The sequence below is a fragment of the Mustela erminea genome, chromosome X, assembly GCF_009829155.1.
Source record: "Mustela erminea isolate mMusErm1 chromosome X, mMusErm1.Pri, whole genome shotgun sequence".
In the NCBI taxonomy this organism is placed as follows: domain Eukaryota; kingdom Metazoa; phylum Chordata; class Mammalia; order Carnivora; family Mustelidae; genus Mustela; species Mustela erminea.
This window is the reverse complement of record NC_045635.1, coordinates 110,666,122-110,738,210: the sequence shown is the minus strand read 5'-3', so window position 1 is coordinate 110,738,210 and position 72,089 is coordinate 110,666,122. Positions and strand designations below refer to the sequence as shown.

Here is a 72,089-nt window from a genome sequence, read left to right as displayed (position 1 = left end):
GAAGCTTCTAGCCAGGACATTTAGGGAATAAAGTGAAATAAAGTAGCATTAGCTAATTGAATTTAAATTAAAAAATAGCATAAAATAGGTATAGAAGAAAAAGTACCTCTATACATGGGTAATATGATCTTGTATATAGCAAATACTAGGGAAAGCACAAAACCTATTAGATCTAGTAAATATGTCCAGCAAGTTTACAGGTATCAAGGTTAATGCACAAAATCAACTGTATTTCTATACACTAGCAATAAAATTTTAAAATTAAATAAGAAAATAATTCCATTTAAAATAGTATCAGAAAAAAAGATTCTTAGAGGTAACTTTTTTTTATTATGTTAAGTTAGCCACCATACAGTGCATCATTAGTTTTTGATGTAGTGTTCAGTGATTCATTAATTGCATATAACACCCACTGCTCATTATAACAATACCCTCCTTAATACCCATCACCTGGCTATCTCACCCCCCCACTCCTCCCCTCTGAAACTCTCAGTTTTTTTCCCCAGTCCATAGTTTCTCATGGTTTTTCTCCCTCTCTGATCCCCCCCACTCCAGTTTCACCTTCCTTCCCTTAATGTCCTATTCCTTATGTTCCACATATGAGTGAAACCCTATGAGAATAGTCTTTCTCTGCTAGACTTATTTCACTTAGCATAATACCTTCCAGTTCCATCCACATTGATGCAAATGGTGGGTATTCATACTTTCTGATGGTTGAGTAATATTTTATTGTATATATGAACCATGTCTTCTTTATCCATTCATCTTTTGAAGGGCAACTCAGCTCCTTCCATAGTTTAGCTATTGTGGACATTGCTGCTATGAACACTGGGGTGAATATGCCCCTTATTTTCACTACATCTGTATCTTTGGGGTAAATACCCAGTATTGCAATTTCTGGGTTGTAGGGTAGCTCTATTTTTAATTTCTTCAGGAACCTCCATACTGCTTTCCAAAGTGGCTGCACTAACTTGCATTCCCACCAACAGTGTAAGAGGGTTCCACTTTCTTTACTTCCTCACCAACAATTGTCTTAGGAATAACTTTTAACATATGTGTACTACTTATATATGAAAACTACAAAACCACTAAAAATAATTTTAAAACATTTAAATAAAAGGTTCATGGACAGGAAAACTACTATTAAGATGGCAGTACTCCACAAATTGATCCATAGATTCAATGCAATCCTCCTCAAAATCCCACCTTTCACATTTGCAGAAATTGAGAAAATGTTCATAAAATTCATATGGAAGTCCAAGAGACCCATAACAACCAATGGAATCTGAAAAATAATACGAAAGTTGGAGAACTCAAACTTCTAAATTCCAAAACTTATTACAATGCTACAGTAATAGTAAGACAGTATGGTACCTGCATAAATATAGACATATAGATCAATGATGTGCAATTGAGAGTCCAGAAATAAACTCATACTTCTATAATTTATTTTTTTTGCAAGTGTGCCAAGAGAATTCAATGAGGGAAAGAGTAATCTTTCTACAAATAGTACTCGAACAACTGGATGGTTATCCACATGGAAAAGAATGAAACTGGATTGTTATTTTGCATCATCTACAAAAATTAACTGAAAAGTTAAAAAGTGATTAAAAGCTTTTATCATAATAGCAAATCTATAAAAATTTTAGATAGAAACTCAGGTGTAGATCTTTACAACCATGGAATATGTAATGGCTTATTAGATATGGGACTAAAAGTACAGTCAACAGCATCATCAACAACAAAAAATAGGTAAATTCTACTTAGTCAGAATTGAAAATATTTGTGCTTCAAAGAATACTATCAAGAAAGTGAAAAAGACAATGGACAGAATTAAAGAAAATATTATCAAATAGCATATATCAATTAAGGGACTTGTATCAAGAATATATAAAGCATGTGTTATGATGAGCCCTGGGTGTTATATGCAACTAATGAATCATTGAACGCTACATCAAAAACTAATGATGTACTATATGTTGGCTAACTGAACATAATGAAAAAAAGTAAATACCTTTCCCCAACTCAATAGCCTAATTTGAATATACTGTGCATATATAAAAAGAGACTATATAAAGAAATTTTACAGCTCAATAATAAAAATACAAATAATCCAATTACAAATGGTCCAGGGATTTGAGTAGACATTTTTGTGAAGAAGATATGCAAATGGCCAGTAAGCATGTGAAAAGATGATTAACATCATTGGTCATTAAGGAAGAACAAGTAATAATCACAGTGAGATGCCACTTCACACCTACTAGAATGGCTACAATAAAAAGACAGAATATCATGTGTTGGCAAGGTTGAAGGCATTTGAATTCCAAACATTATCTAGTGAGGGGAGGAGGAGCAAGATGGTAGAGGAGCAGGAGACCTAAATTTTGTCTGGTCCCAGGAAGTCAGCTAGTTACCAAAACTTTCTGAACACCTACAAACTCAATGGGAGATAGAAGAAAAGAATAGCAGCAATTCTATGAACAGAAAAGCGACTATTTTCTGGAAGGTAGGACACACAGAGTAGTGAATCTGAAACCATATATGGGAAGATAGACCACAGAGGGTGGGATTTTCCGTCAGCCATCTCCCAGCATGTGATAGAGCAGGAGAGCACAGGGTTGGAACTTTTAGAAGTCTGCTCCATGGAGGGATGTTGCGCCAGTGGCTAATCAGGGGGTGTAACTCTCACCGCACAGTGTAGTCTCAGGACCCTCAGGGTCACAGAAAGCCTGGGGTGCCTGAATGTGGCAGAGCTCCTAGTTATTGGAATAACTTTTAACATATGTGCACTACTTATATATGAAAACTGTAAAACATCACTGAAAATAGTTTGAAAACATTTAAATAAATGGTTCATGGATAGGAAAACTACTATTAAGATGGCAGTACTCCACAAATTGATCCACAGATCAATTTGGGAAGCCAGGGAAGGCAGCTGCCAAAACAGAGCTGAGGAAAGGAGGTCTCAGCTCAGGGTTGCCATTAACTGTGATCATGGCACTGTCAGGCCACTACTGTTTGAAAACAAACAGGGAACCCACAAGTGGCAGACATGGGGGGACCTCCTCCTTCCTCCACTGGGAGGAGCACTGCAGGAGCATGCTGCAGGAATCTGCTGGGTTTGGAGACTCCAAACAGGGCCATGTGCCAGAGATAGAAATGCTCAATCACAGGCCGAGTGAGCTTGGAGTGCAGCTGGAGACCAGGGCGATAGGAATGATTGACTGCTTTTCTTGATGGCTCACTGAAGAGGGTGATGCCTGAGCATTCAGATCCTCCAGGGGCAGATTGGGAGGCCACCATCTTCATTGTCCTCCTCCAAAGCTGTATGGAAAGCTTTCAGGGAACAAAAGCTACTGAGAGCAAACTTAAGCAGATTACTTAGCTTAGCCTCTGGCAAGGGCAGTGCAATACCACTTCAGGCAAAGACATTTGAGAATCACTGCAACAGGCTCTTCCTCCACAAGACCAGCAAGACCATCCAGCCAAGGCCAAATTTACTGATCAATGAGAACTGCATAACTCCAGAGCTAGGGAATACAGCACATAGAATTGATGGCTTTTCCATTCCATTATTCTTTAGTCTTTCAAAGTTAAATTTTAAAAAAGATTTTATTTATTTATTTGACAGAAATAGAGACAGCAAGAGAAGGAACACAAGCAGGGGAGTGGGAGAGGGAGAAGTAGGCTTCCCACTAGGCAGGGAGCCCAGTGTGGGGCTCAATCCCAGGACCCTGGGATCATGACCTTAGCTGAAGCCAGATGCTTAATGACTGAGGCACCTAGGGGCCCCTTGAAGTTAAATGTTTAATTTTTTTTCTTTTTTCTTCTTCTATTTTTTGAATTACTCCTCTTTCTTCTTTTAACCAATGTCTTAACTTCTCAATATCTTTTTAAATATCTTTCTTCATTTTCATTTTTATAGTCATATTTAATCCCGTCATTGTATTTAACCTTATTTTTTAACTTTTTAAATTTTTTTCAGTGTTCCAAGATTAACCTTATTTTTTGTATACATAAAAGTTTTTCTTTCTTTAAAATTTTGGGATACAGTTTCTTCTAACAGACCAAAATATATCTTAAAACTAGTGTATGGCTTTGTTCTAGTCTCTTGCCTGATCACATTTCCTCCTTTTTTTTTCTTTTTAAATTTTTTTCTTTCTTTTTCAGTCAACTTCTTATCAATTCATTTATTAAAATCTTTTTAAATTTTCCTTTTTACAGTCATAGTCCATCCCTTCATTGTATTAATCCTTATTTTTGTATGTATAAGTTTTTCTTTCTTTAAAATTATGGGAGGCAGTTTCTTCTAACAGACCAAACAACACCCAAAATCAAGTGTGTGGCTCTGTTCTGTTCATCAGCTTGATCATATGTTTTCTTTTTCCTTTTTTTCTCCCTTGTTTTGGATCTCTTCTGCCTTGTTAGTGTATATTTTTCTGGGATCACTGTTATCCTTTTAGCATTTTGTTCTTTCATTCATCTGTTCTTCTCTGGACAAAATGACAAGGTGGAAACACTCACCTCAGAAAAAAGAACAAGAGGCAGTACAGACTGCCAGGGACCTAATCAATATGGACATTAGTCAGATGTCAAACTACAGTTCAGAATGATGATTTTAAAGATACTAGCTGGGCTTGAAAAAAGCATAGAAGTAAGAGAATCCCTTTCTGGAGAAATAAAAGAACTAGACTCTAACCAAGTTGAAATAAAAAAAGTTATTAATGAGGTGCAATAAAAAATGGAGACTCTTACTGCTAGAATAAATGAGGAAGAAGAGAGAATTAGTGATATAGAAGACCAAATGATGGAGAATAAAGAAGCTGAGAAAAAGAGATAAGCAACTACTGGATCACAGGGGGAGAATTTGAGAGACAAGTGATACCATAAGATGAAACAATATTAGAATAATTAGGATCCCAGAATCAGCAGAGAGAGGGGCAGAAGGTATACTGGAGTAAATTATAGTTGAGAACATCCCTAATTTGGGAAGGAAACAGGCATCAAAATCCAGGAGGCACAGAGAACTCTCCCCTCAAAATCAATAAAAATAGGTCAACCCTTCTCCTCCCTGTCATCTAACAGTAAAACTTACAAGTCTCAGAGACAAAGAAAATCCTGAAAGCAGCTTGGGACAAGAGTTATGTAACCTACAATGGTAGAAATATTAGGTTGGCAGCAGATCTATCCACAGAAACCGGGCAGGCCAGAAAGGACTGGCATGATATATTCAGAGCACTATGAGAAAAATATGCAGCCCAAAATACTATATCCAGCTAGGCTGTCATTGAAAATAAAAAGACAAACAAAAACTAAAACAATTTGCAAACAGCAAACCAGACCTACAGGAAATATTCAAGGAGTCCTCTAAGCAAAGAGAGAGCCAAAACTAACAGACCAGAAAGGAACAGACAATACACAGTAACACTCTCCTTATAGGCAATACAATGGCACTAAATTCATATCTTTCAACAGTTACCCTGAATGTAAATGGGCTAAATGCCCCAATCAAAAGACACAGGGTATCAGAATGGATACAAAACAAGACCCATCGATATGCTGCCTGCAAGACACTCATGTTAGACCCAAAGACACCTCTAGATTGAAAGTGAAGGGGTGGAAAACAATATACCATGCTAATGGACATCAAAAGAAAGCTGGGGTGGCAATCCTTATATCAGATAAATTAGGTTTTAAGCTAAAGACTTTAATAAGAGATGAGGAAGGACATTATATCATACTTAAAGGGTCTGTCCAACAAGAAGATCTAAGTATTTTATATATCTATGTCCTAACATGGGAACAGCCAATTATATGAGCCAATTAATTCCAGAGAAACACATCAACAATAATACAATAATAGTATGGGATTTTTTAAAAAGATTTTATTTATTTATTTTACAGAGAGAGATCACAAGTAGGCAGAGAGGCAGGCAGAGAGAGATGGAGAAGCAGGCTCCCTGCTTAGCAGAGACCCTGGTGTAGGACTCGATCCCAGGACCCTGGGATCATGACCTGAGCCGAAGGCAGAGGCTTTAACCCACTGAGCCACCCAGGCACCCCATTATATGTAAATTTTTTAAAAATTACATTCTAGTGAGAATGCAAAATGTTACATTCACTTTTTAAAATTTTATTTTATTTTTCCAGTGTTCCAAGATTCATTGTTTATGCACCACACCCAGTGCTCCATGCAATACATGCCCTCCTTAATACCCACTACCAGGCTCAGCTATCCCCCACTCCCTCCCCTCCAAAACCCTCAGTTTGTTTCTCAGAGTCCACAGTCTCTCATGCTTCGTCTCCCCCTCCAATATCCCCCAATTCACTTTTTCTTTCCTCCTCTTAATGTCCTCCATGTTATTCCTTATATTACATTCACTTTTGAAAATAGCTTGACAGTTTCTCAAAATTTTACATAGCATTCATATGACCCAGCAGTTTCACTTCTAGGTATAGACTCGAGATAATTGAAAACATATGTCCATGCAAAAACTTGTATATAAATGTTCACAGCAATATTAATCATAATAGCACAGAAATGGGAAAATCCAAATGTTCATCAACTGAAGAATGAATCAACACAACTTAGTATATTCACACAATGGAATGGTTTTTGTCTATTAAAAGGAATAAAATATTGATACACCCTACAATATGGATCAATGTTGAAAACATTATGCTATGTGAAGGAAGCCAGTCTCAAAACTCCACATATTATATGATTGAATTTACATGAAATATCTAGAATATGCAACTCTGTGGAGATAGAAAATAGATTAATGGCTGCATGGGAAAATGGGGAGTAAAAATTTAAAATTAAAAAAAAAAAACAAATTAGTTGGGTCATAGCATAGAAATTTGGGAACTTTTCAGCCCATTTGCTCATATTTTTGAATATCCAGTATGTGGTCATCCATTCAGAAATGAGTAAAACAGCATGTAATTCTCATGATATGATATCTATCTCAAAGTCATTTAGGCAACTATTAGAACTTATAAGTTTGTCCTTAACTGATAACCTGGAAAATCTTTACCCCAACTGATAATCAGAATGTATAGTCTTAATTTTTGTTGCTTATATTTTTTTCTAAAGCTGAGTTGTGAAGGGAAAAATGGAGGCATATGGAAGCTTAAACCAAATATGTTACATCCTTTTCTCTTCTTCTGATTTGTATTTGGCAATCAAACCAAAGCATCAGGGAGGTTTAGATATATAGACCACATTATTTTGCCTTTTTGTACAATTATTTTAATGAAATTGCTTTTTGACTTAAAGCTATCAGCTTGCATTGATGTATATCATCAAGAGTTCTATGAAACTAGCTACTTACTGTGCTTTACTGCCAGGATGCTTTTGAGGACATTGTTCTCTATGTTTTCCAATTTTATAAAGACCCACAGCACAAATTTTTCTCTGGATTTGATACCAATAAAAATGTTTTTCATAATAAATTTTTGTGATATCCTTGTAAATACTCTTATCACTGATTGTATTTCTTCTTTTGCTTCTGGTACTGTGTAGGTCTGAGCCAATTTGAGGGTCATTTCTTATCACAGTATAGAAATTATTACATACACTTTACACATTAACCTTACTCATGGCTTTATACATATCTTGTATTATATTTAGCTTTGTAATCTGCTTCAAGACCATTCTTTTCCAATGATAGAATAATAGATTTCCAGACAGATTTAGATAAAGATAGACAAACACCTCCTGGCCCTGGCCACAGACAGATTTATCATGTCAATGACAAACTTACTCTGAATACATAAAAATCATTCACAGCTGTACACTGTTGCCCAAAAGGAGTAAGAATAAGAGACCATGACTGGTTCAGTGTAACACAACTACATGAAAGGAGTTACAATTCACATATATGTCCTATAATCATTATTTTCATATCATACCTGTTAGTCAGGGATGGGAAACTGGGTTTTCATGTGCTGAAAGTTAATCTCTATTATTGCCAGTCTGATTTCCATTACTATTATGAGTTTGAAATATGAAGGTGACTAAAATTGTCCAGACGTGGATGGTGATGTGGAGATTTGAGAGCATTTATCAACTCATTTCAGCAGCATTAACATTTTTATTTGAAATATCCAGTTAAGTAGGAAACTTGAAAGGCACTTGTGTGCCTCAATTATTTTTATCATCATACTGAAAGTTGCTGTAAAAATTCTGCTTGTCCCTTCAAGACATTAAAAAATAGGTTACATTATGCCCAGCAAGTTGATTTTCTGGAAATGATTAAATGAAAAAAAGTTTGATTATTCTGGAAATGGAAGGATTGACTGATGACTGATTGACTGATCAAATTTTCTACTTTTTATTAAACTGTTTGGCATCAGGGCAACCTAGGCCTTATCTCTCACTTAAGAAGAAAGCAGATCATGACATTTTTATTACATGGCTTAAAGAATGACAGCTTTGACAAATCCCCGCTTGACATGGAAAACTGTAATAATATACCCAGATGTCTGAGTTAGTGACACTTGCAACATTGGTGAAGCAGGTGGTCAAATAATAGTGGTCTTTTGCTATGTGATGATTCCAGAAAGAAAACTTTTTCCCCTAAGTGTTCTTTAGAATGACCACATAATACTTATCTTTTCTTGGCAAGCTCAAACTCAAAATATGGTACTGAAATACATGGACTAGGAGAGAAAAATCTCCAATATCTCTCTCTGTATATATGATTCACAAATCTGTGTTTTTTAAAATAGAAATTGTATATATTAAAGGTGATGTTTTAAGATTGTGCACACACACATACACACAGTGAAATGATTACTACAGTTAAGCTAATTAATATGTCTATCTCTTCACCGTTACCATTGTTTGTGTGTGGTGAGAGCACCTGAATCTACTGTCTTGGCAAATTTCTAGTTTTCAAGTATTCAGTACAATGTTATTAACTATAGCCATCATGTTGTACATTATCTTTCTAAGTCACCTTCATGACTACAACTTTATACACTTTGACCTGTATCTCCCCATTTTCCCCAACCTCTCCAGCCCTGATAAAAATACTTCTCTCTGCATCTATTTATTGGACTTTTTTAGAATCTACATATGAGTAAGTTCATGAAGCATTATACTCTCTGTGTCTGGCATATTTCACCTAGCATAGCATCTTCCAGTTTCATTCATATTGTCACAAATGGCAGAATCTCCTTTTTAAAGGCTGAATAATATTCCATTGTTTTATTAATTGGAAATTTCTGCATAGTGGATCAAATTTGCACCAAGATATCTGTCATTGTGCAAGTATTACCAGTAAGGTGACTTATTCCCCTCACAATCTATGCTGAAACCACACAAAAGTGAAAATATAGAACTACACTATGAGAGCACTGGGTCATGCTTAGCTGGTCTTAACAAGATGGGTTTTCCTGGTAGATTTGATTTGAGTGGAGGAAAATGGTCAGGCTAGTTGCTTAATGAAACTCTTGATTTTTCACCTGAAAATCTGTTTGCAATCATAGTCTTCCCTATCTCTTTATAAATGGAACTTGCATAAAATTGGTTATTCAAACTGGAAAACTGGAAGTCATGTTTGTACTATCACTTCCCTTTGGACTTTTCCTGAAATTCATCAACAAATACTGTGTATTCCATCCTCCAAATTTGTGTTACATACAGACCTGTCTTTCTATGTTCCTTTCTCTTACTATTATATATTGCCCCAAACTTTATGCAGCTCTATTTTTTTCCTTTTGCTTTATCTGTGAATCTATTTTCCACTCTGAATAAGAATTATCTTTTTCACTTGATTTTATGTATTTATTTATTTTTATTTTATTTTTTCAGTATTCTAAGATTCATTGTTTATGCACCACACCCAGTGTTCCATGCAATACATGCCCTCCTTAATACCCACTACCAGGCTAACGTAACCCTCCACCCTCCTCAATACCCACTACCAGGCTCAATTAACCCCCCACCATCCAAAAATACCCCTCAGTTTGTTTCTCAGAGTTCAGTCTCTCATGCTTCATCCCCCCTCCAACTTCCCCCAATTCACCCCAATTCACTTATCCTTTTCTTCTCCTAATGTCCTCCATGTTATTCCTTATGCTCCACAAGTAAGTAAAACCATATGTTAATTGACTCTCTCTGCTTAACTTATTTCACTCAGCATTACCTCTTCCAGTCTCATCTATGCTGATATAAAAGTTGGGTATTTAGGGCACCTGGGTGGCTCAGTGGCTTAAAGCCTTTGCCTTTGGCTCGTGTCATGATCCCAGGGTCTTGGGATCAAGCCCCGAATTGGGCTCTCTGCTCAGCAGGGAGCCTGCTTCCTCCTCTCTCCCTGCCTCTCTGCCTACTTGTGATCTCTGTCTGTTAAATAAATACATAAAATCTTAAAAAGAAAGTTGGGTATTCATCCTTTCTGATGGAGGCATAATATTCCATTGCATATATGAACCATAGCTTCCTTATCAATTTGTCTGTTGAAGGGTATCTTGGCTCTTTTCACAGTTTAGCATCAGTGGCCATTGCTGCTAGGAACATTGGGGTACAGATGGCCCTTCTTTTCACTACATTTGTATTTCTGGGGTATATAATGAACAGTACAATTGCAGGGTCATAGGGTAGCTCTATTTTTAATTTCTTAAGGAATCTCCATACTGTTTTCCAAAGTGGCTGCACCAACTTGCATTCCCACCAACAGAGTAAGAGGGTTCCCCTTTCTCCACATCCTCTCCAACACTTATTGTTTACTGTCTTACTGATTTTGGCCATTCTAACAGGTGTAAGGTGGTATCTCAATGTGGTTTTGATTTGAATCTCCCTGATGGCTAATGAGGATGAACATTTTTCATGTGTTAGTTAGCCATTTGTATGTCTTCTTTGGAGAAGTGTCAGTTCATGTCTTCTGCCTATTTTTTGATGTGATTATCTGTTGTTGGTTTTTTTTAAAGATTTTATTTATTTATTTATTTGACAGACAGAGATCACAAGTAGGCAGAGAGGCAGGCAAAGAGAGAAGGGGAAACAGGATCCCCACTGAACAGAGAGCCCAACACGGGGCTCGATCCCAGGACCCCAAGATCACGACCTGAGCCAAAGGCAGAGGCCCAACCCACTGAGCCACCCAGGCGCCCCTGATTATCTGTTTTGTGTGTGTTGAGTTTGAGTAGTTCTTTATAGATCTTGGATATCAGTCCTTTGTCTGTAGTGTCATTTTCAAGTATCTTCTCCCATTCTGTGAGTTGCCTCTTTGTTTTGTTGACTGTTTCCTTTGCTGTGCAGAAGATTTTGATCTTGATGAAGTCCCCAAAGTTCATTTTCCTGTGTGTTTCCTTTGCCTTTGGGGACATATCCTGAAAGAAGTTGCTGTGGCCAATGTCGAAGAAGTTACTGACTATGTTCTCCTCTAGGATTTTGATAGATTCCTGCCTCTCATTGAGGTCTTCTACCCATTTCGAGTTTATCTTTGTGTATGGTGTAAGAGAATGGTCAAGAATTATCTTTCAAGAAGCTAGGCTTATATCAGGACAGTGGATTCTCACTGAACTTTGGAAGAAGTACTGAAGTAAAATCATGGTGAAAAGATATGTGTTTAAGGAGAGAAGGACTCCTGACTCATCCGTTCTGGACATCCGTCTTTGGTGGTGATATGATTGTTCACGATGCCAGATAGTGTCAACCAGTCACCTTCAGAAAGTTGATCTTGAATTTATAAGGACTAGATTGCGTGAAGATAGCCACACTGTCTCACTGGGGTCTTCTTTGGAATAGAGATTCAGGGTCTGAGGATGTGCCCCACTCAGGGGCCAGAACAAAACCTAGTGAAACGTGCAGGAAGTCACATTTGCCTCCTGGGCCAGTTTCACTCAACATCCAAGTTGGCTGAGAGATGAGCCTGCAGCCAATGAGCTCCAATTCGTGCAGGTGGAGCTACAGGTGTCTGTCTTTCTCTGTGGTGGAGGCAAGTGGAGAAAGAGCTGTGGTGAAGCAGGGCTACCTGGGGGACTCCACTGGACATCTCCAGGAGTAGAGCACTGATGAAGCCTGTAGCAAGCTGGCCTGAGTGGGTTCTGGCCATTGGCAAAATGGGTGGGCTCTGCCTGAATTGTTCATTTTTCTGTCTGAAGAGTTTTCTCTTCTGGCCACTGGCACGTGAGTGGCAGTGACTCAGCACTGTCTAATTACCTCTGTCCCCGGGTGAACCCTCATCCCAGGGCGCAGGGACTCAGGGGACCGCACCCCCCCCCAATCCCCAGATCAGGGAAAGTCATTCGTTGGCATCATTCAAAGGAAGATGAGGCCATTTTAATAGAATACTCTCATCTCTAGGTGAGTGTGGAAACTCTGTGACAGGAAGGAAAATAATTGCATTTTCTCCTAAAGCCACCGGAAATAATTTCTACTTTAATGGTGAAAACAGGACTCTTTGCGTCTCTGGACGTTTTACATTGCAGGTTGTAATGAGCGAGAAAATGTCTTTCTTTTAATAGCTAATCCTCTGAAGCTTCGTGCCTGGCAAGGTAAGTTGATGTGGCAAATTATCGTTATCGAAGGGAGATGGAGCCAGGGACAGCATCTGTGCTTTGTCCACTGCATCACTTAGCTCTTGTTAGCGTAGCGGAACATTGACCCTTGTTTGTAACAGGACATTTTTGGAAAGAGTGGTGGTCATCAGGCACAGGCCCAGCCAGAGGAAGGTAGAGGGAGAGACATCTTGCCCCCACATCTCCCAGTTGCACCAGACTCCTCCGCTGAATCCAGCAGTGTCCCCTTTGTTAGCCATCACGCTATCCTCCCTCCCCTCTGTCTCCTCACTTCTCTCCTTCCTGCCTCCAGCAACTCTCAGGACTCTCAGGGATCTGGGATTCGTCTTTGTACTGCAGTGAGCATAATCCCAGGGGTTTTGTCTCAGGAGCAGGGTTTTGCTAGGGAGATGGCCTGAATGTGAGTAGGCAGAGAGAGAGAGAGAGAGAGAGATGGCAGATGTAAATGGGTACTCCGTTCACCTGCCTAGAGTCATAATGTTCCCTGGGACCAGTTCTGAGCACTTGCATCCTCTTGCCTTTGTCCCTTCTTTCAGCTCTTTCTCTCTAGGGGGCTTGTTTTTCCTTTGTGGGTACGTTTTTCCAACATAGCCGAGTAAAGTGGGTGCCCTTTGAGCTAAAATGCCTGCACGATTCTTCTTTCTTTTATGAGTGTGAAGCTGCCCTGAACCTTCTCTTTGGCTGATGTTCCATACATGTGAGGAGGTGTCCACACTTTCAGTGAAACTTCTATGACTTTTTGGATGTTCCTTTAGTTGGGAAATCCTATTGCGCAAGTAATTCTGAACCTCCTGCTTTCAGATGTTTAACTCTTTTTTAAGTTTAGATTCATACATATGCTGCCATATTTCCAACAGCTTTCAATGGAAAGGTATTTGCTCTTGTATAAAAAGTTTTACTGAGTATAATTGACACCCACCATTACATTAGTTTCAGTCGTGCAACATAGTGAATCAACTTCTCTATATATTATGCCATTCTCACCACAAATGTAGCTCCCATATATCACCCTACAACACTATTATAATATCATTGACTTATTTCCTATGCTGTACTTGTCATCCCCATGAATTTTTCATTCTATATCTGGAAGCCTGTATCTCTCAGTCCCCTTCACCCATTTTGTTTATTCTCTCTGCCTCCTCTTCCCTCTGGCAAGCATCAGTTTGTTCTCTGTATTTACAGGTCTGATTCTGCTTTTTGTTTGTTTATTCATTTGTTTGTGGCATCATATTTTCCTGATATTCCACAAAGCCTTCTTTTGGAACACATTCCACCAATCATTTCTCTTTTAACTTTTAATTGAATATAGTCAACATACAATGTTAGTTTCAGGTATACAACCCAGTCACTTGACAATTACATACATTATGAAATGCTCACCATGATAATAAATGTAGTCACCATCTGTTACCATACATAGTTATTACAATATTATTGACCATATTCTCTATGCTGTACTTTTTGGTTTCAATGATTTGTGAATAATTCTCATCAGTATGGGTATAGATAATTATTTTAATAACATCATCACCAATATATAGTTTTTACACTGTGACTTAAGCATATACAGGTCTTATTTTTTAACTCAAGCTAACACATTCTCTAATTTGGCTCCTATCTTGCCCTGAACATACATATTTGAGATGACTGTCTAAACAGAAGTACAATTTTGTGGGTACATAGTCTTTCTCTTGTATTATTTTCTCTTTCATGTCCTGGTGAATTTATGGATACTCTGGGAAGATCTGTATTAAGTTATCCTGGATTCAGATTTCAAATGCTTATTCTTTGAATGGTTCATAAAGGGTGAGGAGAAAAAAATGATCTTGTATATACACATTGAAAACTTTGAACTAATTAAATCTGTAGACCTTCCTTTCTTGTATGGTAAAAAGGAAAAAGTTATAAAGTAGAGGTAATTCCCTGATTGGTATAATTTCTTTAAATAAAGTCTGGCATCTTGTTAGAATTTCTGCATTACTCCCTAAGGAATATTAAAAACAGTATACAGTATAATGTTCAAAGAACACATTAGGCTCCAAGAATAGAGAACTTATATTGAGGTCTTATTCCTGTCACAAGTGGTTATCCTAGAGACTGGGATTACCAGAAGTCAGAAAATCTTCCAGTGAGATCTTTATTTAGCTTTGTTTTACAAACATTATGAACCAATATTAGGTATTAGCATTAGGCAACATTTTTTTTATTATTTTATTTTAAATATTTATTTATTTATTGAGATCATTACATGAACCAAAATCAAGAGTCAGGCAACCAACCAGCTGAGCCACCCACGTGCCTGAGGCACCCCAATAACTCATTTCTTTCTTTTTTTAAAGCTCATTTCTTTTTTTATAAACATATATTTTTATCCCCAGGGGTACAGGTCTGTGAATCACCAGGTTTACACACTTCACAGCACTCACCAAAGCACTTACCCTCCCCAATGTCCATAATCCCACCCCCTTCTCCCAAACCCCCTCCCCCCAGCAACCCTCAGTTTGTTTTGTGAGATTAAGAGTCACTTATGGTTTGTCTCCCTCCCAATCCCATCTTGTTTCATTTATTCTTCTCCTACCCACTTAAGCCCCCATGTTGCATCACCACTTCCTCATATCAGGGAGATCATATGATAGTTGTCTTTCTCTGCTTGACTTATTTCACTAAGCATGATACACTCTAGTTCCATCCATGTTGTCGCAAATGGCAAGATTTAATTTAGGCAACATTTTTATTATAGAGGGCACGGATTGCATGGAGCACGGGGTGTGGTGCAAAAATAATGAATACTGTTATGCTGGAAATTAAAAAAAAAAAAAACATTAGTTACCCTGGTTCTACACTGAAAAAAAAAAAGAAACCACTAAAAGAGAATCATAGAATGTTGAGATCAGAAGCAACCTTTGAAAAGATTTGGTTTAATATCAGTTATAAATGGGGAAATCTTGAGAACAATGGCGCAAAGTTATCCATGGAGCCAGTGGCAAAGTCCAGACCATTGCTTCATGACAACGGGTAATTGTTCTTGTGTATATACTTACTAATTCAGCTCACATCAGCAAGCCTTACTATAGGTGCTCATGACTGAGCCTATTAAAATGTATCCTTAATCTCAGACTTCATTCTTTTTCCACAGTGTAATCTCATACTGCTAAATAATGTGCTTTGGTACCTGGATGACTTCCTACTGAGGCAGAATTTTTTAAAAACTTGATGGGGGGGGGTGATTTGAGAGATAGGTATGTCACTTGGCTCTCTTTTCTTTTTCTTTCCCATATGTTCATCTGTTTGTTTCTTAATTTCCACATGAGTGAAATCATATGGTGTTTGTCTTTCTCTGACCGACTTCTTTTACTGAGCCTAATATACTCTAGCACAATTCACATTGTTGCAAAAAGCAAGATTTTATTCTTTTTGAAGGCTGTGTAATATTCCATAGTCCTATTGTTCACCCCATTGTTTTGTGTATACATTGTTTGTCATACAAGTGCATTCAAGTAGCTTGAGGGGCACTTTCTTTTGGTGTGTCAGAACTGCCTAATATTAAGCAAACATGCATGTTTGAAAAGCACAAAATTTCTACAGAAGTAAGTAGGGTACTGTGTATAAAGGAAATGTGTGACAAGGTGTTAGAGAACATAGAGGATTTTAGTTCCATTGTCAGATTTAATTAGCAGATCATTTGCCGCAGAATGAGACCATTCCAAAACAATGTGAAAACTAGTTTGAGCTCTTGGGGAGTCTTAAGCCTCTGTATCCCAAAGTTCCTTCCACACAGGGGCGGTAGATGTAGTCACTACATACCCAGACTCAGTGCTCATGTGGTTCCTTACTTTACTGTTTATCCTGTATTGTGACTCTCTCCACCTCTGTGAGCTTCTTTTGGGCAGAAACTGTATATTTCATATCTGTTACCAGAGTGTAAAGCACTTATGGCCTAGACATGGTTCTCATAAAATGTACATGAAATGAGGGAATGAACTTCAGAAACCAAGCATTTGTAACTAACTGCATAGTGGAGTACAAAAAATACAAGTGAGTTAGAAAATGTAGTGACCTTCAGAATTAAGGACTTTGTACTAAAGATTGTTTCCTGGGGCACCTGGGTGGCTCAATGGGTTAAGCCTCTGCCTTTGGCTCAGGTCATGATCTCAACATCCTGGGATTGAGCCCTGCATCAAGCTCTATGCTCAGCAGGGAGCCTGCTTCCCCCTCTCTCTCTGCCTGCCTCTCTGACTACTTGTGATCTCTCTCTGTGTCAAATAAATAGATGAAACATCTTTGAAAAAAAAAAACAAAAATAAACATTGTTTCCCTCTTTTGAATATTTTTGGGGTTACTTTCCACCAAACTGGATTTTGTGGCCAAAGAGTATGAAAATTTCTCAAAGCATCTGCTGCATACACAGTATGAGACTATGTTCTATGTAGGAGATAAGAGAGGCTATGGAGCTAATATATTGGGACAATGGATTGATCTCTTGCCATTGCATACCAACTTAATACTGATTTCTAGGTGACCTCTAAAGGAGGATCTCTGCTTCAGGCTCCCAGAAATTGTATTGAATCTGTAGATTACTTGAGTAGTATGGGAAATTTTAACAATATCAAATGTTTCAATCCATGAGCGTGGATTATCTTTCAATTTATTTATGTCTTCTTAAATTTCTTTCATTAATGTCTTATAGTTTTCAGTATATAGATCTTTTACCTCCTTGATTAAGTTTATTCTTAGGTATTTTTACTTTTTTGGTGCAAATAGGATTGCTTGCTTTCTTTCTTTTTCTGATAGTTTATTATTGGTGTATAGTAATGCAACAAATTTTTGTTTATTGATTTTGTATCCTGCAACTTAATTAGTTTATTCATTTGGACAGTTTTTTGATGGACTATTTAGGGTAGTCTATAAATAATATCATGTCATCTGTTAATAGTGCCAGTTTTGCTTCTTTTTTCCCCCCAATTTGGATGCCTTTCATTTCTTTTTCTTTCTTAATTGCTCTGGCTAGGACTTCTAATACTATACTGAATAACAGTGGCAAGATTGGGCATCCTTGTCTTGCTCCTGATTGTAGAGGAAAGCTTTCACGTTTTTGTTGTACACTATGTTAACTGGGTTTGTCATATATGGCCTTAATTATGTTGAGGCACATTATTTCTCTATCCACTTTGTTGAGAATTTTTCTCATGAATGGATTTTGAATTTTGTCAAATGCACTTGTGCATCTATTGAGATGGTCATATGATTTTTTAAATTTAATTTAATTTAATTTTTTGTGTTCTAAAATTCATCATTTATATACCACACCCAGTGCTCCATGCAATATGTTCCCTCCTTAATATCCACTACCAGGCTCACCCAAACCCCCACACTCCTCCCCTCCAAAACCCTCAGTTTGTTTATCAGAGTCCACAGTCTCTCATGGTTCTTCTCCGCCTCCAATTTCCACCAACTTACTTCCCCTCTCCATCTCCCAATGTCCTCCATGTTATTCCTTATGGTCCACAAATAAGTGAAACCATATGATAATTGACTCTCTCTGCTTTATTTATTTCACTTAGCATAATCTCCTCCAGTCCTGTCCACATTGATACAAAGGTAGGTTGGGTATTCATCCTTTCTGATGGAGGCATAATATTCCATTGTGTATATGGACCATAGCTTCTTTATCCATTTGTCTGTTGAAGGGCGTCTTGGCTCTTTTCACAGTTTGGCAACTGTGGCCATTGCTGCTATGAACATTGGGGTACATATGGCCCTTCTTTTCACTCCATCTGTATCTTTGGGGTAAATACCCAGTAGTGCAATGGCAGGGTCATAGGGTAGCTCTATTTTTAATTTCTTAAGAATCTCCACACTGTTTTCCAAGGTGGCTGCACCAACTTGCATTCCTGCCAACAGTGTAAGAGGGTTCCCCTTTCTCCACATCCTCTCCAACACTTGTTGTTTACTGTTTTATTGATTTTGGCCATTCTAACAGGCGTAAGGTGGTATCTCAATGTGGTTTTGATTTGAATCTCCCTGATAGCTAATGAGGATGAACATTTTCTCATGTGTCAGTTAGCCATTTGTATGTCTTCTTTGGAGAAGTGTCAGTTCATGTCTTCTGCCTATTTTTTGATATGATTATCATCGCATCAAAAGAGGTTACAGCCTATGTTCTCCTCGAGGATTTTGATGGATTCCTGCCCCACATTGAGGTCTTTTATCCATTACAAGTTTATCTTTGTGTACGGTGTAAGAGAATGGTCGAGTTTCATTCTTCTATACATAGCTATCCAATTTTCCCAGCAACATTTACTGAAGAGACTGTCTTTTTTCCACTGTATATTTTCCCACTTTGTCAAAGATTTTTGACCACAAAGTTGAGGATCCATATCTGGGCTCTCTACTCTGTTCTACTGGTCTATGTGCCTGTTTTTGTGCCAGTACATATGATTTTTTATTCTTCGTTTTGTTAATGTGATTTGCAGATATTGAACCATCTTTGTGTCTGTGGAATAAATCCCACTTTATAATAGTATATGATCCTTTTGATATATTGTTTAATTCAGCTTGCTAATATTTTTTTGAGGATTATTTTATCTTCTCCTGAATCTTCATACAACTCTTCTCATTCTTCCACATCTATTTTTATTTTCAAGTTATCTTCTTTACTTCCTTTGGAAAGCTTTTTAAATCCCTATGATCTTTGAGGTAAACTTCCAGATGACTTGGAACACAGTTAGTGATCTTTTGGACCCTCAGGGTCTAAAGATTTAAGGAAGGGAAGGAGGGTATTCACATTTGCTAAGCATGTAACATGTGCAGGCACTTTATATACATTATTTGACTTGATCCCTGAAAAATATCACTGAGATAGTATTATTTTTTTTTAAAGATTTTATTTATTTATTTGACAGAAATCACAAGTAGGCAGGGAGGCAGGCAGAGAGAGAGGAGGAAACAGGCTCCCCACTGCGCAGGGAGCCCGATGCAGGGCTCAATCCCAGGACCCAGAGATCATGACCTGAGCTGAAGGCAGAGGCTTTAACCCACTGAGCCACCCAGGCGCCCCTGAGATAGTATTATTAACCTGATTTTTCACATGAAGAAGTTTGAGGACTAAATAAGTGAAATAACTTACCCAAAGTCATATAGCTAAGAATTAGAGGAGCTAAATAAAGGTAGGTCATTAAAAATACTGTTATTGAGTTAGATGTAAATAATTGGGAACAAAAATAAAAGACTCTCCCAGGAGGATTATGTACTTATCTTGCTTTGCAAGTGTCTCTAAGTTCTTGCTTCACTTTAAAGAGACTGAAACTGGAAGTCAAAGATTATGTATAAGGGTAAGATCTATGCGAGAATGATTACACAGAACTCAACTGGTCAGCTTGCAGTCAAAGAAAGGGTCTTGACAAAAAAGAAAAAGGCTTTTGGCCCTAAATAAAAATATTAGTCCCTGTACCCCACAGCAAGCTCAGAACATCTTGGATAGATCAACAAATATCCTGATAATTATAATTCATTGCGATAAGTGATGCAATAACAAAATGAAGTGCTACAGGAGCCTAGAAGAGAAAGGGATAATTTTACCTAGAGAGATGGGAGAATTAAGAAGGAATTCACAGGGAATGTAAGGCTTGAGGTGGAGCTTTTAAAAAGCATCAGATGTCTGTAGGAAGGAAGTGGAACAGATATTCCAGGGAAAAGGTATAACATGTACAAGACAAGGGTCATGCAAATCTGTAGACTGCTTTAGGAATAAAAAAGTGTTCAGGATGGCGGGGGAGGGGTTAATGAATGATGCAAACTTCTGGCAATATAAATGTGTCCAGGTGGTAAGAATGATATGGTGGTTTCCTCAAGGAGTTATTGTGAGAATCAAGTTATTGTTTGGAAGTTGTGAACTCTAACATGGTACTATCTATAAGATACATGAGCTATTATCAACTCCTTCCTTCCTTCCTTCCTTCCTTCCTTCCTTCCTTCCTTCCATCAATGACCTAACATGTAGGGTTTGGTAGAGACAAAAGGGAAACACAAAACAAAAATTAGAGAACAATCAGTAAGTACTGACTATACAACCATGAACTTATTCAGGGAAAACTGTATGTAAGTGGTAAAAGACTATGGAATAAAGGAATATTTTTGTTGTGTTATTGTTGTTGTTGTTTTTAATGGAGAGATGAATCCCATCTAGAGTCTTAAATCTGGATTGGGGGCAGGAGATGGATGAGAAAGAAACTGCCATAATAGCACAGTAGCCTGAGGTTTTGGATCCTCTATGTGCTAATCCAAGGCTAAAAGTTTGATAGAGGTGTCTCTTATGGCAGGGCTTACCATCTCCAGAAAAATGTTTTCTTGCTGTATAGTCTCCTCAGTGCTCCTTTCATGTCCTTGTTCCTTAGATTATAGATGAAGGGGTTCATCATGGGAGTTACAATTGTATACATGATGGCAGCTACCTTACCTCTTTCTATTGAGTAGGAGAACAGAGAAGAAAGTAGATCCATAAAAAGGGCCACAGATATGAGATGGGAGCCACAAGTGGAGAGTGTTTTCCACTTCCCCTTTGCTGAAGGAATCCCAAGTACAGTACAACAAATAAGGGAATAGGAGACAATTATAAAGGCAAAGGGAATAAAAATAACTGCTCCCCCAACACTTAAGATTGTCAAGTCATTGACTTGAGTGAGCAAGGAAACCTTAAAATGGGTACCAGGTCACAGAAAAAGTGTGGGATTTTTTTCTGATCACAGATGTTCAAGAGACCCAGTAGACTGAGATGCAGTATTGAGACAAGGTGGAGATGACCCATGGTGTCACTACCAATAGTGCACAACACTTGGTGTTCAGTAATGTAGCATGGTGTAATGGATGACAAATGGCAACATACTGGTCATATGCCATGGCTGCCAAGAGGAAATTGTCCAGGTCCACCAGCAACATAAAAAAAGTACATTTGTGTAAGGTATCCTACAAAGGAGATGGTTGGGCTCTTGCTTTGGATATCTACCAACATCTTGGGGATTGTAGTGGTTATGAAGCAGATGTCAGTGAAGGATAGATTAGCAAGGAAGAAGTACATGGGTTTATGAAGGTGAGCATCACTGATAATAGCCACGATGATAAACAAGTTTCCTACCATGGTGACCAGATACATGCACAGAAATAGCATAGAAACAAGCTTCTTCTGTTCAGACCCCCCAGTGAGTACAAAAATTCTGGCAATAGTTTGGTTTCCTTGGTGCATGGTTCTGCTTTCTCTTAAAAGGGGAAAATTCAATCTTACTGTACAATAGTAACATAACACAAAAGCTAGTTGGAGGACATTATACTAGGTTATAGAACTGAATCAAGGTCTTGGAACAAGACAGTACTGGCTCATATTCTCTTCCTACTAAAATACAAGCCCAACAAGGTCATGAATTTTATTTACTATGTTCAATGCTATAGTCCAGTACTAAAGATGATGCGTGGCATGTGATAGGTGCCCAAATATTGGTTGGATTTATATAAGAATGAGTGAATAAATAAAAAAATTAATAGTCTGAATTTACCACTCAATATTTTCATGACTTTGTTATTTGTACTTTTCTAAGTCAATTTCATCAATTTTAAAATGTGGAGAATACCCATTTTACAAAGTTTTTGTGAGAATTGCAGGGCGCATTCCAAATATCCATGTCTATATTTTAGCTATCTCTGCACAAATAGTAGCTGCTATTGTTCACTAATTTGGAAAAATCATAGACTTTAAAAGCAAAAAGAAATCTTCAGAGAACATTTAATCCAGCTCTGTCTTTGGGCATTTGAGTATTCAATATGCATGTGATAGTGTAGCTGATTACATCTTAGTGTTCCAGAGGCAGAGATCCCACCTGATCCAAAATTTTATCCTTTAAGTAATTAACACTTCCTCATCTTCCTGAAATCTTCTCAGTTTTTACATTTCAAAAAGGAAATTAGTCACCTGAATTAAGTGCTGCTGACATCATAAAGATGTCCACTGAATTAAGCTACACAGAGGTAATGTTTAGTGTTCTTAACAAGACCATTCATAGTGGAGTTGATTGGTCATAAGCCAAAATGAAGAAGATTTAAGGCTAACACTTTAAGACCTAGTGTTTATTTAGGGCTTAGTATGTTGCAGGCACCTTATTAAGTGCTTATTGTGGATTATCTTATTAAATAATTCACCACAACTCTGAGTTAAGCGGGGCTACTAAGATGTTCCATTTACAGATGAAGAAATCAAAGATTACGAGGTGAAATAACTTGATGAAAATGATACATAGCTAGTGTAGTGGTCAGGATTCTGAGCTCAGTTGGTCTGACTTCAGAGACCTCTTGCTTAACCACTATGCTATATTGCTACTATACTGCTTATGTCTTCACGTTTGTGAAGAGCAAAACCTATGTTCTAGGCAATGTGAGAGCTTGCCGGACCAAAGTCAAAAGCTTGTAAGTGATGGAGCTAGACTTTGAATCTTGATGCCAAAGTGTTTTTGCTTTTGTGTGAGTTTAAATGAGAGTAAATGGGTTTACAAATGGAAGGATTTTTCCCTGCTTATTCCAAGTTGCACCTTATCTGTGCTGCTGTGAGATCTGTTTTTGCTACTTAAAGCTCTACACTGCATTCATACCACCTTCCCAGTCTAACACAACTGGACTGCCATTGTATAAATTCACGTATTTCTGCTGGTTTGCTATTTAATGTTGTACTCTCCGAAAAAAAAAAAAAAGACGTTTGCAGCACTAATGAATAGCTGGAGCAAAACTGCAGGGGGAATGCTGCATTTATTTAACACAATTTTTCCCAAGTACTATAGCAGTACTCATTTGCATACTAACAAATAAATGTGCTAATTATAAATCAAGCAGGATCAGGTCTAGTGGGACCTCTGCTAGGCAATATTTAGCCATTTCATATGTACAGAATGTACTGAAAATAATAAAGTGGCATATTATTATGTACATGTAATCTAGGCTTTTCACTAATGCAAATTGTATTAGCAAAGTTTGACAGTCCACGTTTCTGATTTGACCTTCCAGGCACCATATAAGTTTGTTCCATTTAACTGCTTATTCTCTCTTCTCCTCAAGCTGGCACCATATTTTCCAATCAAACATGTAAGTATCTTCAGTCTTTCAACCTTTATATCCAAGTCACTAATTTAGCACAATACTCTTGCAGTAAATGCGGGAAGCAAACATTTATGTATTTAGGTTGAGGTCCTCCTCCTATGGAGCTTACCCAGAAGTTATGTGACTATTTCCAAAACTATTCCAGAAAGAAGCAGTTTCAGTATCTCCACATAAAAAAATCAGTGATTTTTCCAGCCATGAATGTGAACTTTTTCTCCTAAAATATAAAAAGAGAAGAGGGCTGGAATAGAATTGAAAACCTCAATTGGTGGTGGTATTTCTGTGCTGTATTTAGAAAAGGATCACCCTAGGGCTCAAGGCAATCCTCTAAGCTCCTTATTAGAAACCACTGTCAAGGGGGACCTGGGTGGCTCAGTGGGCTAAGCCTCTGTCTTTGGCCCAGGTTATGATCTCAGGGTCCTGGGATCGGGCCCCACATTGGGCTCTCTGTTCAGCAGGGAGCTTGCTTCTGCCTCTCTCTCTGCCTGCCTTTCTGCCTACTCGTGATTTCTCTTTCTCTGTGTCAAATAAATAAACAAAACAAAAAAGAAAGAAAGAAAGAAACAACTGTCAATTCCATCCTCTATGGACCAAGTTCTCCCTACTGTGATATACTGGTATTCACTGATTTCTTGAAAAAAAAAATATATATGTAAATATAAATATATTTATATATGTAAAATACATATCTCATACTATATGTATAAAACAAATGCATTTACATAATGTGTACCTCTGTGTGATTATATACCATGTGTGTATACATATATAGTGTGTGTGTGTACGTATATATATGTGTGTGTGGATACACACACACACACACACACACACACATAAAAACTTATGTCCCTGTTGTATTTTTACTCTAGTTAGAAAATAAAAATATCAACAACTTTTTTTTTAAATTATTTTATTATTTTTATTTCCAGCATAACAGTATTCATTATTTTTGCACCACACCCCGTGCTCCATGCAATCCGTGCCCTCTATAATACCCACCACCTGGTACCCCAACCTCCCACCCCCCGTCCCTTCAAAACCCTCAGATTGTTTTTCAGAGTAGCAGCAATGTCCACAATAGCCAAACTATGGAAAGAACCTAGATGTCCATCAACAGATGAATGGATCAAGAAGATGTGGTATATATACACAATGGAATACTATGCAGCCATCAAAAGAAATGAAATCTTGCCATTTGCGACAACAACTTTTGAAGAAAAACTTCACCTCCCCTCATACCTAATAGTTGCCCTGTGCATCTCCATGTAAGCCAATAACAAACTGACTGAGATGATATTTGGAGAGGAGTAATAATAAAAGCAACACTAGAGTGCTTATTATTTGTCAGGCACTGTTTTAAACCCCTCATGAATATTAACTCAATTAACTTTTTAAAGGATTTTATTTATTTATTTATTTATTTATTTATTGGAGAGAGAGAGAGTGAGCGAGCATGTGCATGAGTGGGGAAAGGGCAAAAAGAGAGGGAGAGAAAGAAGCTCTAACACCCTCCATGCTGAGCATGGAGTCCCACAGCAGGCTTGAACTCACGACCGTGAGAACATGAACTGAGCTGAAACCAATAGTTGGTCACATAGATGGCCAAACCACCCAGGTGCCCCTTAACTCAATTAATTTTTATAATGAAATTGAGGGAGGTAAAAATATGATTTCTTTTTTCACAGACGGGGAAATTGAAAAAAAAAAAAGTGATTTGCACAAGGTCATACAACTCGTTGATGGTAGAGCCAAGGTTCTTACCAGAAACTCTTGCTCTTGCTCCCTTTTCTTAACTACTGCATTACATTATCTCCTAGTAATCATGGGGGAGCTCTAGAAAAAGAAGGCATTCTGGGAAGTTGGCAAAAAATATCTTCTCAAACTTCTCTCCTGTCATTCTCCATCTCCTGAATCCTGGCAGAATTTCTCACTGTTTATTTCTTAATTTTCTTAATTTCTCACTCTACCTCCAAACCTAGAGACATTTCAGCCACCCTCTTTTTTTTTTTTTTCTTAATGTTATCATGGAGGGATAGCCTTCCTCTTAATAGAAAGCTAGTCCCTTCATCTATATTCTGGATTTCTTCCCCTTTTGCTTTCCCAGGAGATTTATGCCATCAGTTGACTTCTTTCCTACATCTTCAAGCAATCCTTCTCTACTGCAATTTTTTTCAGCTTTTAAACATATTATAGTCTCCTATGTTCAAACAAACAAGTGAAGCCCTCTTGGATCCCTTAGCCCTCTCAGTTACTGAATAATCTCACTCCTACCATTAAACACAAATTTCTTTAATTGCCTACATTCCTGTCTCCATTTCTTCACCTCGACCCACTCCAATCTGTCTTCTTCCCCACACGACTCCACTGAAATAGCTCTCAATAAGGTCACAGCGACACCCATGCTGCTAAATTCACCCTTCTTGGCAACTCAACAGTATTCATCTCAGATAATCGCCTTCTTTCTTGATGTACCCTCTTTCATTGGATTTTGAAAATCTCACTCCCCTAGTTTTCCTTTTATTTCTCTCACCATTCTTTCTCCATCTCCTTTTGTGTCTTCTTCATGTAACGTTTTAATGTTTGTTGTGATGTCACAGAGTTCTTTGCTCATTCTCCTCTCTCCCTAAAGTAAAATCATCCACATTCATGACTTCAGTAACCACCTTTATGCTGATGATTGTTTCTTAAAGCTAATTTAACTTTCTCTTTTGGGGATGTCTGGGTGGCTCAGTCAGTTAAGTCACTACCTTCAGCTCAGGTCATGATCCCGGGGTCCTGGGATCAAGTCCCACATCAGGCCCCTTGCTTAGCGGGGGAGCCTGCTTCTCTCTCTGCCTCTGTCTTCCACTCTGCCTGCTTGTGCTCTCTCACTCTCTCTCTGACAAATAAATAAGATCCTTAACTCTCTTTTTTGGGTTCCAGAACCATGCACCTATTTGTTATATTCACTTGTATATCTCATAAGCACCATAAATTCAGTATTTTCAAAACCAGACTCATTGTCTACCCACCTCACTGCCTGAAACCAATTTTGATCCTTCCCTATTATTCCTTACCTCAATAAAATAAAGCATTATTGATTTTTATCATTTTGAAATCTCCTGTCTTTATTTCTTAAGATACCATTATTTAAGTCCTATAGATTCATTTTTAAAATAAATTTTTATTATGTTATGTGAGTCACCATACAGTAGATTTCTGATCTTAACTATCACTCATATACATCCTACTTCTCTTTATCATCCTTTTCCAGGAGATTAGCATGTCTTTATCTAACTTGTTACCTCTGAATAGTTCCAGGGTAATCTCTTTTAGTAACTTCCTATTCCTCTTAATTTAAGGTCCAGAATTAGTTTTTCTTCTTCTCAGAGACCCACTTTATTCAGTTCTGTACCTATGGGGACATTGGCACAAGTCCAATCCATCCTAGCATGTATCACCCTGTGGAGAATAAAGCATAATGTCCGGAATTATTAATTCAGCCTACAATGCCTGGCCTTCTCCTGAATACCCATTTTGTGCTCTCCTTTTATCAGTTCTTTGAAATCCCCAAATTCTTTGCCTCACTGTCTTTTTATATGCTCATATTCTCTGTCTGGAAGGTAATACCCTCTGTATGTGGCTAATCCACATTCCTACTTCAGGTCTCAATTTAAATACTTTTTATTCAGATAGACCTTCTCTGACTTCTCAAGTCTATCTCAGATCCTTGCAGTGACATCTCATAGCCACCTGTACTTTCCCTATAAAAAGTATTTATTGGAACTACTTATCCTTCTTATTATCCTATAAATTCTATGAGGACGGGGACCATGTCTATCATCTTCTATATTCCCAATTCTTAGCAAAGTGCCTGAGAAGTAGTTGATACTCAAAAATTTGTGAATGATTGAATTAATGGGAGAATAAAAATCATATATAGAACAATTAATTTGGTTTGGTAATAAGGGTCATGGAAGACTCTAAAGAGAAAATGACTTTTTAAATGAGTCTTGAAGAATGAAAAGCAATTTGAAGCCCTATTGTAAAGATATAGAGGAGAAACGTGTGAGGCCTCAAAGTACATGATGTGTGCAGTAATTTAGAGTTGTCTGGTATGGCTGTAGTACAGGAGATAATGGTAGAAGGTAACAGGTTGGGTATAATTGTGAAGGTATTTGTGTGTACCAGCTGATTAATGATATTTGGCAGCAGCATCTAAGAGGAATAGCACAAAACATGATTTTGTGTTGTGGGAGAACCGAGCAGACTGACAATTACCAGGGAAGGACTAATATCAGAAATACTTGGCAAAATGGCTATAAATAAGTAGTCCTTTCTTTTGTGGCTCCAATTCTTTGTTTGGAGGCTCCCTAAAGAACTGCATCCCTATTTCAACTGACTAGAGAGTATGTGTGGGGCCTGCCCACTTAGAGAGTTCATGACAAAAAAATTACATTCTGCTTAATCATTTAGCCTATGTTGTGTGTGTGAGTAGGGGGTTTATTACAAAAGAGTGTTGTAGCTAAGAAAGGTCATCTGGAGGTAGTTGTAGAAGTAGGTTTCTGTTTGAGATGAGGAAACAGGAGAAAGAAAAGAAAAAGATTAAGCAGAGCTTTAAGTAATCTGCATAATAAAAGTTTTTTTTAAAAACACTAGAAACAGTTAGCTTGTCAATAAATCAGAGCCAATCTCTGCCTATAACTTCATTGGAAACCTCTTCAAGATGAACACCCAGACTATCCATTTATTCATTGTTTCACTAATGGGAGAAGGAGGCAGTATGAAAACTCTTCTTTAGGATTAAGGAAGTGGAAATGAAGTGAGAGAAGCAACCTGTAGGTCTCCTGCCTTTCATCCAGTTGGCAGAGAATGGTTGAGGATCCAGTGAATTCCCTCTTGCCTTCTTCTCTTCCTCCCCGACAAACATCTCTAGCAGCAAGAAAAAAAAAAAAAAAAGGAACCACTGAGAGGAGTGGGAGAGCAAGGGCTGATTACCTATGGCGTTCCTGTTCCATCCATTTATCCCCTTTATCTAGGTTTTTTTGGCAATTACATAAGGGAAACTTTGGGACATAGAAGGACTGTTGAAGGGGGGTAGGGAGGGAGATACATGGACATCAAAGTTTAACCACTTAGCTACTATCATTGCAGAGAATCATAGCAGATGGTGTCACATTTTACTATTCAGTCTGCTATATTTGGTGCATGAGCCATATTTGGACAATCCTTACCTCTTATCCTTCCTCATAATATTAGATTGTTGTGTCTGTGAAAAGAAATGTTAAGAAAGGAAAATTTAGAACACATAAAGCACAGGTGTTGGAAGACCGTGCTCAGACACAGCTATATAGAACTCACAAGTCTGTTAGGGAGAACACACACTTGCTCAATGACAAATCTGAATACCACAATAGTGTTTTCAAAGCAACAACTTAACAAGGGTAAGCAATAGAGTGCAAAGTGGAGTAACTAAGTAGTCAGATTTAGGTGGATTTTTATCATAAAATGTTCCTTGGAGAACATGAGTTCTGGGAAGGTGACACCCATAACTGTGTCATAATCTGCAGGTCACTGGGACTATTTTCTAGTAAATGCTTCAATCTTAGTAATAGCATTGATATTTTCAACTCTGGTATGGAATTACTGGCCTATATTAGGTAATATTTATTGTCATGTGGGTTTTAGAGAGCACACTGTCCTTGAAGACAGTTGGCAAGAGAACAAGTAGCTTCCATGTTTTTAGCGGGCCTGGGAAAGGATCAAATTTGCCACCTGAAATGCCGAGAGAACAAATACTTAGTGTACTTCTTCCTTAATGAAATTTAAGGCTGGTGGAGGAAGGGGATCTCCCTGATTTTCAGTTTATTGATAGAATGTGCAGGAAGATGGAACTGAACAGTTAAAATCAGACTAAGTGTCACAGTGACCCAGCATTTTAGCAGTCCTTAAGTATATGTTGAATTCTCTCAGAACCAACCTGAGGCATTGGTCTCTTAGGACAATAGCTACTAAGTCTGTAGAAGGAAAATAATATTTTGTTGGGATACAAGAGCTCTGTGTCTCAATTCTAGCTTGAAACATTATTTTCAGAGTGACTTTGGGCATATTATTTCCCTATTATCTATTAAACACAAAGGAATTCCTTTTCTGTCTATGAAACTTGATCCCATCAGATGATTTTAGAGTATAGTAGTCTTTATCTTTATCACATGGTGGTTTGGAAGAGTGGGAGGATGGAGGGGGAAGTGCTGGGAGTTGGATAGAGTGCTTTAGTAGACATATTTAGTAGACATAGACAGATAAATCTGGAAGGAATATGATTGTAGACTCTATTCACTCAACTGTGTATCATTTAGAAGGACTGCCTGACCCTTTGCCTCTTTGCTCTGCAAGTTTCATTACTGCTGTGGACTGAATTGTATACCCCTACCCCTGAAAATTCTTATACTCTTCAAAAGAAGACATACCAGAGAGTGCTCTCTCTCCGTATGTGAGGACACAAGTAGAAAGTGGTTGTTTGCAAGCCGGGAAGAGTACTCTCATTAGAAATCAACCATGCTGGTACCTTAATCTTGCACTCCCAGTTTCTAGAACTGAGAGAAAAATAAATTCCTATTGTTTAATTTATTTTGTTATGGCAACCTGAGCAGACTAAGAAAATTGCTATCTCCTAAACAAGACCTGCCATGGGATCTGTAAGGAAAGGAAATCTAAGGCCACCAATTTGAGTTTATATTCTTGAGAATCCATTAGAATCCAGATCTTCCGGGGTTGGTATCAGAGTACTACTGGCCTCATGGAATAGTTTTTTTTTTTTTTGACTTCTTATTTAATTTTATTAATGTACAATTATTATTTGCTTCAGGGGTACAGGTCTGTGAGCCATCAGTCCCACACGATTTACAGCACTCACCGCAGAACACACCCTCCCCAATTTCCATAATCCAGCCACCCCATCTGGATCAGGCTGGAGATTAGAACAAAGCCAGGTGCTAGATTTAGGGTATATTTTGATCTGCTAGAAGAAACTGCATCCCAAAATTTTAAAGAAAGAAAAACCTATATGTATACAAAAAATAAAGTTAAATACAATGAAGGGATAGAATATGAAACTATAACAATGAAAATTTAAAAAAATTTTTTTTTGGAATAGTTTTGAATGTGTTTCCTCTATTCTATTATTTGTAAAATTTTGATAAAGATTTTCATTTATTATTTTGTTAATTGTGTGGTAGAATTCACCAATGAAACTATATGGTCTTGGGCTTTTCTGTGCTGGGCAATTTTTGATTCCAAAATCAACTTTCATTCTTATTATTGGTCTAAGATTTCTTATTTCTCGGAGTCAAGATTCATTCAACCATGGTAACTTGTGCATTTTTAGGAATTATCTGTTTTTTTTTTTTTTCCCCTAAGTTATCCGATTTGTTAGTATATGTGGTTTATAGTAATCTATTTTTTGTTTTTATTCTTTTTTTAATTTAATTTTATTTTTTCAGTGTTCCAAGATTCTCCCCATCCAATTTGCCCCAATTCACTTTTTCTTTTTTTTTATTATGTTAGTCATCATACAGTACATCATTAGTTTTTGATGTAGTGTTCCATGATTCATTGTTTGCATAGAACACCAAGTGCTCATTGCAATACATGTCCTCCTTAATACCCATCACCAGGCTAACCCATGCGGCCCCCCCCCCCCCCCCGCCCACGGAAACCCTCAGATTGTTTCCCAGAGTCCATAGTCTCTCATGGTTTGTCTCCCCTTCTAATTCCCACCCTCTTCAGTTTTCCCACCCTTCCCTGTGGTCCTTCATGCTATTCCTTATGTTCCACATATGAGTGAAACCATATAATTGTCTTTCTCTGGTTGATTTAGCATAATCCCCTCCAGTTCCATTCATGTCTCTGCAAATGGTGGATATTCATCCCTCTGGTGGCTGAGTAATATTCTTTTGTCTATATGAACCACATCTTCTTTATCCATTCATCTGTTGAAGGGCATCTTGGCTCCTTCCACAGTTTGGCTATTGTGGACATTACTGCTATGGACATTGGGGTGCATGTGCCCCTTCTTTTCACTACATCTATATCTTTGGGGTAAATACCCAGTAGTGCAATTGCTGGGTCATAGGGTAGCTCTGTTTTCAACTTTTTGAGAAAACTTCCATACTGTTCTCTGAAGTGGCTGTACCAGCTTGCATCCCAGTGTAAGACAGTTCCCTTTTCTCCACATCCTTGCCAACATTTGTTGTTTCCTGCTTTGTTAATTTTGGCCATTCTAACTGGTGTATCTCATTGTGGTTTTGATTTGAATTTCCCTGGTGGCTAATGATGTTGAACATTTTTTCATGTGTCTGATATCCTTTTAGAGTAGAGAGATGCATTAATGCACTGGATATAGTTTATGCAATGCCGTGATTATGGCTATCTCTGTGGCCCTTACTCCTCTATGCTTTCTTACTCAACTTTTGTCATTCAGATATAATCTCTTGGTCTCCAGTGTTCTTATATTTCAATGTGGTATGCCTTAGTGTGGATCCAATTTCATCAGTTTTGCTGGGTATTCAATTGTCCCTTTTAATCTAGAAATTATTTCTTCAGGGAATTTTTCTAAAATGATTCTTAAAATAATTTCTTCCTCATTTTCTCTGTTCTCTTTTAGGGAAATCCATCATTGCTATGTTGGAACTCCTGATTTGATCTTCTAAATTAAATTTTTTTCTTATTTTCTATCTTTGTTTCTTTGGTCTAGTTTTTGTGAGAAATCCTCAACTTTATTTTCCATTATGGCTATTGAAGTTTTATTTCTGTTGTCTCTTAAAATATCCAAGAACTCCTTTATTCAATGTTTATTTTTATAGTTACTATTCTTGTTTAATGACTATAATACCTTCTTTTATATTTCTGATGATCTTAGTGATTTTGAAAGCTTTCCTCTCCCTGAGATATGTTCCCCCCCAAGTTATTTTTTCTTAGCTTTTTTGTTTTGATCTCTTCCTTTTATGATATTCTTTTAAAAATTATGTCTTAGGGTCCTTGAATGTTTGGTTATATTTGAGTGGGACACAAAAAAGCTGATTAAAAGATTTTTTTATTAAAAGTTTTTGTCATTGTGGGCCCTACTGTTGGTGAACTTCTAATTATTTTTAGATAATTTTATATAAGGTGATCAGATTCTCTCAGAAAATAACCTTCCAATCTTCTACCTGAGGCAAGCCTTGGCTGCAGGTTTCTGGGAACTAAACAGGAGAAGAAGTCTTGTAGTCTCACCATATAGTAGATAGCTAGATCACACACTGAGTTCTAGCTGAGTCACCCAGCCCAAAAACCTTGTTATTTTAATGATCAGAATAAGTTTCTACTCTTTGGTAAGAGGGAAGTATGTAGGGGAATTGCTCCACTGTGAAGAGTCTTCTGTAAGAAGGAAGCATGTAGGGGAATTGCCCTGCTGTGAAGAAATGAGGAGGGGATTTGGAGGCTTACTTGCTCCATAAACCATCTTTCAAACAATTCCCATGTTTTCAGCCCCACTTTCACCCTCACTTATAAAAGTACCCAGTGGTGACTGGATGCTGCCAATATCTGAGCCTTTTGGGAGATCACTGGTGCAAATTGTGTTGTTTATTTTCTCACTGTTGTTTTAAGATTCAGGTTTCGTGGTTCTCCCAATCTGTTAATAGTTGCTTTTTTGCTTTCCTTTTCCTAAAATGCTTTTCATAAATGTTTCCTGTTTGTTTTTCTTCATGGGTTTATGCCTCTAAAATAGTTTATTTTGTGTCATTTATACATAAATGTGAATGTCTAATCCACTGCTTTTAACTGGAAACCCTTCTTTATTTTTCATCATGACATTTAATGTGTTTATTTTGTAGCACTTCTATTACATTATATATTTATATATTTGCTTATTATATGTCTCCACCACAGGTATGCTTGCTTCATGAAAACAGGGATATTGTCTATCTTATTCACTGTACATCCTTAGTGCCTAGGACATAATAGACACTCAGTTAAGTATTTGCTGCATAAATTAATCTGACTTATTTTATTAATTAAAAATGATATTTATAGTCATAGCATCTGGTACTGTTGTAGGGAAAAAATGAAAATAACTATATAGCAAATTAGTCAAATCAAAATGGGAGAATTAGATACTTGAGGAAAAACAATATGTAAGACAAGACACAATAGCACAAGTATATTTTACTGCAAAACCAATATATTTTCAACTTTATAATGCTACATTTTGTTCATGGGAGGCTGCCTCTGAAACCTGTCTATGAACTTAAACTCACTGAATCTTAGAAGTGGGGAAAAACTGCAAATTGTTCAGTTTAATATCTTGTTTTACAGATAAGGAAACTGAGGACAAGAAAGGGGAAGTTATTAGCCAAATATCAGACAGCTAGTTAGTGGCAGAGCTGAGGCCCAGACCCATCTCTTCAGACCATCTGCCCATTACTCTTTCTAATTTGGGACCTGAAGATATGGTCTGATCAAAACAGCCCAGCTGTGTAAATGTGTACCATCACTGGCCCACTAATCTCACAGGTGTTAGAACAGTGAAAGTATAGTGCTAGATTTGAGTGGGATTTGGATGAAAAGAATTAGTGGCATGAGTTTTTTTTAACAATTACATAAACATAAGGTACAGTTATGGAAAGAGAGTTTATTTACACAGTAGCCTTTCAATTAGCCACAGATTTCCTCAGGGGAGAATGATTCTGTATTATATGACATATAGTGCTTGTGTTAAACACCACACAGTTGGCCCATGAGTGGCTGGCTATATGGATAGAAGTCCAAGAAGCTAATACCCTCAGTCCTGCCAGCAAAAACCGCTGGGGGAAAACAGTGCTAAATGTTAGATATGACTTTGATACAAATGATAAGACATTGCAGGTGAGTTTGTGGCATTTTGCATTTCCTCAAAATCCTTCCATTTGGAATGAAGGGGAGCAGACAATGGGGCAGGCCCTTTCACAGAGAGTCCCTGATTTTGGCTGTACAGTAAAAACTGATCTATTTTGATGTGTCTGCCTGGGGCCTAGAACTTGAAAAACTTCAGCCAGGGAGACAAGTTTTTCTTAAAGTAACTAAATTGCCTTTCACATTTCTATTTTATGTCTGCAGAGGGAACACACAATAAATTTGGGTAAGAATGTAGCAGACAGAAATCAGAGCTGATGAATTCCAAGCTTACATAAACTAAGGTTCCCAATCCCAGGTGCTTTTGTTTTTTCTGCCAGTAGACTTAGTAAAACAAGACAGATGTTCTGAGTCCTCCTAACTCCTGTCCCATAACTCAGGGATTTTGGAGACTGGGCATTGCAATTGCTTTGCTAAAATAGAAGAGGATTTAGTGGGCTAGGATGTGATGGGGAGAGAGGGTGAAGAGCGTGGGGAGCACCACATCAAGCTGCTCGTTCATAGGAGATGATTTGTGTTCATTCATAGGAGATGTGAAAATGAAGGAAGCACAGAATCCAGCCCCTACAGTAACCACAAGCAACTGAGACTCTTACTTTCCTGAAGATACTGCAGAAACCCAAAGTTCACAGCCCTCCTGACTGAATGTTTAATCCCAGAGAAGGATTAGAGCAATGCTTTAGGTTTGCTTTAGCCCTCACGTTTATATAATGTTGTTGACCTTTTAAAATTATGAAACTTGAGCAACTTTAGTGAATCAAACATGGATATCCAGCAATTTGGGTGCCTGCCTGTCTGACTTTTTTCAGGTCCAGTCATGTTTTTTTGTGGCTTAAGGTTATTTCACAAATATATTTCTTTTGGTTGATTCTAATGATTGTATAGTCACCCAGCCTGTTAATATCCAGTAATATGTTAACGCCAGCCTCCAGTTATTGAGCATTTGGAATCTTTCATGGAATGTCTTTTAACCACTCCTATTTTGCACCAAACTCTACTCATATTTCAAGGTTCTGGTTCAATGCTACCCCCTCCATAATAACTTTCTTTTCCACACCTGAACCCTGATCCACCCCCATGGAATAAAATCAGTTCTTTTTTTGCTCCTGTAGCTTTTTGTCTTTATTTCCATGAAAGAACATGTTACACATACAGTTGTCTTCCCTGTTATATTATAGGCTATTTGAGGGCAGGGATTGGGTCTTACATAGTTGAATCCCCTAAACTTATGACATAGTGATTTACAGATATACATATACAGCAGACGAATAAACAGCAATATAATGAACTTTTTTTGCATAAATTATTTTCGTATATTTTGGATTATATCCTTGGGTGTATATTTCTGCAAATGGAATTACTTGGGCAAAGAGCAGTTACACACTCTCATAGTGTATTCCAGATATTTCACCAGCAATTTATGTGGTGACCTGTTTCCCAACAGTGGTCTTTATTACATGTATACTACCAAGCTGGGAAACATTGTGTTTTAATTTGTATTATGCTGAGGTCATATATTTTGTCCTGTGATTATATACTGAATATGTTCCCTAGTGTGCTTGTTGTACATTTTTTTGATGACTCATCTAGTGAGCTTTATACATATGAGAAATGTAACCATATGTGAATATCAAATCATGGTGGTCATTGAACTAAAGCAATGATAAGGTTTTGGGTAGCATAAGTGTTGAAAGTTTTAGACATAGTCAAAGTATAAGTCCATAAATTTTAATTAAATCACATAACTAATAAAATACAAACGAATGAAACAACCTATCCTATCATTTCTGCACCACTTTTCAAGATATTGACAACCATTAATCTACTTTTTTTAAAAAAAATTTTTATTTTTTATAAACATATATTTTTATCCCCAGGGGTACAGGTCTGTGAATCACCAGGTTTACACACTTCACAGCACTCACCAAAGCACATACCCTCCCCAATGTCCATAATCCCACCCCCTTCTCCCAACCGCCCTCCCCCCAGCAACCCTCAGTTTGTTTTGTGAGATTAAGAGTCAATTATGGTTTGTCTCCCTCCCAATCCCATCTTGTTTCATTGATTCTTCTCCTACCCACTTAAGCCCCCATGTTGCATCACCACTTCCTCATATCAGGGAGATCATATGATAGTTGTCTTTCTCTGCTTGACTTATTTCGCTAAGCATGATACGCTCTAGTTCCATCCATGTTGTCGCAAATGGCAAGATTTCATTACTTTTGATGGCTGCATAGTATTCCATTGTGTATATATACCACACCTTCTTGATCCATTCATCTGTTGATGGACATCTAGGTTCTTTCCATAGTTTGGCTATTGTGGACATTGCTGCTATAAACATTCGGGTGCACGTGCCCCTTTGGATCACTACGTTTTTATCTTTAGGGTAAATACCCAATAGTGCAATTGCTGGGTCATAGGGCAGTTCTATTTTCAACATTTTGAGGAACCTCCATGCTGTTTTCCAGAGTGGCTGCACCAGCTTGCATTCCCACCAACAGTGTAGGAGGGTTCCCCTTTCTCCGCATCCTCGCCAGCATCTGTCATTTCCTGACTTGTTGATTTTAGCCATTCTGACTGGTGTGAGGTGATACCTCATTGTGGTTTTGATTTGTATTTCCCTGATGCCGAGTGATATGGAGCACTTTTTCATGTGTCTGTTGGCCATCTGGATGTCTTCTTTGCAGAAATGTCTGTTCATGTCCTCTGCCCATTTCTTGATTGGATTATTTGTTCTTTGGGTGTTGAGTTTGCTAAGTTCTTTATAGATTCTGGACACTAGTCCTTTATCTGATATGTCATTTGCAAATATCTTCTCCCATTCTGTCAGTTGTCTTTTGATTTTGTTAACTGTTTCCTTTGCTGTGCAAAAGATTTTGATCTTGATGAAATCCCAATAGTTCATTTTTTTCCCTTGCTTCCCTTGCCTTTGACGTTGTTCCTAGGAAGATATTGCTGTGGCTGAGGTCGAAGAGGTTGCTGCCTGTGTTCTCCTCAAGGATTTTGATGGATTCCTTTCGCATATTGAGGTCCTTCATCCATTTTGAGTCTATTTTTGGAAATATTTAAGGAAATGGTCCAATTTAATTTTTCTGCATGTGGCTGTCCAATTTTCCCAGCACCATTTATTGAAGAGGCTGTCTTTTTTCCATTGGACATTCTTTCCTGCTTTGTCGAAGATTAGTTGACTGTAGAGTTGAGGGTCTATTTCTGGGCTCTCTATTCTGTTCCATTGATCTATGTGTCTGTTTTTGTGCCAGTACCATGCTGTCTTGATGATGACAGCTTTGTAATAGAGCTGGAAGTCCGGAATTGTGATGCCACCAACGTTGGCTTTCTTTTTCAATATCCCTTTGGCTATTCGAGGTCTTTTCTGGTTCCATATAAATTTTAGCATTATTTGTTCCATTTCTTTTAAGAAGATGGATGGTACTTTTTTTTTTTTTAAAGATTTTTTATTTTATTTATTTGACAGAGAGACATCACAAGTAGGCAGAGAAGTAGGCAGACAGAGAGAGAGAAGGAAGCAGGCTCCCTGCTGATCAGAGAGCCCGATGCGGGACTTGATCCCAGGACCCTGAGATCATGACCTGAGCTGAAGGCAGCGGCTTAACCCACTGAGCCACCCAGGCGCCCCTGGATGGTACTTTGATAGGAATTGCATTAAATGTGTAGATTGCAATCCCACCGTCGCGCGGCCGGCTCGGCCACGAGCTCCGGAGCTCCGCGCCGCCTCGCGCCTCCTCCCCCAAGTCCCTGCCCAGCTGGGGCTCGTCACTTCCGCCAACCCCAGGCCGGGGCTGGGGCGGGGAACGCGGGGGAGGGGGCCAGGTCCTGGAGAAGCCCGCCCGCGCACAAGCAGGGACTACATTTCCCAAGGGGCCTCGGCGGCGGCGGCGGCGGCGGCGGCGGCGGCGGCGGCGGCGGCGGCGGGCGCGGCAACGTCCCCCGGAAGTGGAGCCCTGGACTTCCACTCGTGCGTGAGGCCAGCGGAGCCAGAGTCGAGACCAGAGGCCGAACTCGGGATCTGACAAGATGGCCGGGCTGCCCCGCAGGATTATCAAGGAAACCCAGCGTTTGCTGGCAGAACCAGTTCCTGGCATTAAAGCAGAACCAGATGAGAGCAACGCCCGTTATTTTCATGTGGTCATTGCTGGCCCTCAGGATTCCCCCTTTGAGGGAGGGACTTTTAAGCTTGAACTATTCCTACCAGAAGAATACCCGATGGCAGCCCCTAAAGTACGTTTCATGACCAAAATTTATCATCCTAATGTAGACAAGTTGGGAAGAATATGTTTAGATATTTTGAAAGATAAGTGGTCCCCAGCACTGCAGATCCGCACAGTTCTGCTATCGATCCAGGCTTTGTTAAGTGCTCCCAATCCGGATGATCCGTTAGCAAACGATGTAGCAGAGCAGTGGAAGACCAACGAGGCCCAAGCCATAGAAACAGCTAGAGCATGGACTAGGCTATATGCCATGAATAATATTTAAAATCGACCTGATCATCAAGTGTGCATCACTTATCCTGTTCTGCCAAGACTTCTTCCTTTTTTGTTTGCATTTAATGGACACAGTCTTAGAAACATTACAGAATAAAAGCCCAGACATCTTCAGTCCTTTGGTGATTAAATGCACATTAGCAAATCTATGTCTTGTCCTGATTCACTGTTGTAAAGCATGAGCAGAGGCTAGAAGTACCATCTGGATTATTGTGAAATGTTTAAAAGCAGCGGCCCTTCTCTGCTTTTATTCATTTCCCCCATCATGGTTAAGCACTGTGAATGAAGGTAGTTGTCAGGGTTAGCTGCAGGGGTTTGGGTGTTTTTCTTTATTACTTTTTTGAGGGGGAGAGGTAGTTTTATTTTAATTTTATGGGCTCCTTTCCCCCTTTTTATGGTGATCTAATTGCAGTGGTTAAAAGCAGCTAACCAGTTCTTTAGAATATGCTCTCTAGCCAAGTCTAACTTTATTTAGACACTGTAGATGGACAAGCTTGATTGTTTGAATCAAAATGGGAACATTAAACAAACATCACAGCCCTCACTAATAACATTGTGACTTTGCTGTCAAGTGTAGAATCCTTCCTTCAAGAAAAAGCTTGTGACCATTTTGTATGGCTTGTCTGGAAACTTCTGTAAATCTTATGTTTTAGTAAAATATTTTTTGTTATTCTAAAAAAAAAAATGTGTAGATTGCTTTAGGTAGCATAGACATTTTCACAATATTTATTCTTCCAATCCAGGAGCATGGAACATTTTCCCATTTCTTTGTGTCTTCCTCAATTTCTTTCATGAGTACTTTATAGTTTTCTGAGTATAGATTCTGTGCCTCTTTGGTTAGGTTTATTCCTAGGTATCTTATGGTTTTGGGTGCAATTGTAAATGGGATTGACTCCTTAATTTCTCTTTCTTCTGTCTTGCTGTTGGTGTAGAGAAATGCAACTGATTTCTGTGCATTGATTTTATATCCTGACACTTTACTGAATTCCTGTATAAGTTCTAGCAGTTTTGGAGTGGAGTCTTTTGGGTTTTCCACATATAGTATCATATCATCTGCGAAGAGTGATAATTTGACTTCTTCTTTGCCGGTTTGGATGCCTTTAATTTCCTTTTGTTGTCTGATTGCTGAGGCTAGGACCTCTAGTACTATGTTGGATAGCAGTGGTGATAATGGACATCCCTGCCGTGTTCCTGATCTTAGCGGAAAAGCTTTCAGTTTTTCTCTATTGAGAATGATATTTGCGGTGGGTTTTTCATAGATGGCTTTGATGATAGTGAGGTATGTGCCCTCTATCCCTACACTTTGAAGAGTTTTGATCAGGAAGGGATGCTGTACTTTGTCAAATGCTTTTTCAGCATCTATTGAGAGTATCATATGATTCTTGTTCTTTCTTTTATTGATGTGTTGTATCACATTGACTGATTTGCGGATGTTGAACCAACCTTGCAGCCCTGGAATAAATCCCACTTGGTCGTGGTGAATAATCCTTTTAATGTACTGTTGAATCCTATTGGCTAGTATTTTGTTGAGTATTTTCGCATCTGTGTTCATCAAGGATATTGGTCTATAGCTCTCTTTTTTGATGGGATCCTTGTCTGGTTTTGGGATCAAGGTGATGCTGGCCTCATAAAATGAGTTTGGAAGTTTTCCTTCCATTTCTATTTTTTGGAACAGTTTCAGGAGAATAGGAATTAGTTCTTCTTTAAATGTTTGGTAGAATTCCCCTGGGAAGCTGTCTGGCCCTGGGCTTTTGTTTGTTTGGAGATTTTTAATGACTGTTTCAATCTCCTTACTGGTTATGGGTCTGTTCAGGCTTTCTATTTCTTCCTGGTTCAGTTGTGGTAGTTTATATGTTTCTAGGAATGCATCCATTTCTTCCAGATTGTCAAATTTATTGGCGTAGAGTTGCTCATAGTATGTTCTTATAATAGTTTGTATTTCTTTGGTGTTAGTTGTGATCTCTCCTCTTTCGTTCATGATTTTATTTATTTGGGTCCTTTCTCTTTTCTTTTTGATAAGTCGGGCCAGGGGTTTATCAATTTTATTAATTCTTTCAAAGAACCAGCCCCTAGTTTCGCTGATTTGTTCTATTGTTTTTTTGGTTTCTATTTCATTGATTTCTGCTCTGATCTTTATGATTTCTCTTCTCCTGCTGGGCTTAGGGTTTCTTTCTTGTTCTTTCTCCAGCTCCTTTAGGTGTAGGGTTTGGTTGTGTACCTGAGACCTTTCTTGTTTCTTGAGAAAGGCTTGAACCGCTATATATTTTCCTCTCAGGACTGCCTTTGTTGTGTCCCACAGATTTTGAACCGTTGTATTTTCATTATCATTTGTTTCCATGATTTTTTTCAATTCTTCTTTAATTTCCCGGTTGACGCATTCATTCTTTAGAAGGGTGCTGTTTAGTCTCCATGTATTTGGGTTCTTTCCAAACTTCCTTTTGTGGTTGAGTTCTAGCTTTAGAGCATTGTGGTCTGAAAATATGCAGGGAATGATCCCAATCTTTTGATACCAGTTGAGTCCTGATTTAGGACCGAGGATGTGATCTATTCTGGAGAATGTTCCATGTGCACTAGAGAAGAATGTGTATTCTGTTGCTTTGGGATGAAATGTTCTGAATATATCTGTGATGTCCATCTGGTCCAGTGTGTCGTTTAAGGCCTTTATTTCCTTGCTGATCTTTTGCTTGGATGATCTGTCCATTTCAGTGAGGGGAGTGTTAAAGTCCCCTACTATTATTGTATTATTGTTGATGTGTTTCTTTGATTTTGTTATTAATTGGTTTATATAGTTGGCTGCTCCCATGTTGGGGGCATAGGTATTTAAAATTGTTAAATCTTCTTGTTGGACAGACCCTTTGAGTATGATATAGTGTCCTTCCTCATCTCTTATTATAGTCTTTGGCTTAAAATATAATTGATCTGATATAAGGATTGCCACTCCTGCTTTCTTCTGATGTCCATTAGCATGGTAAATTCTTTTCCACCCCCTCACTTTAAATCTGGAGGTGTCTTCAGGCTTTATATGAGTTTCTTGGAGGCAACATATAGATGGGTTTTGTTTTTTTATCCATTCTGATACCCTGTGTCTTTTGACAGGGGCATTTAGCCCATTAACATTCAGGGTAACCATTGAGAGATATGAATTTAGTGCCATTGTATTGCCTGTAAGGTGACTGTTACTTTATATGGTCTCTGTTCCTTTCTGATCTACCCCTTGTAGGCTCTCTCTTTGCTTAGAGGACCCCTTTCAGTATTTCCTGTAGAGCTGGTTTGGTGTTTGCAAATTCTTTCAGTTTTTGTTTGTCCTGGAAGCTTTTAATCTCTCCTTCAATTTTCAATGATAGCCTAGCTGGATATAGTATTCTTGGCTGCATGTTTTTCTCGTTTAGTGCTCTGAAAATATCATGCCAGCTCTTTCTGGCCTGCCAGGTCTCTGTGGATAAGTCAGCTGCCAATCTAATATTTTTACCATTGTATGTTACAGACTTCTTTTCCCGGGCTGCTTTCAGGATTTTCTCTTTGTCACTGAGACTTGTAAATTTTACTATTAGGTGATGGGGTGTGGGCCTATTCTTATTGATTTTGAGGGGCATTCTCTGAACCTCCTGAATTTTGATGCTCGTTCCCTATTGGGGAAATTCTCCCCAATAATTCTCTCCAGTATACCTTCTGCTCCCCTCTCTCTTTCTTCTTCTTCTGGAATCCCAATTATTCTAATGTTGTTTCGTCTTATGGTGTCACTTATCTCTCGAATTCTCCCCTCGTGGTCCAGTAGCTGTTTGTCCCTCTTTTGCTCAGCTTCTTTATTCTCTGTCATTTGGTCTTCTATATCACTAATTCTTTCTTCTGCCTCATTTATCTTAGCAGTGAGAGCCTCCATTTTTGATTGCACCTCATTAATAGCTTTTTTGATTTCAACTTGGTTAGATTTTAGTTCTTTTATTTCTCCAGAAAGGGCTTTTATATCTCTCGAGAGGGTTTCTCTAATATCTTCCATGCCTTTTTCGAGCCCGGCTAGAACCCTGAGAATTGTCATTCTGAACTCTTGATCTGACATATTACCAATGTCTGTATTGATTAGGTCCCTAGCCTTCGGTACTGCCTCTTGTTCTTTTTTTTGTGTTGAATTTTTCCGTCTTGTCATTTTGTCCAGATAAGAGTATATGAAGGAGCAAGGAAAATACTAAAAGGGTGGCAACAACCCCAGGAAACTATGCTTTAACCAAATTAGAAGAGATCCCAAATCGTGAGGGGGGAGAAAGGGGATAAAAAGAGGTTCAAAAAGGGAGAAAGAAAAAAAAAGAAAAAAGAAAAAAAAGAAAAGAGTTAAAAAAAAAGAAAACAAATAAGAAAAATATAAAAAAGTAAATATATATATATTAGATAAACTGTTTAAAAAACGTTAAAAAATAAAAAGGTAAAAGTTAAAAAAAATTTTTACCAGAAGGCGAGAGAAAAAACAAAAAAAAAAAAAAAGAAAAAAATTAAATTAACTGCAAGACTAAAAAAAATCACTGGGAAAAAGCCTTGAGTTCTGTGCTTTGCTTTCTCCTCCTCTGGAATTCTGCTGCTCTCCTTGGTATTGAAACCGCACTCCTTGGTAGGTGAACTTGGTATCGGCTGGATTTCTTGTTGATCTTCTGGGGGAGGGGCCTGGTGTAGTGATTCTCAAGTGTCTTTGCCCCAGGCGGAATTGCACCGCCTTTACCAGGGGCCGGGGTGAGTAATCCGCTCGGGTTTGCTTTCAGGAGCTCTTGTTCCCTGAGCGCTTTCCGTAGAGTTCCGGAGGACGGGAATACAAATGGCGGCCTCCTGGTCTCCGGCCCGGAGGAGCCGAGAGCCCGGGGCCCCACTCCTCAGTGCGCCCTCAGAGAACAGCGCCCAGTTACTCCCTTCTGCCTGACCTCCGGCCGCGCTCCGAGCTCACCGAGCCTGCGACCGGTTCAAGGTAACACCGAGCTGTGAGCTTACTGTCGGCTCTGTCTCTGTAGCCGGCTTTCCCGTTCCAATACCCGCAAGCTCTGCGACACTCAGACACCCCCGATCCTTCTGTGACCCTGCGGGACCTGAGGCCACACTGAACCCGCGTGGGCTTTGCCCTGGTTTAGCCTCTGGAGCGATGTCCCTCAACGGAACAGACTTTTAAAAGTCCTGATTTTGTGCGCCGTTGCTCCGCCGCTTGCCGGGAGCCGGCCCCTCCCCCCGGGGTCTATCTTCCTGTTGCTATGGATTCACTTCTCCGCCGGTCCTACCTTTCAGAAAGTGGTTGTTTTTCTGTCTCCAGAATTGCTGTTCTTCTTCTCTTCGATCTGCCGATGGAATTGCAGGTGTTTGCAATCTTTAGATAAGCTATCTAGCTGATCTCCTGCTAGCTGAAGTAGTCTCAGCCTGCTACTTCTCCGCCATCTTGACTCCTCCTTATATACCAGTTCCTCTACAGATTTGCCTAGTCTGGACATTTCATATATGTAAAATTGTGAAATAAAAAATGGACTTTTAAGCAGAAGCAAAACAACATTTATTAAACACCTACATCTTTGTTAAGCACTTTCTATATTATTTTCTTATTTAATCTTCAAACAGCCATTAAAGTTAGGTAATATTCCATTTTAAATACGGGAACTGATAGTAGAGATGTTGAGCAGTTAGAGATCATACGGTTAGGATATGATATAACTTGGATGCTTTGACCCAATGTTTGTCCAAGTTCTCTCTGCCTTAAGGTGTTTAGGAAGTTTGGAAAATATCTCTCCAGTACTTTTGCCTCAATGGCCCTCAGTGCCTTCCATAGAGACAAAACACCAATATGACATTTCTCACACTGTGAGGGCTGAAAGAACAGAGTAAAATAGAGTATTTTGTATAACATAGACTCATGGATCTAAATAAATTTGCTCTTTCAACTTCCCTCCATCAGATATTGAGAATGACCAATGATCCGTGTACATTTTAAATCACAGAGCCATGGGAAATTAGAGCTCAAAGCTGAAAAGGGCCTCAGAGGCACCTGTTCTAGCTGCTTTATTTTATTGATGAAGAAACTAGGACCCAGAAAGAGCAAGCTATCTGCTCAAGACCATATAGCTCAAATATGGTGACAGAGGATGACTTTTAATCTATTACTGGAAAAATAAGTGTACCAAAGGTGAAAGTCCCATCCAGAATAACTGCAGAAAACAAATTAAAAGGAAAGCAAGATAGTGATGTGGAAAGGTTACTGAATTAGGTCAGAAGGTCTGGATTCCAACACTATTTCTGCCACTAATTCACTGTGAGACCTTAGACAAGTCACTTAACCTCTTTGAACTTCTGTTTCTTCATCTGGAAATGGTTGGGTTGAAATATATGATGTTTTGGAAGATTGTGTTTATTAAACACTCCTGAAATTGTATTGAATAACTAAATAAGTGAACCTTTGTATAAATGCTAAATGTTGTGCTATTTTTGAAAGATACCCAGAGAACTGCATAACCAAAAAACTGAAAAGAAGGGTAATCAAAAAAAAAAAAAAGTTTTTAAAGAACCGTTACTGTAAATTTACATGCCTCTAGGGATAAATGCATTAATGCACTTTTTAAACATAAAAGTTTATTTCTTCAACAAATAAAAGAGTGCCTGATTATTTCCAGTAAGTAGATATACAAGACACATTGGCCAAGTTAATAATATGCCAATTCTGGATGCAATATTGACACATGCAGTGGCATGTGTAGATGGGGTATATAAAATCATTTCCTTAATAAAGTCTTAATTTTTTATGGTTATTTCCTTTGGGAAGAAAAAGAAATTCAATCTTATTTTAAGGAAAAAAAGATTTTGTCATGTTCTAAAGAATAATAGTCATTTATCCATTCAACTAATATTTATTGAATGCCTACAGTACATGTACATGTCAAGGAACAGATGTATCCTAAAATGGGAAAATTTTTAAAATGATACAATAACATGAAGCTAACATTGAAAACCTGTCTTTTTTATGATTCAAGGTACGTGAGCAGTCAAGAGCTGTTTGTTTAAATCTTCACAGGCTGAAACTTTCACAGTAGAGAGGCAGAGCAGATGATGTGTGTGTAGGGGGGTGAGTGGGAGGGCAAAGAGTGCAGCTCTGTAAGCAGGAGCCGGAGCACACAGCAGAAAATGATCATATTGATGCATTCCTCCTCCCTCTCCCACCTTCCATGATGGAATAATAATAGGGATCCGTTCCATGTGTATTGTATCACCCTTCAGAGTTTACAGAGTGCTTTCACATTCATTATCTTATTTGATCTTCCTGCCAACCCAAAAAGAGAGGCATAGTGGGTATTGTTTTTTCTGTTTTCAAGATGAGAAAATAAGGGGCTGGAAGAGGTTATGTGGATTCTCCATGGAAAAACAATACAAATTAGTGCCAGGACTAGAACTCATGTCTTTTGTCACTGAAAACAGTGTTTTTTCCATTACCTGCATTCATCCCAGTATTTTCTCTTCTCATCTCCATATTTAGAGGCCTAAGTTATTCAGTGTTCCCCTGGGCAGGCTGCTGTGCTGAGCAGCAGCAACAGTAGCAGCAGTAGCAACAGCAGCAGAAATCAACTCCAACAGTTAGGATAGAGTAATAAGAATGAATTATTATCACAAGTAAAAAATGCTTCTTTCATCTGCTCTGGTCAAAGTGTGTGTGAGAGTGCATGTGTGCATGCATGTGTGGTCTGAGATATGGTTAGAGAGTGGAGCATTGAAAATTATATTTTAGCCAGTCTTCCTAGAATTCACTTCTGTTGATCTAAAATGGTGGTAGTGTGCACATACAATATCTCCACTTGCATTTGGTGAAACGGAGTGAAAAAAATAATGAATACAGAGGTAGACATGCTCATGAAGGAATGAAGAAAGTAGAATTCAGTGAGCACCTGATATGTGCTGAGTGCTTTACTTACAATATTTCATTCAATCTTTACTATTGCCCCATGACATAGGTCATATAGTGTTCTTCTTTTACAGATTAGTAAACTAAAGCTTAGATTGGTTAAGTCCTAAGTCACAGAACCAGTGATATCCTATGCTAGGATTCAAATAGGTCCATATGTCTCCAGGATTGGATATCTTAACTACTATACCAAATAAAGAACCTGTATTTTCTGGTGATTTGAATCACACATGTCTTTCTTCTTTTTCTTTTCTTCTTCTTCTTTTTTTTTTATTTTTTATTTTTTTTTAATTGGAGAGGGGAGGGACTGAGAGAAAGGGAGAGGGAGAATCCTCAAGTAGACTCCCCGCTGAGTGTGAAGCCAACACAGAGTTCACTCCCAGGACCCTGAGATCATGACCTGAATCAAAATCAAAAGAGTTGGTTGCCTAACTAATTGAGCCACTCAGTTGTCTCACACATGTTTTTCTTTTTAATCAAAGTTGGGAGAACCCTCCAAGGTCTGCTTGTCCAACGTTTCACTAAATACAGGTTCCCTTCTACACACCCCTCACTGATGACCATCCAGTGAAACACAGGGACTCTAAATTTAGAGTCTATAGATAGAGATGGAGCTGCAAGGACTTAGGCCTTCTCTTATCTGGTGCTTCATCCAGGGCAAAATCCAGGTATTTGCATGAGGCAGTAAGCCACCATTAGAGATACCCTGTGACTGCAATAGAGAGAGATAGAGTCCATGGTTGGAGTTAGCACCATCTAACTCCAACCATTTTGTGACCTGACCCTTTGCTTAGATGGACCTGACCAACAAGTCTTTGTGGAATGAACAAATCTTTGTGGAATTCATATTTGGTTTTGCACAGCTGCATTGCCTTTGCCCCAAACATGGTTAAAGGAATCAGTAAGCTGATGATCAGCTAGGAGCTGCATGAATCCTTTTGTTTTTCACTCACGGGATCCAAATGGTACCTTCAGACTTGGCTTAGGTTTCTGATGGCCATTAAGGGGCATTCTGATTCTGCAACAATCTCTGGTAAAGAAATGATCAAGGTTCTAGAAAACCCTCTACTGTTCAAGCAGAATAGTAAGTATTGATGACTTCCACTGTTTCAGAAATAATGTCACAATTACTAAAGGGGGGGAGTTGTCTGGTTATGTAGTTCATTGCGTATCTTCCAAAGATTACCCCAAAGATAACAGATGTAGTGAAAGAAAGGGCCATATGTACCCCAGTGTTCATAGTAGCAATGGCCACAGTCGCCAAACTTTGGAAAGAGTCAAGATGCCTTTCAACAGAAAGAAAGAAAGAAAGGAAGGAAGGAAGGAAGAAAGGAAGAAAGAAAGAGAAGAAAGAAAGAAAGAGAGAGAAGAAAGAAAGAAGATATGGTCTATATATACAATAGAATATTATGCCTCCATCAGAAAGGATGAATACCCAACTTTTGTATCAACATGGATGGGACTGGAAGAGATTATGCTGAGTGAAGTAAGTCAAGCAGAGAAAGTCAATTATCATATGGTTTTACTTGTGGAGCGTGAGGAATAACATGGGGGACATTAGGAGAAGGAAAGGATAAGTGAATTGGGGAAATTGGAGGTGGGACTGAAGCATGAGAGACTGTAGACTCAGAAACAAACAGGATTTTGGAGGGGAAGAGGGTGGGGTGGTGAACCTGGTGGTGGGTATTAAGAAGGGCACGTTTTGCATGGCACACTGGGTGTGGTCTATAAACAATGAATCCTGAAACACTGAAAAAAATAAAATAAAATATTAAAAAATAAAGTGAGAATATAGATGAGGGGAAGGGCTGGAGAGTGTTGTGGATTGATATGTTTTGAGTGGGACTCTTTTACCCATATCATCCAGTTTCCCATTATTTCCTCAACTAAAGCATGTCTAAAGAGCTCTTAACTGGTCAAGAATAATATCCAGCTTGTGTGGATGGAGAATTCATTCAAGGTGACTGACTTCATCTTTCTTGGCATGGCAGACAACCTTCAGCTTGGAGTCCTGCTATTTGGAGTCTTCCTTATCATTTATATTGTCACTGTGTTGGGGAATCTAGGCCTGGTAATCCTGATCAGAATCAGTCCCTGCCTCCATACTTCCATGCACTTTTTTTTCCTCTAACCTATCCCTTCTTTTTTTTTTTTTATAGATTTTATTTATTTATTTGACAGAGATCACAAGTAGGCAGAGAGGCAGGCAGAGAGAGAGGGGGAAACAGGCTCCCTGCTGAGCAGAAAGCCTGATTGGGGGCTCGATCCCAAGACTCTGGAATAGTGACCCAAGCCAAAGGCAGAGGCTTTAAACCACTGAGCCACCCAGGCACCCCCTTTTCCTTCTTCATGTCTGTTTCTCTTCCATTACAATCCCAAAGACTTTAGCAAATTTGTTATCTAAATTGTAGGCCATTTCTTTCCTTGGATGCATAGCTCAAAAGGGCTTGTTCATAATCTTTGCCTCTGCTGAATGCAACCTTTTGGCTTCCATGGCTTATGACCACTATACTGCCACCTGTCACCCACTGCTCTCCCCTATCACCATGTCTAGAGTGTGTTGTCTCCTCATGATAGCAGGATGCTACTTTGGAGGATTAGTTAACATGGTTTCTGTGACAACTTCCATCACACAACTATCATTCTGTCAACCACGTGTCCTTCCCCACTTCTTCTGTGACATTCCTCCACTATTGGTACTGGCTTGCTCAGACCCCTGGGTCACCCAGATACTGGTTATTGGCTGTGGGGGATTCACCCTGGTCACCTCCATTGTGGTGATCCTTGTCGCCTACGTATCTGTCCTCATGACGATCCTGGGAATTCCTTCAGCTTCTGGCAAAGAAAAAGCTTTCTCTATATGTGATTCCCACATGACTGCTGTTGACCTATATTATGGAACAACTATGTGTATTTAACTTGCAGCCCTCTCAACATGGATCCCAGGCAGGAAATCAAATGGTTTCAGTGTTTTATACAATGTTAATCCCCACATTAAATACTCTCAAGTTTGAGAAACCAGGAAGTGAAAGTTCCTTTATGGAAAATATTGAAGCAGAGTCCCTAATCTTCCATTTCGTGTCTCAAGAATGTAACATGTTCTATGAAGACTTGCTTACAGTTCTATTCACGGTGTTTTCCTTGCCTGCAAATGAAGCCTTGTTAAGAACAATTGAATTGCTCTGGCTAAGAGTTTAGAAGTAGTTGTTTAGATAAACGGCAACACAGTAAGAAGTTATATGGCCAAAACAATGTGTATTTTCTGAAGCAACTGTCTGATAAGAAATGTTTTAAAAGAGGGAAATATGTATGTGGATATGAATATGTCAATTTGAGTTGTGAACTGGTGTAACCCCAGTCATAAGTTTAAATAATTCCATGATAACAAGGTTAGAAAATAGTGTAATTTGACTATAAATTATAGAAGAAAACATAAATGGCAACTGAGATGCAAATACTTTTGCTTTACTGTTCATGTATTTATATGGAGGATTTACTTGGTATCCCTTAGGTTGAATTAAGTTCAGTCCCTATCTTTCATCCTCATGAAAGGATGACTTTCAGAAGACTCCTGAATGTGTGTTTTCCAAATGCTGCACCATCACTACCGCTGTGAGGCTATAAAATGTGAGACTATATATTAATTCACATATGTAATTATTGAGATTTATAAGGATAAATCTTAAAAGATAGTAATGCTAAGCCAAACAACAGATTGAGTTTGCTAATCAGAGTAGGATTTGAAAGATTCTTTGTAAGGGACAATGGACCATTGATTAGTGGAAACTCTAGGCCTAAATTATACCAATGATGTGTGTGTGTGTGTGTGTGTGTGTGTGTGTGTGTGTGTGTGTAAAAACTAAATGGACTATTGTATGCAAATTATAAACTAGCTAAGCCTATTGGTATTCCTGAATATATGACCAACAGACAACACAAGTGTGAGTTGTGAGTTAATTTATTAGTCCATGGCTAGCCCTCAGAATTTGAAAAGGTGCATGAAATTTGTGGATATTACTATCTTGTGTAAATATATTGAACAACAAGCTATCTATAAAGCATATCATCCTATACCTGAAGACTATAAAAACTTATTATACTTTTATAGTTGAGGAAGCCAAGGCTTAGAGAAGAGAAACTGAGCAAGATCAAACAACTAGTTAGGGGAAAAATAATCAAATTGGCTTTGGCTGCAAGGAAAAACAGAAAGAAGTATTTATTTATACCTAGGTCAGACACAATATTTGAGCCCTTAGGTAGCTTTGTTTCTGCCTCTATTCCCCAAAACGTTCTAGCCTTAATAGCCATCTTCCAAAGACTGCTAAGCCCCAGTTGTGAGGCAGTGTGGTTTACTACCAAATAAAACTAATCCTCTTAGAGCCCAGATCCTTATATACAACTGCCAGATGGAACCTCCCGTTGAAAAGTTCCTCAAGCGCTTCAAACTTAATGTTTAAAAACTGAACTCTTCTAATCCTGCTCTTCCTTTCCCCTTGTTTCCTATGTAAGTGAACAACACAACCCGGTTTCTTAAACCCAAAGCCTAAAGTTAGTCTTTGACACTTTCTCCCCCTTCAACTCCCTACATTCAATCAGTTACCAAATCCTGCCAATTCTTCCTCCCAAATTACTCTTGAAGTAGTTTATTCTTCAAGGACACTGTCCTAGATCATGATGTACTCCTTTCTTGCCTAGATTAGCAAAATAATCTTTTATTCTTTCTCTCTGAATCCACCCTGGATCTTATTAAATCTACTTTTTACATAACAACTACAGTAGTTTAAATGTAAATCCAACCAGATCAGCCTTCTACTCTCCACACTGATAAGATAAATTCCAAACTGTTATATTTTGCATGCAAAGCTCTCCATATCTTGTCTGTCCAAGTCCTATCCATTTTTTGAAGTCCAAGCTTAAAACCTATCTTTTCTGCGAACCTTTTCCTGAAGTTTCAGATGGAAGTAGGGATTTATACTCTGGTTTCCCGTTGCACTTTTAACCTCCATTGTAACATTATGACACTTGGCCTTATGATAAAATCCTCTGAATTTTTTAGAATTTCTGTTTTGCTTACATACACTGAAAACTTTCAGAAGGATAGAGCCATATTTGGTTAATTTTTCATCTCCCAACCAAGGTTTAGCATAGAGTCTGGTACCTAGTAAAGGTTCAAAAAGCATTAGTAGAGCTGAAATTCATTCACAACTAACCTTTTTACTTATCCAGATAATTTTTTCCACCAAGTATTGTTATATCCTATTGTGTAATGGAAGACAGGTAGAAAATCTTACCTCCTGGAGCATGGGCTTCTAGCTGAATCTCTTGTTTTTTGGAGGTTTTTGCTTGACATTCAATCCATAATAGAGAACCTGAATCTCTTCTTTATTGTCTGTTCAACTCTATACACCCAGGTGCTTGCCCTCCAAACGCTTGTCCTCCCTGGATTTCTGTCCTTCTGTCTCTTCTCAAGCACGTGGCAGATGCTTCCTGGAAGAAAAACCATCCTATTTGTAGGATTCAAGGTTAAAGTTTCAGAATCAGAAATCAGAGGTAGAAGGGCTCACAAAGATCATTGAGAATAAGGGGTTTTAATTTTTTTAAACATTGAAATTATTTAAGTGAATTAAATGCAGAACAAAAATATATAAAACATCAAAGTAGGACAGGCTTAGCTGAAATCAGTGTGAGTTCCTTATAACTCTAACTTCATTGCCAAGCACTCACCTCTACCTCTGTGAAGCACCTCTCTAGAACCTCAACAACAGTCTGGAAACACTAGGTTAATCAAAACTGCTCTTTTCACATATGAGGAAACAGTGTCCCCAAGGGAGAGCAACATTCTGAAAATCACTCAGTTTGTCAGTGGCAGAGGCAGATTTAGAATTCAGGTCTTCTGATTCATACCCCAGATTATCATCTCTCACCATATTTTCTTAGGCCCCTCTCAGGATTTGAGACACAACACAGCTGAGAGGGTGGGATGAAATGGGCCTCATTAGACTAGACTGAACAGCACACATTGACTCAAGATCTATCTCCTTGGCAAGCAGCTATGTCTCCTACCCTCTGAACAGCTCCAGCAAGAGTAGAGAGAGCTATAACTTCATCATCTTTCAAAATTTCTATGTGACAGGTGGTGGACCCCAGGGGACACTAAAATACTTTAGTAATAGACAGTCCTTGCAGTTAGAACTGGCCAAATAATTTGTAGGTCCCTGGCAAAAATGTAAATGTGAAGTCCTGTATTCAAAAAGCAAAAAGGAGTGCCATTTAAGGTACTCAAATACAAAGTTTTCCCCTTTCTATTGCAGTCTCTCTCTCAATCTGTTATGATGCTTTCAATTTGCTATGTAATATCACACCCTCTCAGGCACAGGATACTTGCAGGGCAAGTGCAGCCCTACACAGGTGCCTGGTGATTCTATCCTGTGACTCAATGCACACGTGCATGGTCCCCTGGCCTGTTTCCTCCTCCCACAAACTGCTGGACAGATATATTGTACCTTGGTCAAGAGTGAATAAATCAAGCTAGGCATATCCTCTTCCCATGGGCCAGCTGCCCCAACCCATGGTGGGCAAATGGCCACCATGGGTAGGACAAGCTCTGTACCAGGATGTGCTAGGTACCTGGGTCAGGGTGGACAATGGATCAGTTCTACTGAGTCCTATGTCAAATGCACCATGGCAATACTACCCTGGGGTCAGGATGACTATTATGGCAAACAGCTTTGAAATGTTGTAGTGCATGCTGTCTAACCCCAGTACTCCCAAGGCTCTTGCTCAGTCTACTGAGAGTGAAGGTTTGTAGCAACCACTGGGCATATTATTAAATTATTAAAAATTTAATACAGTGACATTAACCCCCAAGAACAAGGTCATTCTGAGCACTGTCCTGTACCATCACACTGAACACATGTCCATGAGTACAAGCTCTGAATCAGACTGCCATACTCTGAGACCCACCTCTCTCACTTCTGAACTCTTTGACCATAGACAAGTTACTTAAGTTTTCTATATCTCAGTTTCTTCACCTATACAATGGGGATAAGATTATCTAACTCCCAAGGTTGTTGTGAGGTTTATATGAGGTAATGGCTTGTGCATTGGTCAGAATGGTTTTCAGATATAGTATATATCCAGTAAGTTTTTATTTTTAAAGATTTTATTTATTTATTTGACAGAGAGAGAGAGCACAAGTAGGCAGAGAGGCAGGCAGAGGGAGAGGAAGAAGCGGCTTTCCGCTAAGTAGGGAGCCCAACATGAGGTTCGATCCCAGGACCCTGGGATCACGACCTGAGCTGAAGGCAGAGGCTTTAACCCACTGAGCCACCCAGGCGCCCCAGTAAGTTTCTTTTTTATTATCATTTTTTGCTCCTAGGATCCCACATTTTTCAGATATCCAATATAGGCATTGGGCTTTGTTTTCCCTGATCTTCTGCAGGGCTGTGTTCCAAATGGTATTTACCCAGGTTGCACAGCATGTAATCAGATTTGAGTCTCCAGTGACCTTTCCAGCTTAAGGGAACTCCACTAGATTTGCACAAACTGAGAGAGCCCAGTCAGTTGTCACTGGCAGAATTTACAGTTTTTACTTCCACAGACTCAGGACCCATTGAAATCAGTGTTAGGTCTTAACACACAGTCTCAGAACTATCAAATTCAGCATTGGGGTCCTCACATCTAGTTCTGCTGCTTCTCCCACAAGCTTTCAAGAAGGGGATATCCTCGTTGTTTTATAAATAGTCATTCCTGGTTATTGGGTTAATGAGAAAGACTATCCAGGGTCATTTCTGGTGTCCCCATCTCAATCCTGCTGCCCTAAGGCCAAATGTTGGGGTCATGGATGTTCAATGGGGACTTGGAGTCAAAACAAGATTTAAAGCCAGTGGAACCTAGGCCAGTCCTTCTAAAGGGAGCAAGACTTCTCCCAGTGGGGGCATGAGGGATCCTAAGTGCAGGAGAACCTATAAGTTAAGGAAGTGACTCTGTCTTCTCAGGTGTTATAAGAAGATAATCATTGACCTCTTTCTGCATCTGCCACTCAAAGTTGCTAGAGAAGCTGAGCCTTGCTATCCAGGGAGCTCTCAGCACATCTTCACACCCGCCATCCTCAGCCTACACTCAAGATGGGCTGCAGTCAGTTTCACTTGGTGAGTGGGCTTCTCCAGCTATTCTTGCAGAGACCTGGTCAGGGGCAGTCCTGGAAGCTGGAACTAGCTGGGACCCATCTCACATTACACGAGTAGAGTTCAGAGACTCAGAGCATTAAGCAATGACAGCAGAAGAGGCTGAATCTATTTTGTAAAATACTCAGAACAGGGCTAGGCTGGGATTAATGGAGAATAGAAATAAGCAAGTCCATCAATAAATATTTTATGAGTTCACATGCTGTGTACAAACTGATTCTAGGCAGTATAGAAGCATAGAGAAGAGAATGGGGAGAGAGGCGAGACATGCCAAAGGAAATAAAAGCCCTTCTCTTGGGGAGCATAATATATAGGCCTCAGAGAAGAAAATATTTAAGCACTTACGGAAAAAAGTCAAATAGAAATGGGTTTTACTCTATAATATTTTCCTGAAAAATGATATGTAAAATGAATTTCAAGCTCAGTAAAGTCCCACTGACTTGTGTTTTAGCATTAAAGATAAGTTCCTACTTAAAAAAAATGTAACCTCAATTCAAACCAACAATAAAGGTGTTGATTTGTCTTCATTAAGAATTGCCGCCTTTTCCACATATGCTGGTTGACCCTGATAACTAATTCAATTATCTAAAATTACTTTTTTCCTAATTATAAGAGAATTACATGCTAAATATTGAGAAATTAGAAAATATGAAGAAGCTAGAGAAATACATATCAGCACCTAGAGATAACTACTAACACTTTGGTGTACATACTTTTGGTCTTTTGCTTTTTAATACATGCGTATGTGTCTATGCACATGTGTGTATAATTGTATTTGTAGTAAAATAATAATGTAGTACTATTTTCTACCATATTCTTTTCACTTAAAACTATGTTTTAAAAAATATGCATGTCAAAAAGCATTCTTCCTCAAGTCCACTGGTTCCATAAATATACTCTAGTGTATGGATGAACTCTTATGATTAATTGTTTTTTTTTAAGTTTTTATTTAAATTCCAGTTAGTTAACTTACAGTGTAATATTCTTTTCAGGTATATAATATAAGGATTCAACACTTCCATACATCCCCTAGTGCTCATCATTAGGTACCTTCCTTAATCCCCATTACCTATTTCACCCATCCCTCATTATCTATTCATCAGTCAATGGACACTTTCCATAATTTGGCCATTGTAGATACTGCTGCTATAAGCACTGGGGTGCATATATCCCCTTGAACTGTTACTTTTGTATTCTTTGGGTAAATACCTAGAAGGATCATGGAGGGTAGTTCTACTTTTAAGTTTTTGAGGAACCTCCATCCTCTTTACCACAGTGGCTGCAACAGTTTGTATTCCCATCAACAGTGCAAGAGGGTTCTCTCTTTCTCTGAATCCTTGCCAACACCTGTTATTTCTTGTGTGTGGTTTTTTTTTTTGCCATTCTGACAGGTGTGAGGTGATATCTCATCATAGTTTTGATTTCCATTTCTCTGAGGATAAGTAATATTGAACACCTTCTCACATGTCTGTTTGCCATCTGGATGTCTTCTTTGGAAAAATGTCTGTTCATGTCTTCTTCCCATTTTTTAATTGAATTATTCCTTTTTTGTATGTTGTTTTATAAATTCTTTATATATTTTGGATACTAACCCTTTATTAATATGTCATTTGTTAATATCTTCTCCCGTTTGGAAGGTCGCCTTTTAGTTTTGTTGATTGTTTCCTTCACTGTGCAGAAGCTTTTTGCTTTGATGTAATCCTAATAGTTTATTTTTGCTTTTATTTCCCTTCCCTCAGGAGACATATCTAGAAAGAAGTTTCTGTGCCTGATGTCAAAGAGGTTATTGTCTGTGTTCCCTTCTAGGATTTTTCAGTTTCAGTAAGAACTTTGAAAGGACTGATACAAAGAGCATATAGCTAACAATAGCTTCTATCAATGTGCTTAAAGAAAGAAATAAAATACATAATTTGGAATCTGACTGGATTTTGTTAAATGCATAAATAGGAGGCCAGACTAAATGAAGTTACCAGGAAAAATTAACTCCTATGATCAAATCTCATGTGAACACAAAGGCCTTAAATGAAACTTCCATTTGAACGGGTAGAGAAAAGAAAGGGCTGATGTTCTGAAAGAATTTACCATTTTCCCTCAGATTTTGGAGTTTAATGTGCATAATATCTTGGTGTAGAGCAATAAAACTATCCTGTGCCAACTCAGTGAGTGTCCATCCCACAGATAGAGGTGGGAAAGCAGAAAAGAGTCCTAGTTCTGTAACCTAGGCTGAGAGCAATCAAGAGGGAGGCCAGAGTAAGAAAGCCTTGTGCTTGCCCTGGAGCCAAGAACTTTCTGAGGATGATGAGGATGATGAATATTTATGGATGCAGTGCAGGGAATTAAAGGCTTTCAAGTCACAGAGAAGGAGGAAAGCATACCAGCTCCACCAAAAGAGGAATATCACAAAAGTGGTCCGTAGTGGAAGTTGCAGAACAGAAGGTAGAATGTACAGACTGGTAAAGACACTGGAGTTGATGGTCCCCCTTGTGCTTGGAGAACAGGTTGGACAAGACCCTGGCCATGTGCACAGTGAATGGAGAAATCTAAGCAGGACAGAGAGATAAATGGGGATGACCCCAATGAAGATGACTAGCCAGTTTCCCTACTACAGCAATAGTACAGAAGAGTATGAGTACTCCAAAGAAAAGGGCTAAAAATAAAGGTAAACCTGAGGAGTGTCAGTTATTCTTAGAAGGAACTTTACCAGCACACTGGAATTTCTTTCCATAACTCCCAAAATTCATCTGGGACAGACTTCCTAAGGTACAAACTCAGGGATCTGATACATATTTTGGTTCAGCCGTCTAGTTTCAACTCCTAATAATAATCTGGGTTGTCGTAAAATCAGGATAGACAATTTACAGTTATCCCAAGGAGTAAGACCAATTCACATCATTTAAAATTCATTTAAAGCAATGTTTAATTAACATAATATTTAATTCTACTTTAATTACTTTTATGAACCCACATATTGCTTTAGGGAATTAGTAAAATTAGAAAAAAAATAATGTGTCATAACATGGAACATGCTGGGAATCGTTAGTCTAAACCATTTGGATAAATGGCTATTTCCATTCTATTTGATAATTGCCAGCATTGAAAACCCTACATCTACCTACCCTCCCTTCCACCTACCTCCAATAGGTATTCTCTTGAGTGTTGAGAGTTCTTTGGTTTGTCCAACAATATATATTTATTTTTAACTTGATCTTCTGATCAATCCAAAAACAAAATTGCCTCAGTTTCCTCCTACATAACCCAGAGGTAATCACAGTTTCTTTCTGGATTGTTGTGGGAGCTCAATAATATAATGTTACACAAAAAGATATTTCATGAAAAAAAATGCCGCTACTAGTAAAACTTACATTTAATGCCAGGCAGTAGGTCTTTATTTATCCAGTGGAGTAAATAAGAAGCAATAGCAATGACCACTAACAGGAGAAAACTTTGGGAAACTTTGCAACTCAGTTTTATTAAAAAGAATTGTCCAAAGTTGATGGAAGACATTGACCCACAAATCAAAGAGTCTCTCAGAACCCTTCAATAATTCCCTATTACCTCTAGAATAAATCCCAAGTTAATAGAGTAAAAAAGTACATATGAAAAAAAAATTATCTGACTATTAAAAAAAAAAAAAGATCCAGTGGGTAGAGCAATTAAAATACTTCTTAACTGGAGGATATGACCTCCACTTCCTTACTCACAAGACACAAATACCACGTGTAATATCTTTCAACATTAAGCCTGTGATGTTCTAGTCTCAGGCTCCAGGAATACAAGCAAGGCATTTTCCAAACCATACAGCTCATGTGAGTGGGAAATCCCAAGCAGGGAGAAGCAAGGTCTTGGATAAGATGTTGCTACTCCTCTGTACCTGATTGGAGGTGATAATAGCAAGGCAGTAGCCAAAGGGAGAGCATAGCTTCAAACCAGGAAAAAGAATGAATCATTCTTTCTTCAAAGGTCATATATGATTTCCCATGTCCAGTGGCTAAATGGGGATTTTGTTTTTTTGCTTCAATAGAGAAAGGATAATTTCACTAGTCATTTTCTTATCTTCTTTCTCTGATGTCACTTTTCCCTCATTTCTGTCTTCTGTTTCTCATATAGAAATAATATAGTGGAGAGAGCAGGGGTTTTGAATCTAGACAGACTTAATATTTAATGCAACATGGGGGCTTAAGGGGGTAGGAGAAGAATAAATGAAACAAGATGGGATTGGGAGGGAGACAAACCATAAGTGACTCTTAATCTCACAAAACAAACTGAGGGTTGCTGGGGGGAGAGGGGCTGGAGAAGGGGGTGGGGTTATAGACATTGGGGAGGGTATGTGCTTTGGTGAGTGCTGTGAAGTGTGTAAACCTGGCGATTCACAGACCTGTACCCCTGAGGATAAAAATATATTATATATTTATAAAAAATAAAAAATTAAAGATTAAAAAAATACCTGGGAAAAAGAAAAAGAACTATTTTTAAATACCACATGCATGTGATAAAGAATTTTTTTTTTATTTATCTGACAGAGATCACAAGTAGGCAGAGAGGCAGGCAGAGAGAGAAGGGAAGAAGCAGGCTCCCTGCCGAGCAGAGAGCCCGACATGGGGCTTGATCCCAGAACCCTGAGATCATGACCTGAGCCGAAGGCAGAGGCCCTAACCCACTGAGCCACCCAGGTGCCCCGTGATAAAGAATTTTTAAATGGTAGTGTTATACAGTTAAACATTTCTCTCTCACCCACCAGTTTCTAGTCCTCCATTTTACCTTCAAAGAGGCAACTAACTATTCTTATACACTTTGTTCAGCCTTGTATGTTATAAATACATAAAAACATGCCTTTAGAAAAACGTAAAAACTTCACTGTACACACTGTTCTGCACCTTAATTTTTTCACTTAAACTTATGCTTTTGAGAATGTTCTTTATCAGCTATTTCAGTTATCTATAAAGGCATAGGAGAAAACTTCAAAAGAGTGACATATAATAATAACAACAATTTATCATGATCATGGATTTGGGGCTGACTGGACTCCAATAGGCAGTCTGCACTCAAGATCCCTTATATGGTTGCTATCAGATGGTAATTTGGGGTAGAACGGTTTTCTATCTCAAGGCTTCATCATTTCTAAGTCTGACATGGGGGGGACAAAGACTAATTCCTCCTTCCTTCCCTCTCTGTCTGTTTGTGTCTCTGTCTCTGTCCCTCTTTTTCCACTCTTCTCTTCCTTCTCCCCACCCCCCACCATTATGTTGGCTTCATGGCAGACAGACTTCATGCATGGTGACTGACTGCTCCTACAGCAATTGTTTTGAGGAAAACCAGCAGAAGCTACATGACCTTTTCTAACCTAGCTTCTGAAGTCATGAGCCATCATTTCTTTTTTTATATTATTTTTTATTATATTATGTTAGTCACCATACAGTATGTCATTAGTTTTTGATGTAGTGTTCCAAGATTCATTGTTTACATATAACACCCAGTGCTCCATGCAATACATGCCCTCCTTAATACCCACCATCAGGCCAACCCATCCCCCCACTCCCTCCCCTCTAAAACTTTCAGTTTTGTTTCTCAGAGTCCACAGTCTCTGATGGTTCGTCTCCCCCTCCGATTTCCCCCTCTTCATTTTTCCCTTCCTTCTTCTAATGTCCTTCATGCTATTTCTTATGCTCCACAAGTAAGTGAAACCATATGATAATTGACATTCTCTGCTTGACTTATTTCAATCAATATAATCTCCTCTAGTCCCGTCCATGTTGATGAAAAAGTTGGGTATTCATTTTTTCTGATGGCTGAGTAATATTCCATTATATATATGGACCATATCTTCTTTATCCATTTGTCTGTTGAAGGGCATTTTGGCTCTTTCCACAGTTTGGCTGTTGTGGACATTGCTGCTATGAACATTGAGGTGCATATGGCCATTCTTTTCACTACATCTATATCTTTGGGGTGAATACCCAATACATGCATCATCATTTCCACTGCATTCTATTCAACAAAGCAGTCCCCAAATCCCAGCTAGGTTGAAACAGTGGTAGCACACATTTTGAGTCTTTTCTCTGGAGTGATAAGAATTTTTGAACATTTATTCAGTCCACCACATCAAATGATGTAGTGATATCTCATTCTTTGATTAATGACTACATGGTATTCTGTAGCATGAATGCACAATAATAGAATCAGTTCCCTATTAATAGATATTTAAGTTGTTTTCCATCTTTTGCTACTGCAATAAATACTTTTGCACGTAAACCTTTGAAAATATGTGTAATATATCCGCAAGATTAATTCATCAAACCAGAGTTGCTGGGCAAAAAAACCCAAAAAACCCCAAAAAATAACAAAAAAAAAAACTTAAAAGAATTTACACCTCTACCAACAATATATGTGGGTTATTTTTCACATGTTTTTGTCCATGTACTGTATTATCAAGCCTCTTAATCTTGAGTTTTACAGTTGTCATATTTAAAGACATTTTTCATTTTCTGTGAATTGTTATTTGTTTTCTTTTTCCCATTTTTAAATTAGGTTGTTTTTCCTTTTCTTGAGGACTAATAGAAACTTTTTAAATGTTAAGGAAGTCAGCCCTTGTGATAGGTGTCGCAAATATTTCCCTCAGTTTTTTATTTTAAATTTTGATTAGAGTTTTTCTCTGTATAGAAATCTTATAAGTTTTTCTGTTGTTTTATTATACAAAGATAAAATGTTTAATATTATAATTTTCTTATATTATTGCTTTAATTAATTAATTAATTAATTTTCAGCATAACAGTATTCATTGTTTTTGCACCATACCCAGTGCTCCATGCAATCCGTGCCCTCTCTAATACCCACCACCTGGCTCCCCCAACCTCCCACCCCTCGCTGCTTCAAACCCCTCAGATTGTTTTTCAGAGTCCATAGTCTCTCATGGTTCAACTCTCCTTACAATTATTGTTTTTTTGAAATAAGTTTTTGTTTCATTGTTTTTTTGTAGTGTTTTTTGTTTTCAATTTTGTTGGCTTTTGCTTGTGTCTTTACTATTTCTATCTTGATGCTTGCTTTAGATTTATTTTACTCTTCTGTTTTTAGTTTCTTCTGGTGGGAGCTTATATTATTGATTTGAGACTTTTCCATTGTGTAAAAATTAACATTTATGCTATAAATTTCCACATAATACTCTATTAGCTGGCTCCTACAAATTTTGATATAGTCTATTTTATTTCATTCATTTCAATGTACCTCTTTGACCAATGAATTATTTAGAAGGGTATTGTTTAGTTTTTCAGTGTTTGAGTAATTTTCTGTTACTTTAATGATTTTTTCCTATATTGATTCCATTATGGTTCAAGAATATATCTGTATGATTTCAATTATTTTAAATTTGTTGATATCACTTTTATGGCCCATGATATGGTCTATTTTGGTGAATGTCTGTTGGACAAAAGTACTCTATAAATGTCAGTTAGAGTGCTATTCAGGTAATCTATGTCCTTAGTGGTTTTCTGCCTGCTTGTTCTATCAATTGCTGACAGAGGTATTGAAGTCTCAGCTATACTTGTGGATCTGTCTATTCCTCCTTTCTATTCTACAGCTTTGGCTTTGCATATTTTGCACCTCTTTATTTGGGGTGTATATATGTAGGGTTACTATATTTTTTTTTTTTTTTTTTTTGTTAATGACCTTTTTATCATTATGTAATGTCACTCTCTGTCACTGGTAACTTTTTTTAGCTCTGAACTTATAACAACAGTGTCTCTGCTTTCTTTTGATTCATTTAGCATAGTGTAACTTTTTCCGTCTTTTTACTTTCAACCTATCTTATACTGTTATAGCTAAATGAAGTTTCTTATAGTTGAAGGAAGTTTCTTATAAATACCATACATTTGGGTCATTTTTTTTTTAGTTCAGTCTGCAAATCTGCCTTTTAATTTCTATGCTATACCATTTACATTTAATGTAATTACCATTACATTAAGGATTAATTATGACATTTTATTTATACTTTTTGTTTATTTTTCCTTGACTTCCCTTCTGTTACTTGAACATTTTTTAGAATTCCATTTTGATTTATTATGTGTTTTTTTCTAATCTAACTAAAATTTTATACATATTGAGCAGCAGCTCCCCATCTCTCCCAATTCCCAGACCCTAGAAACTACCATTCTATTTTATGCCTCTATTATTTTAACTACGTTAGATGCCTTGTGTAAGTGGAATCAAGTAACATTTGTCTTTCTGTGTCTGGCTTATTTTATTTTATATTATTTATTTATTTATTTATTTATTTGACAGAGAAAGAGACAAAGAGCAAGAGAGCACAAGCAGGGGGAGCTGTTGAGGGAGAGGGAGAAGCAAGCTCTCCTTTGAGCAGGTAGCTTAACATGTGAATCTATTCCAGGACCCCAGGATCATGACCTGAGCTTACTCTGAGACAATTTCACCACCCTGCTCTTCAGTTGAACACCTCCTCACTTGCCTTAATGATTTCTGTTTCAATCAAATGGTAATTTTCTCTTTACATCATTAATTCTACATTCATTAGTTTATTCTACTCCAAGGAAGAACTTTTCTTTCTTGTCCATTTAACTTTTACTAATTTATTTTTGTTTCACCAGTATGGACTTACAGATAGATTCTTATATTCTTCAATTGGTTTTAATCCTTTACTATCCTTATTTATTTTGATACTCAAATTATCCCATGTTTGCCCAGTCGGAGCCCTTTCAGGCTTGCTCCAATATCCTTTGGACACATTCCCCTCATTTCTTTGATCACTTCCTTGCTTGTCAAACACAACTAGATGTTCCAGGATAATCTTGCACTTTTTCTGCTCCAGTCCTAGAATTAGTCATTTTTCCAAGGAGCCCTGGTTCCTTTTAGAAGAGGATGATATTTAGAAACCAAGATCTGTGTGTTCAGTGCCCTCTAGCAGACAAAACTAGGAATATTTGTTTGTATGTGTGTGTGTGTGCATGTGTATGTGTGCTATGCTGGAGACCTCTGTAGCCAATGGCCCCATTGTCATTTCCCCAACTTACTGACTCCTCGGAGCTTAGAAGTCATCCCTGTTGTCATAACAAGAAATAGCTGAATAAAGTGAAAAACCAATGACTTTTTGTTCACTCATCAGAAAACTGACATTTCTGGGCAAATTATCACCCCCAAATCTGAAGAAACAGGTGAATTGAAAGTCAAAGCCCAGATCTACTTATCTGGAACAGAAGCTGCTGGAGACATAAGTGATAGGAACACTTAAATGGTAATTTTGACAAATTGCTTGAGGTTATGTATGGATTAGCGTGATAGTAAAAAACTCTTGAGGGGGCACTCTTTTATGGATTTTACTTCCAGGAACCTTAGTTCCTCTGGTGAAGAGCTAAGAAAGATCTCTTTGTGGCGCTGAAAACACTAATCCTTATGAAATATGTCCTGAGGGACACCTGGGTGGCTCAGTTGGTTGGGCACTCAGGTCATGATCCCGAAGTCCTGGGATCGAGTCCCACATCGGGCTCCCAACTCCATGGGAAGTCTGCTTCTCCCTCTGACCTTCTCCTCGCTCACGCTCTCTATCACTGCCTCTCTCTCAAATAAATAAATAAAACCTTTTAAAAAAAAGAAATATGTCCTGAGTATTCTCTGTAGCAAGTGTTTATTATGCAGGGCATGCAACTTTACCAGAGCCTTATACCAGTTGGATGAAGGGCAATCTTGGTACTCTAGTCCCTTCTAGCTGCCTTCTCTCACCAAAAAGGGTGAAACAATACCACTGAAAATACACTTATGAATGTTACAATCTAGAGAATGGACCCACTAGAAGACTAAAATTTAACAGCAAGATAACACAACCTTATCAATCCTCTACACATTACCACCACACCAACAAGGTGTCAGTATAATAACAGTGGGTTACATCTTAAAAAGCTGCAAAACAGACTCTGTCTGAATAGCAGTACCTAAGGAAATCCAAAATCAATACAAAAACAAGGATGCCAGAGGAAGTTGAGGTCTCTGGCACCTATACCCACAGCAAACAAAAAATTCAGCCCAACTCCTAGCAGGATTAATATAAATCACTTCACTGATCTCATACTGCAGTTCCTATTACCTGCTACAACATGTCTGACTTTAAACAAAAAATTGCATGGCAAGCTGAAACACAAGGAAATACACAGTCTAAAGAGACAAATCAAGCATTAGAACCAAACTTAGATATGGTACACATGTTGGAGTTACTAGGTAGGGAATAAATTTTTTGATAGTTATTTTAGTTTTTATTTAAATTCCAGTTAGTTTAAAAAAAAATCCAGTTAGTTTATACACAGTGCAACTTTAGTTTCAAGTGTAAAACTTAGTAACTCATCAGTTACTTATAGCACCCAGTGCTCATCATAACCAGTGCCCTCCTTAATACCCATTGCCCATTTAACCACCTCCTTCCAGCAACCCTCAGTTTGTTCCCTATAGTTAAGAGTTCATTTTATAGCTTGCTGCTCTCTTTTTCCCTTGTGTTTGTTTGTATTGTTTCTTTTTTTCCTGGTAATTCTGGTATTTTATTTTTAATATTTTATTTAAATTCAATTAATTAACATAGTGTATTACTAGTTTCAGAGATTGGGTTCAGTGGTTCAACAGCTGCATATAACACTCAATGCTCATTACATCTCATGCCCTTCTTAATGCCCATCAGCCATTTACCCCATCCCCCACCCATCTCCCTTCCTGCAGTCCTGTTTCCTATAGTTAAGAATATCTTATGGTTTGTCTCTCTCTCTCTGATTTCATCTTATTTTATTTTTCCCTCCCTTCCTCTGTGATCCTGTTTTATTTCTTAAATTCCACATATGAGTGAAATCATATGGTATTTGTCTTTCTCTGACTGACTTATTTCCCTTAGCATAAGTCTCTAGCTCCATCCATGTCATTGCAATGGCAAGATTTCATTCTTTTTATGGCTGTGTAATATTCCACTGTATACATATACCACACTTCTTTATCCGTTCATCAGCCAATAGACATTTGAGTTCTTTTCTATAATTTGGCTATTGTTGATAATGCTTCTATAAACTTGAGGTGCATGTATACCTTTGAATTAGTATTTTTGTATCCTTTGTGAAAACACCTAGTAATGCAATTGCTGGATCTATTGTTAACTTTTTGAGAAACCTCCATACTGTTTTCCACAGTGTCTACACCAGTTTGCAACCCTACCAACAGTGCAAGAGAGTTCCCCTTTCTCTACATCTTTTTCAACATCTATTCCTTGCTATGCTGTGAATTTTAGCCTTTCTCACATGTGTGAGGTGATATCTCATTTTAGTTTTGATTTGTATTTCCCTGAGGATGAGTGATGTTAAGGATCTTTTCCTGTGTTTGTTAGCCATCTGTATGTCTTCATTGGAAAAATGTCTATTCATGACTTCTGCCCGTTTTTTAACTGGGTTATTTGGTTTTTATGGGTGTTGAGTTTTATAAGTTCTTTATGGATTTTGGATACTAACCCTTTATTAGATATGACATTTACAAATATCTTCTCCCATTCCAAAAATTGCTTTTTAGTTTTGTTGATTGTTTCCTTTGCTGTGCAGAAGCTTTTTATCTTGATGTAGTCCCAATAGTTCATTTTTGCTTTTGTTTCCTTTGTACCAGGAAGGGAATTTAAAACAACTATAAATTAATATGTTAAGGATTCAAATGGGAAAAAATAAATAACATACAAAAAGAGATGGGTAATAGAATCAGAAAGATAGAAATTCTATAAAAGAATAAATGAGAAATTCCAGAAGTTAAAAATATTGTAGCAGAAATAATAACTTTGATGGTTTCATTAGTAGACTGGATAAGCCTAAGGGGAAAAATCAGTTAGTTTGAAAACAAGTCACTAAAAACTTCCTAAACTAAAATGAAAGAACAGAACAGAACACTCAAGAACTATGGAACCATTTCAAAGGGTGTAACATTGGCACAGGTGGGATACCAGAAGGAGAAGAAAGAGAATAGAACAGAAGAAACATTTGAAGTGATAAAAGCAGAGACCTTTACAAAATGTATGACAGACACAAACCACAGATCTAAAAATTCACAGAATACAAAGCAGGTAAAACACTCCCCACAAAAAACCCTCACAATTACACCTGGACATATCATATTAAAACTTTAGAAAAACCAAAGACAAAAAAATCTTGAAGGAAATCAGATTATTCCCCATTTCTAAAAACCAGAAAACACCTACATGTCCTTCAATAGTGAATGGATAAGTAACAGTACATTAATATAATGGGATATTATTCAGCAATTGAAAAAAAATCAAACTACAAAACACATGAATGAACCTTTAAAATGCATGTTTCCACAATTCACAGACCTGTACCCCTGGGGCTAAAAATACATGATATGTTTATAAAAAAATAAAAAAATAAAAAAATTTTAAAAATTAAAAAAAAAAATGCATGTTTCCTAAGAGAGAAACTGGTCTGGAAAGTCTGCACATTATATGATTCCAAAGTTATGTAATAATCTGGAAAAGGCAAATAAAAAAGATGTTTGAAAGCTGTTTGGCAGGGTTTCTGGTGAGGGAAGGGCAGGAAGGCGGAGAGTGTTGAGTAAGGGATTTTTTAGAATGATGAACACCTTCTGTGTGACACTGTAATGGTGGATACATGACACTAAGCATTTGTCTAAACCTATACAACTTTATGACATAGGGCGCCTGGGTGGCTCAGTGGGTTAAGCCGCTGCCTTCGGCTCAGGTCATGATCTTGGGGTCCTGGGATCGAGTCCCGCATCGGGCTCTCTGCTCAGCTGGGAGCCTGCTTCCGCCTCCCTCTCTCTCTCTGCCTGCCTCTCCATCTACTTGTGATTTCTCTCTGTCAAATAAATAAATAAAATCTTTAAAAAAAAAAACTTTATGACATAGAGTGAATCTTAATATATGCAGATAAAAAATCATTTAGGAAGTCAGGGGATCACAGAAAAGAATGCAGACTGTGGTAAGGGAATCTAACTGTGTTATCAATATATGAACCCACTGAAGGGAGTGTGGGAAAAAAAGAGGCTGACATAAGTTAACTTTGGCAATGGGTAGCGTCTGTAACACTAAAGCAAAATGAAATGTACATAAGCACTGTATTCTAGCTAGTAAATTTTTGTCCCATGAGCATACAGATTAACGATTCTGATACTGCTCTACACATATACTGGCATTGAACAATGAATTAACTTAATGGATGGTGCATTAGTGGGAATCACATTTCTCACCATTGAAGTGAGAATTTACAGATAAGCAAGGAAAAGAGACCAGAATGATCCATGTACAAATGAATTAGAGTCAGAGAAATGGGTATAAACTCATGTTTAATTTAGATACAGATGGTTACATATAGAAATATTTGTAGATATGTGTCTAGATAGATACAGGTTTGTATAAATACACATATTTACTTTCTATTTTATGTGAGAGGGCCTGCAATCAATGACACCTCAGTAGCATCAGCACACCTAGCACCCACAATTACAAACCACATTGGTTTCTAATACTATTTTCTAATAAAACGAATCAGGGCTCCCTGGGAAAATTGCTGATTTAAGGACATGGAACAGAAATTATACAAAATGAGCCTGAAGAATCTTATAGTGTCAGAAAGTAGGAAAATACTAAAAACAATCTCTACGATGATGGAGGTATGTCAAAGGGATATAGGAGCCAACTATAAGAGTTCCCAATGCCGAAAGCTGGAATGCTTTAGCTATAAAATAAAGTAGTATTAGATTACAACCCAGAATATAAAATACCCATGAGTTTGTACTCATATAAATAAATGATGGAATGCATCATGATATGAGAAAGACATGACAGATCTCTACAGAATTTCAAATAATTTATATAGATGTTTCAGTTTCAAATGACTTCCCATTAAGCATGGACTGCACATAGGGACTTTCTTCCAAAGAGTATACAGTATGAAAAGATGAAAGGAGAGTAACTTTGCAGCAGAGAAACCTGACAAACACTACTGCAGCCAGGTAATCAAGGTTAATACCTACAGTGGTAATTAATGGGATAGTGTATACACTTATTGTGATGTGATGCGAATGGCACTCCTAATAGCCTATCATCCCAGTTTACTCATGAGAAAAACTGTATAGAAGAATTTCAATTCGGAGACAATCTACAAAATACCTGACCTATATCCCTCAAAACTGCCAAGGTCATCTGAAATGAGGAAAGTCTAAGAAACCATTACAGCCAGGAAGAGGTTAAGGAGACATAATGACTATTTGCAATATGGTATCTTTGCTGGGATATCATGGAACAGGAAAATAATATTAAATTAAAACTAGAAACTTTGAATAAAATATGGGCTTTCATTAATAACATAGCAATATTTGTTCTTTAATCGAACAAATACACAGTAATAATGCAACATGTTAAAAATAGGAGAAGACTGGTGTGGATTATTTGAGAACTCTACTATCTGCAATATTTGTAAATTTATAAGTGTCCTAAGATGTAAAGAAAAAAATATTTTTAAAAATCACAGTGAATTTACTCATGAAACAATTTGCATCTGGGGCTTCTTGGGGGGAAGAATTGATCTTTGACAATTTTCTCATTGTCTTATATGGTAATTGGTTTGTTTACATATTTTACCTTTGCGTTGTGGGAGTTAATTTTGGTCATTTTTATTGTAGTTAATAAAATTCAAAATTCCAAGTTTTCACGTTTGTATGGAGCACAAAAGGATTCTGAGGAATGCTGTCAGGGTCAGCCCCATAAGCTCCCAACTCAATTCCTGGGCTGTTTATAGCTCATCCAGAGGAGGCAACTAAATCCCTCACCTGCAAGCTCTGTTTCACTCTTTCCTGAACTGTTGTTGCTTAGAGCAGAAATCCTAGCAGCAATTTCAGTTCTTCCATTCCAGATTTGCTTTCCTCTCCAGTTACATATTTGTCTTATAACCTGGTGCCCCAAGTTCTTATGTCAACTCTGTAGCACTACCTCCACCTTCCCTGGCAATACATCAGTACCTTGGACTGCACTGGCATTTTCTGGCCTCTGCTGGATTCCTTTGCCTAGACTTTTGTGGAGGTGGAGCTCTATACAGACACCCACTTCATGCTAACTTCATTATCCTAAGCCACTCCTTGTCTTGCTCTGGTATCAGCCTGTTTCCCAAACCTCCTCCATGACACCTTTTTTTATTTACTACCAGGGGACCATTCTTTGGAGTCTTCTCCACATCCTTCTAATTGTTAAGTGATAACCCCTGGAATTATGAAACATGACAGTAACCATCCCTTCCTCCCCGCAAGGAACTCTTTCTGGCTCTCAAGAACTTACAATTCAATCCTGATAAATGAATCATTATTTTATACCAGCGTAAGCAAGGGTCCTTCCTGATGATTTTTGCAAGGTAAAAGGATAATTCTTTCCATCCACAAATTTCTCTTTTTTTCTCTTCCCGCCTTTGATGTGAATTTATGATTCCAGAGGTCTGTGCTAGACAAGTGTTTCTTGGGGTTTACATGCGCAAATTTCCCTTTCAACAGAAGGGGCCTTAGCAACTAGCAACAGAGAAGAGAAATTTAAGAAAATGCTGCTAAAGCGCAGAGGCTGAAACAGATTGATTTCAATTTCCAAGCTGCCCTCTGCAGCTGACCACCAATATATCTGCCTGTCTAGGGACACTAGAAGAAATTTAGCATTTTGTTTGGGCTTTGGTAGCAAGGATTCTGAGATCATTGCCTTAATAGAAGAACACCCAGGAGACTGACTATAAAACTACTTTAGCAAAAGAATTTCTACAAAATATTTTTCATAAGAGACAGCATTGCTTTCAAAGCAAAGTACTTTTTAAAAAATATGTTATTTATTTGTCAGAGAGAGAGAGCACAAGCAAGGGGAGCAGTAGGCAGAGGGAGAAGCAGGTTCCCCTCAGAGCAAGGAGCCTGATGAGGAACTCGATGCCAGGACCCTGGAATCATAACCTGAGCTGAAGGCAGATGCTTACCCAACTGAGCCACCCAGGCATCCCAGAAAAGTACTTTTTAAACAGAAAAAGTGAGAACATTTTAAACAGTTCCTATTTCAATGTTACCAATTCCCCCTTTGGGTTCAGGCTGTAATGTGAGAAGATTTGAGATCAGTGGGATAGCGGAGATCTTTTGGCTATTAGGTTATTAATGGAGGCCAGAATAGCTGCCTGAAGAGATGGTAGGTTCCATGGTACATAAGGAGTGAAGAGGAGTGGTTAGGCAGGTGTCTGTATTGAGCATATATTGACGTCCTGTGGAGGGGATTTCTGTGCCAGGTAACTTTTACTGACTGGTTTCTGGAGTCTTTAAAAAGCCCACAATTCTTGATTTTATATTACAAGAATTCAAAAGGAGTAGAACATCAGTGAAGGCTGATAAAACTGGGAAAAATTCTTAAGTGAGGTAGAACTGGAAGTGCTGGAGCATAATCCAGTCCAGAATCTTGTCTGAAACAGAACGAACTGGAGGAATTTTTTAAGATACAGATTCGCGAGCCTTACTCCTCTACAATCGACTGCTCCCCTCTCTCCAAGTAACCTAGGAGTAACCTGAATTAAGATCTACTTTCAAACCTGTGTGTTCACTAGAAGTTTGGGTTTGAAAATTGGCTGAATGCCTGGGTCACAGCAGGAGGGCCATAGGTGCTCCCGGGCTGTCCCAGAGATGGGCTGGAGGTGGAGGTTAGGCATGAGCAGGAAGCTGTGGCTCTAAGAAGAAAAATGTGGAGGTAGGAAATACTCGGTGTTTAAAAATCTGTGCTTCTCGTGGAGCTACACCCATCCATGGGAAAGGAAAATGTCTGTGATGTCTGAAGAGCATTTTCAGGATCTAGTTCCCCAAATGTGGTACAGCACTCCAAAGCCTACACCTGCAAGTCAATAATCTTAATGAAACCGGTCTATG

General features: G+C 38.2%; 1 protein-coding gene and 1 pseudogene across 1 annotated transcript; both read left to right on the top strand.

The window, feature by feature from the left end:
• The first annotated feature begins 38,529 nt into the window (after window positions 1-38,529).
• LOC116583273 (ubiquitin-conjugating enzyme E2 N) lies at window positions 38,530-39,722 on the top strand. Its single transcript, XM_032331340.1, has one exon. The coding sequence runs from the start codon at window positions 38,614-38,616 to the stop codon at window positions 39,070-39,072; it is 459 nt and encodes a 152-aa protein (XP_032187231.1). The 5' UTR covers window positions 38,530-38,613; the 3' UTR covers window positions 39,073-39,722.
• A 9,209-nt stretch (window positions 39,723-48,931) lies between these two features.
• LOC116582359 lies at window positions 48,932-50,056 on the top strand (annotated as a pseudogene).
• The last annotated feature ends 22,033 nt before the right edge of the window (window positions 50,057-72,089 follow it).

What these genes read in the sequence shown, in the direction of transcription:
- LOC116583273 (XM_032331340.1), top strand. Translation starts at nt 38,614, where the DNA reads ATGGCCGGGCTGCCCCGCAGGATTATCAAGGAAACCCAGCGTTTGCTG.